The 72,089-nt window shown below is 40.1% G+C and overlaps 2 protein-coding genes across 3 annotated transcripts; one reads left to right on the top strand and one right to left on the bottom strand.

Annotated features, from left to right (window-relative positions):
- Positions 1-23,269: 23,269 nt before the first annotated feature.
- LOC121977388 (MADS-box transcription factor 16-like) lies at positions 23,270-24,837 on the bottom strand. The gene is made up of 7 exons (XM_042529970.1): positions 24,650-24,837; positions 24,490-24,556; positions 24,306-24,367; positions 24,104-24,203; positions 23,836-23,877; positions 23,563-23,607; positions 23,270-23,428 (listed from the first exon to the last, which is right to left on the bottom strand). Exons 1-7 carry the CDS (start codon positions 24,835-24,837, stop codon positions 23,270-23,272), a joined length of 663 nt encoding a protein of 220 aa, XP_042385904.1.
- A 39,107-nt stretch (positions 24,838-63,944) lies between these two features.
- On the top strand, positions 63,945-67,568 carry LOC121974703 (CDPK-related kinase 3-like). Of its 2 annotated transcripts, XM_042525876.1 has the most exons (11): positions 63,945-64,620; positions 64,738-64,868; positions 65,106-65,147; positions 65,266-65,371; positions 65,468-65,546; positions 65,764-66,060; positions 66,244-66,353; positions 66,528-66,635; positions 66,775-66,837; positions 66,948-67,115; positions 67,201-67,568. In XM_042525876.1, exons 1-11 carry the CDS (start codon positions 64,105-64,107, stop codon positions 67,336-67,338), a joined length of 1,758 nt encoding a protein of 585 aa, XP_042381810.1. In that variant the 5' UTR covers positions 63,945-64,104; the 3' UTR covers positions 67,339-67,568. The 2 variants fall into 2 exon arrangements, with proteins under 2 accessions (XP_042381810.1, XP_042381811.1); XM_042525877.1 differs by lacking the exon at positions 67,201-67,568 and having other exon boundaries at positions 66,775-66,867; positions 66,948-67,089.
- Positions 67,569-72,089: the final 4,521 nt, after the last annotated feature.

Genomic DNA, 72,089 nt, shown 5'->3' with positions numbered 1-72,089 from the left:
GCTCCATCGTGCTCTCCAGTGTTTTGAACCATGCTTGTGCATCCCCTCGCTGCCACTGGATCAGATAGGCTTCCTTCCTTGGCTCAGCTGCTGGGACTGCTGGTGCTGGGGCTGGTGCTGCAGGTTGAGCTGGTGGAACCTCTAAGACTACTGGAGTCGTCAGATTTGGCTCCGGGGTGACTGTGGGGGTATTCTGCTGATTAGCCTTTAAGGTGGCTATTTCCTGTTGCTGTTCGGCTAGCTGCTGCTGTAACTGAGCCACTAATGCTGTAAGATTCGGAGGAGGCACTGAACTGCCTGCCTCTTGCTGGGGCTCAGTAGCTAGTGCCCTTCTAGCTGGGCGTCCTCGTGCCATTTCTAAAGACATAGAGAACATGTGTATGACTAATACTATCACAGTTATATAATTTCTGATATCATGTTCAAACTATCACGTACTAACAAGCAATAAGCATATAAACATGAACTGTAACTATAAGCAAGAACAATAAAGAGAGTAGAGGTATTCTTACTTGGAAGCTGCAGGTACAATGCTGATGTGTGTGTAGGAAGTATGGAACTTGGCTCTGATACCACTCTGTAACGACCCGCCTTCTAATGCTAGGCTATAAGGCGAATCGCTACGGTTTGCGTAGCAAACTACTGTGCGGAAATACTGAACTGATTAAAATTTTATTTATCTGTTAACCTTTCTTGGTTCTATACATACTAGGGGTTGTAATCTAAGCTATTCCTGTTGTTATTACCTCCCCCGATGACCAAGGATCTTAACTGGAGGTTTCTAGTTGCTATTAGGCGTCCCGATCGATCCACGGATCGATTGGAAGAGTTGGATCGATCTAGTGATCGATCCAGCTTGCTACTGTAAGGTGAGGTTGGGTTGGATCGATCCAGTGATCGATCCAGCGTGCTTCTGTGCACGGGCATTTAATTGGATCGATCGGTGGATCGATCCACACTGGCCAATCGATTCAGTGATCGATCCCGAGGCCTTCTGTTCGCGACAGAATTTGCTGGATCGATCAGGTGATCGATCCAGAACCCTACTGTTCGCGTGTACGCTTCTCAATCGATCCATTGATCGATCAAGGAGCCTCGGATCGATCCATGGATCGATCCAAGTTTCTGATTTCGAATCAGAACTCTGATTTCAGCACCTGGGTGTGCCAAAATCACACATATAAGTTCTATACTACATGGAAACACTCTAAAGACATAAAACTAGTAATCTAAACTTAACATAATGCATAGTTTGCTAATTCATGGCATTACACAACTAAAACTGCATGAAATTAAAAATACTAAAAGTTCCATAGATAAAGCTTGCTAAAGTAAGTGCTAAGTCCCCTAAAGATCTTTGATTCCAGTTCCTGCCACACACACCATCTTTGCATTGCCCTCCAGCTTCCTCTGTTAGTCCATCTTTCCTTTACCTTTATCTGCAGTATAAGGAAAAGTAGAATCTGTAAGCTTAAAGCTTAGTAAGAAACCATCTACCTCACAAAATCAGGCATACGATGCAATTATGATTTGAAATCATGCTATTTGAAAACATACTGAACATGCTAGCATAGCATGGCATACAATCATATAAACATGGCATACTGAACTAACCATGGCATAGCATGCAAACTAATTATATAGCTAACATAGAGAACTGAACTGAAGCATAATGCTGAGCTAAACTAAACTAAACTGAAGCTGAAATCAACTCAACTAGCATAACTGATTTTGAGTTTTGAAAACTAGTACATAATAAGTGAAAAATAATAAACATGCTGCTGTAGGGCCCTGGCAACTGTACTTGTTATGCGCGCATCTCTAACTAGACCCGGGGTTGCAAGTCCCGAATTTAGTAGAGCTACTAGGTTATCTGAACCTAGGGCCGACTATGGGAGTCCAGCCCAGTGGATATCTAATCCAGTACAGTACCGCTGAAAGTAAAATACTGAAATAATTAATACTGTTTGGCTGATGCTAGGTTATCTGAACCTAGAGGCGACTATGGGAGCCCACCCATTGGATGTCTAATCCATATAAGTTGAAATAAATTCTAAACTGAGTATGCTAATGATCGTGTGCTATGGCATCTAACTGAGCTAAATAAATGCCTACTGTATCATAAGGCTGTGCTAGGCATTTTGTCAAGCATTTGACGTATCCTGACTCTCCTCTATGTTAGGGAGACCACCTCTAGGCACCCGAGGACGTCTAGAACCTCTATCTGAAGAGGGAAAACGCGTCTGGCCCATCTAGAGATGCTCACAAATCCTAAGTCTGTGAGAAGAATTAGATACACCCTATATATCGACAAAATCCACCAAACTAATTTAATGCATAAAAGATAACACACGAAAGCTATTATACCACAGGTGAGGGGTTTCTTACCTCTTGATCGTAATTTCTTACGATTCTATTCGCTAGAATTCCGGTGGAGATGATCTTCTCGACGATCCGATCACGTCTTCGCGTTCCTCTCGCGGAGAAGAACTCTCTTCGTGTTGGAGTCGTCGCCGGAAGATGCACCCACGGTCCTAGGGAGGGAACCCTAGGTGTTCCCTTGCTTGGGTTTGCTGCGCCGAGAGAGGGAAGGGAAGGAGGGGCGGCGTGACTCGGGTGAGGGAGAGGAAAGTTCACGGTGAAAAATAACTCTTCACCCATTAGTTTCCCTATTTATATTAAGTGGGAAATTCCTCCCGACTCTAATATAAATTTAATTGTTTCCCTTCCCTTTCAGCACGGCCCTGCTGGGTTCACTGGTTACTAGCATTATCCCTCAACCCATAGGTCTCGGGTTCGATTCCCGCCTAGGCCATTTTCGTTTCCTAATTATTTTTGCTACTTCCGCTACTCGGAAAATTCCAGAAAAATATCTAAAAATTCCAGAAAAATCATAGAATGTTTCTAAAATAGTTTTGAGAATTTTCGGGCGTTACAGTCCAACAGCCACAACTCACACAAGCACACTTGGGATGCTAGGGCACTTAGAAGATTACTAATAAGGGTTAACCACATCTATTTTGTCAACTTTGCCCAAGCACCCCGAGCTCTATTAAATAGAGCTCGGGAGGAAAACATTAAGCTGTTTTCCCACCACTAGTCAACTGATAAAAATACTAGTCGATTGGTTCTAAGCGGAATTCGACCGTTATAGGTGAACGACTCGATACCAGTCGACTGATGAAAGTATCAATCGACTGCTCCACATGGGTTGAACGAACAGAGGTATTATGTTCGCTACCAGTCGATTGATGAAAACATCAGTCAACTGCTACAGTAATGGCAGTCGACTGTCCTCCTCAAAACGAGCTTACAGAGACATTCTGTGCTTGTGAACAGTATTACCAATCGACTAGCAAAAGTATTAGTCGATTGATACACTATTTTAGCCAAAATTAGTATTTCTGACCCAACTTCAAAAAAGCACTAAAAATTCCACAGACCTCCAAAAATTTTCAAATTTTGTGGAGAGGCCTATTTTACCAATATCTACTTGGATATATATATATTGATCATGGATCCTAAGATTAATATAAAATTCAAAATTAGCTAAATGGTTCATTTGAACGTTGACCTAAAGTCTTAGTTTTGACTTCCTCTTGATGTATCTGCCCATACTAAACTATAATGCATCCCTAACATTAGTTTATATGATATATATACATCAAAAATCAATTTTCATACATTATGAACCCAATTTATATTTTCATGCATGAAACTCAACCTAATTGTGCCAATTTCTTGGATTTGAGACTCAAGTCCGTCTCCAAATCACTTGGCACATTTGATAACTCATCTACCATGGGTCCCAAAGGATCTTCCTAACCTTAGGATTCTTAACCTTAGTTACCTCCCTAGGTGACTCATTTACCATGGCTACACCCACATGGTGTACCTTAGTAGACTTCTTTTTCTTAACCTTAGGCAACTCATCATTTCCTTAATCATATGCAACCCTTGCATATTTCTTATCATGGACCTTGGATGATTCTCCCTTGTCCTTTGTCACTCCTCCTTGACATTATCATGTGCCACCTAGCACTTGGCCTCCTCTTGGCATGGGAGGGACCCAATTTGACACTTTTAGGTCTTCGACCACCCAAACACATTTCAAGTCCTCTATGTCCAATAATGAACCTATCTAGGACTTTCTCTATTTCTTCAAGTCTTACCTCCAAGGCTTGATTTTCCAATTCTAGGGTTCTAACCCTAGAGTCAACATGTCCACCTTGAACATCCCTAGACCTACCCATCTTCCTAGGCATATATCTTCTTTTCTTGGGATTAATGCTTAGGTTTTCACCCACTTTCCTTCCCTTAGGCAAAGTGGTTTGGGTCTTATTAGGTCTATCCTTACTAGATTTAGCATCAATAAGTCTCCTAGAGTTATCATCTACATTAACCCTATTTCTATTATTATATCTAAATCCATGATTATGCTTGGGTAAATAATCTACATTATTTCTAACAAGCATGTAAGAATTAGAGCTTGGATTAAACTTCAGGTTAGGTATTACCTTCCCTTTTACCTTTGAAGCTCCCCTTGACATGAGCTCCTCTTCTTCTCCCATTTCTTCAAGTGCGCCAATTTCTTGAGCTCTCTTTTTCTTGGGCACTTCATGTGGTAGTGACTGTTGGGATCTTAGATGGCTAGAGGGGGGGTGAATAGCCTCTTTGAAAACTTAAACAAAATCTTTCTTAAAGAAAAACTTGTTAGCACAGCAGAAGTTGAAAACTAAAACGAAAACGAAAGAAGAAAAGCACACACAGCAGACACAAGGATATACGAGGTTCGGGGATAACTTGCCCCTACTCCTCGGCGTGTCCGTAAGGAGGACGACTCCTTGATCTTTCGGTAGATCACACCCCAGACAAAATCCGGCTAAAAGATGTCTCCTTCTCGGTGGAGCAACCTCTCAACAGAGTCTCAGTTGATTATAGAATTAAGCACAAGACTTACAGTGGCTGAGAAGAATAATCAGATGAGCTTACAGCCACGCGGAGAAAGACAGAGCAGAGAGCGCACAACGACCTTCTTAGCAAGGAGCTCACAGCTTCACCAACTTGCTTTCTCAAAGGATTGATCGCAAAGAAACAGAGAATCGGTTCCTTTTCTGAACCTCTCTTCTTCCTTCTTATGTCTCTCTGCTTCACTGGCTCGAATCACCGCTGCCTGCAGAATCGCTGCTGCCAACTAGGCGTAGCCAATCACCTCTCCTCCTCATCTGGTTCTCTGAACCCATGCCAATGGAAATCACTGGCATCTCTGGATACGAACCAATGAGTAGAGGTCAAACTGAGCGCAGCCCATGTTGGTTGCTACTCGGAAAACCTAGAGGTTCCACTGTACAAAAATTTTGTACAAAGGTCTGAACCTTTTCCTAGCTACCATGTGTTCTTTTAAATTAAATTTTGGATCGCCTGCGGAACTTAACACGTTTGATCCAAAACTTAATCTATTTGTTCTTTTAGGTTTTGACTTGGATCTCCTGCGGAACTTAACACGTTCGACCCAAGTCTCCTTAAGTTATTAATTCCATTAAATATTAATTTCCATAATTGGTTCCCAGTACTGACGTGGCGAGGCACATGGCCTTCTTGGATATGGGAGCAACCACCACCGACTAGACAAAACCTTTTATAGAAAGCTAATATTTAATTCCTAAAATAACTTTAGGTTAACCAAAGAGAACAATCAAATCACAAGGAAAAGAAAAACAACAAAAGAACACAACATCGAAAAACATATTCGAAATTCTAGAACATAAGCCTCTTGTATTTGGTATTATTTCCATAAATAACTAGCATGATGCGGAAAGAAAAAATTACTAGTTATACCTTGTAGAAAAACCTCTTGATCTTCTATCGTATTCCTCTTCTAACCTCGGACGTTGTGTGGGCAACGATCTTTCGAGATGAGAAACCACCAACCACCTTCTTCTCCTCCTAGCTAGGTTCGGCCACAAAGAAAGAAGCTTCACCAAGGACGAAGAATAAAACACCAACCAAGCTCCAAGGGATACAAGCTTTCTCTCCTTCTTCTTCTTCTTCTCCAAGTAGTATCCGGCCACCACAAGAACTCCAAGCAAGAGATAGGTTTCGGCCACCACAAAAGAGGAAGAAAGGAAGAGGATGGCCGGCCACAATAATTTTCTTCAAGGATGAAGAATTTCGGCCACCAACAATGCTCCAAGGGATGCAAGAGACGAGACTTGCTTTCTCTCCTTCTTCTCCTTCCTTGATCCAGCCACAAACAAAAGCTCCACCAAGAAGATAGGTTTCGGCCAACAAGAGGAGAAGAGAGAAAGGGAAGGGCCGGCCACCACACCAAGGAAAAGAGGGAGAAAAATAATAGAGGTTGTCCTCATGAAGGCACCCTCACCTCTTCTTTTATATTCCTTGGCCTAGGCAAATTAGGAAATTTAATTACAAAATTTCCTTAATTCTTTTGCCATGTAAAGAAAAATTATTTTAATTAAAACAATTTTCTTCTTTTAAAAACAATGGCCGACCACTTTAAAAAAAAAACAAAACAAGGAGAGTTTTAATTAATTAAAACTTCCTAATTTGTCTCCAGAAATTTTATAAAAAATTTCTCCAATAATTTTTATCCCTTTTATGATTGGTTTATAAAAATAAATTTCTATAATTTTAATTTTTCAACATGTGAATAATTTATAAAGAAGAGAAATAAAATATCCTTTCTAATCTACAAATAAGGAAAGAGATTTAATCTCTTTCTTTAATCTTTTGTAGAGACTTATAAAAGAGATATTTTAATTTTTAATCTCTTCAATAAATTATATCTTTCACATAAGAAAATTTTAAAATTAAAATTCTTTTTAAATTAAATAGGGCCGGCCACCTAAGCTTGGGTTCAAGCTAGGGCCGGCCACCCATGAACCAATGGTTTGGCCGGCCCTAGCTTGATCCACAATCTAGCTTGGCCGGCCCCTATAACATGGGTATGAAGGTGGGTATAGGTGGGTATAGTACTCTATAAATAAGAGGCTACGATAGGGACCGAGAGGAGGAATTGGTTTTGGTCTCCCGATAAAATTTAAGCATCCCGTGTTCACCCCGAACACACAACTTAATTTTATCAATAATAATTCATTCCACTAGAGAACTATTATTGAACTACCGCACCAATCCCAAATTACATTTTTGGGCTCCTTCTTATTATGAGCGTGTTAGTCTCCCTGTGTTTAAGATATCGAATGTCCACTAATTAAGTGAGTTACTGACAACTCATTTAATTAATATCTAAGTCCAAGAGTAGTACCACTCAACCTTATTATCATGTCGGACTAAGTCCACCTGCAGGGTTTAACATGACAATCCTTATGAGCTCCTCTTGAGGACATTATCAACCTAGTATCTCTAGGACACAGTTTCCTTCTATAATCAACAACACACGCTATAAGTGATATCATTTCCCAACTTATCGGGCTTATTGATTTATCGAACTAAATCTCACCCATTGATAAATTAAAGAAATAAATATCAAATATATGTGCTTGTTATTATATTAGGATTAAGAGCACACACTTCCATAATAACCGAGGTCTTTGTTTCTTTATAAAGCCAGTATAAAAGAAACGACCTCAAATGGTCCTACTCAATACACTCTGAGTGTACTAGTGTAATTATATAGTTAAGATTAACTAATACCTAATTACACTACGACCTTTCAATGGTTTGTTCCTTTCCATCATGGTCGTGAGCTACTGTTTATAATTTATAAGGTACTGATAACATGATCTTCTGTGTGTGACACCACACACCATGTCATCTACAATATAAATTAATTGAACAACTACATTTATCATAAATGTAGACATTTGACCAATGTGATTCTTATTTCTAGATAAATGTTTATACCAAAAGCTAGGCTTTTAGTATACACTCTAACAGCCCAATCGCAATCAGATTTGCCAGTGAACGTTGATGCCTCAAATGCATCTGTTGCAGCAAATCACAGTGTAAAGAGCACTTGTCTTCTTCTCTTAATGAAGCTTAATTTGAATTCAACCATGAGAGTGTGACCTGCAACCTGCAAGCTAAAAAGACTCACAGCAGATGGTTAAAAACAGATGGGTGAAAACAAATACGGCAATCAGTAAAAGTGCATGCAAAACAAACAATACCGTGGATCGGTCTGCAGACCGATCCACGCTTTCGGGATCATCGCTGATCGGTCTAGCAGACCGATCAGGAACTAATCTGATCGGTCCCCAGACCGATCAGATGTCGCTGCGCACAGCTTCTGATCGGTCTGCGGACCGATCAGGCACTAATCTGATCGGTCCCGAGACCGATCAGATGTCGCTCTCCCCAGCGCTGTAAGCCCTCCTGATCTCCAGACCGATCAGTAAAAACACAGTAGGCTACTGATCGATTTCTGATCGGTCTGCAGACCGATCAGTAATCGATCAGTAGCCACTGATCGATTCCTGATCGGTCGGCAGACCGATCAGGTGTCCAAGGTTTCACTGGATCGGTCTGCCGACCGATCCAGCTTCTTGACTCAGTCCGGGTCGAGCCCTCTCTGACCTAGTCCGGAGAAACGAGCTCCCTAGCCCTCTCCGACTTCATCTGGTCCTAGAGAACGAGCTACCGAGCCCTCTCTGACTTCGCATGCCAAGTTTCCTTCTTGGACTTTTCAACACCAGATGTCCGATCACCCTTGATCCATCTAGATTTTCCCTTGCCTGGCTTCACTCACCAGGACTTGCACTTAGCTTCACTCACTAGGGTTTTCACCTGGCTTCACTCACCAGGATTTCCAATCTGCCTGGCTTCACTCACCAGGACTTTCCAACTGCCTAACATCCCAGTTAGGACTTTCTCAATCAGGTCAACCAGGTCAACCTAGATTAGTAATTAATCTGAGTTAAATATTTGATACAAACTTAAATCAGTGTCAACAGTAAAACAACATCCAGGTCAGACTGTATCAACAATCTCCCCCTTTTTGTTGTTTGACAACACGATTTAAGTTTAGATCAGAAATGCTCTTATTTTCATAATTTTAGGGAAATCAGGATCCTCCCCCTAAGACGGATATACCTTAGTTATCTTCTCCCCCTTTTTCATATCGACTCGATGAAGTCAATTCATCACTTAACTTAACTTAGTCGAATAGGTGCGAATTAGGTAAAAGGATTAAAAAAAAACTCAAAGTCATCATCTCCCCTAAAATCAACCTTTCATTCATTTCTAAACTTAGTTATCTTCTCCCCCTTTGTCAAACACCGAAAAGGAGCGAACAAGGTAAGATAACTTAAAGAGCTCCCCCTTAATCCATACTGTCTTCTGCTTAATCCCCCTAGAATTCCTTCTAAGTGTATTTTAGGACAGTAAATGAATAAAGAAATAAAAGACATATGAAGAGTATAGTAACAACCAAGAAAAGAACAGCAAATATATAAGGAAGAATGAGTAGCATAACAGTAAGTAGCATACAACCAGGTCAGGCATAAGTATCTAGCAACCATCATCCAAAACATACAATCAATATGATCATCAAAAACTATCAGTCATCTTCCTCAAGACGAGGAACATCTCCAGTGTCGGCTGGAGGAATATCTTCCGGACGCGGGATGCTGCTGCTCGAAAGTGTATGGTCCGGGTGGTGCTGCGGAGGTGGGTATCTGGCCATCCACCCTCGAAGCAGTTGCTGAGTCACCAACTGCTGGCTGTGCAGATCGTCGTAGCGATGGTCAATCCGTATGCGTAGTCTATCGAACTCAGCAGCCATCATCTCCTCGTGGCGATCAAACCGGCCTCTCCATCATCAGCAGCAGGAGGAGCAGCAACAGGAGCAACCTGTCGTCGAGGTAACTCACCTAGTGCCCTCCCATCCTTCCACCTAACTGCCCCATCCTGTCCTAAGATTCCAGACTTGGAAAATGCACGTTTCCCAAGTCGACAATCCTGCCTAACCATCTTGACCATCCTCCCCTAGAGACGTCAACACCCAGGGTCTCAAGCCAATCAGTAATTACATGCCCATAAGGCATATAGATGGTGTAACCGCTTGGCTCGCTATGGGATATGATAGAAGTATAGACACTCGACATGACATCAAAGTCAAGACGCCTACGCAACCCGTAAAGCATCAGACAATGATACGGTCGAATCTCTGCCAATGGTTTAGAAGTAATAGGTAGTAGACAGTTTGTGACAATTTTGAAAAGAATGTAATCAGGAGCAGAAAGGCCAAGGGCTGCAAATGTAGGAAAGTCGACATCTAACTCATCTAATCCATCCGGTCTCGGATGTCCAAAGAAGTACTCATAAATCGAGTCAGATGAGACATCAAGAGGATGAGGCACGGGTTCAGGCAAAGCAGGATAGAATGAGAACACCGTCCCCGAACACAAACGACAGCCTAAATAATCAAAGAAGGCAATTAAGCTGAAATCAACGGTTTGCTTAGCCACTCTTGATCTATAACTACCATCAATAGTCTGATGAAGGTTGTTATAGAATTCAGAAACTAGGTCAAGGTTGATATCCTTCTCTAAATATACCAAGGAATCAAGTTTATAGTAGGCTATGGTCTCCGTAATCGCTGGACAAAACTCATTCATGTATTTTTTATCGACTGATCTACATGGGAGCAACTTGAAGGCCCTTTCTTTAAAGGATTGTTCAAACTGTTGGTTGGAAAATCTTCCCGAACTGGATGGTTGAGGTCGGGAAGGAGCAGCAGGAGCTTTGGATTTGGATTTCTTGGTTGGTTCCTTAGAGGTTCCCTCACCACCAGTGGGTTTCTTCCTAACAATTAGGACAATGGGAACAAGGAAAGAGCACCGGTCATGGGCAAATCACCGAGCACAAACCACAGTGACAGTAAGAACATGATAACATGACCTGCCAAAGACAATAAATAGTAGAGATCGAGAGATTAACTCGGTGCCATTGTGACCTTTGGCTTTTAGAAGACGATGGGTCGAGAAGACGGGAGGAAGAGAGGGGCGTCGGCTAGGTTATGAGTCGATCGGCTAGGGTTTTGAGAAGGAAGAAGATCGGGAAGAGAGGAGGTCGGGAGGATTTAATGAGGGGATAGTGCACAGTGTGATCTGATCGGACGGCTGTTCGATCAGGATCGATCTTAATGCACAAAGGGGTCCGATCGGTCGGTGGACCGATCAGGGATCATCTGATCGGTGCCGGACCGATCGGGGGCCTTCCTCGCATGAGAGCTGATCGGTCCTTGGACCGATCAGTTAGTGGATAGGCCGACAGACCGATCCAGACTTTCCTGATCGGTCTGTGGACCGATCAGTGTCTGATAACCCGATTTCAGTAATTTTAGTAACTGAAATACTGAGCCATGAAGTCTGAAGAATCCGGAACTCAAGAATTCATAACTTCCCTAAGACATACCCTAGAACTTAGGAATCACCAAACACTAATATATTCGAAATATGATTTCTTATGGCCTGAACTTGTTCATAATCCAAAAGTTTCAGACTCTTATCAAACAAAACCTCACACTAACTCCAACCATATGGAGTTCTGTCTTCTTGGTCCTTAGAAGTTCAAAACATATTTTTGCTAAACTCATCTCTATGATCAGGTTCAAATTTGTCAAAATATAAACAACTTGTCCTAATTTTTCAATCAAGGCATGAAAGCTGAAATTTTTGATCCTTGTTATGTTTAGTTTCAAGTTTGTCAAAATATATTCAAGTTGCTATTATTTCCTTTAACAACCTATCGTTTTATCAATCAAAGTCATGAAATGAACCAACCAACAATACCAATCAACACATCAACCATCAACCATAATTAGATAATTTCTAGGCAAAAGTCCAACCAAGATTCCTTGGTTGGAATATATGAGTAAGATCTAGGAGCCAAATACACATGAATTATGTAATGGCCTTCCCCATACTCAATTAATGTCTCTTCAACCTAATTATTCAAGGGATGCATGATACATTTTGAATAATTTGGTTGATCCTAGCATCTCACCCCATATTTAGCAAACAAAAACAATTTGTTAAACCTTATAGTTTGTGTGAGATGTCCCCAAGTTGCCCAAATTAATTTCCCAATTTTTCTTGTCATTTTAATGGTCCTTATTGATCATGATGTGGTCAACATGACTTATTGAGCCAAACACATTCCCAATTCCCTCCTTAAATGACTAAATTCATTTTCCGGAAGGGGTTTTGTGAAAATGTCGGCTAAGTTTGACTTTGACTCAACATATGTGAGTGCAATGTCTCCCCTAGCTACGTGATCTCTAATGAAGTGATGACGCACTTCAATGTGTTTGGTCCTTGAATGATGGACTGGATTTTTCGTTAGGTTTATTGTGCTAATGTTATCACACAACACTTGCACTCCCTTATACGAAAGTCCATAATCTTCTAGAGTGTGAATCATCCACAACAATTGTGATACACTCTCTCCCATGGCAATGTATTCAGCCTCGGTCGTGGAGAGAGCAACACAATGTTGCTTCCGACTTGACCAACTAACTAATGATGAACCTAAAAATTGGTAGCCCCCACTAGTACTTTTCCGATCCAATTTGCACCCAGCATAATCGAAATCGGTATAGCCTATCAAGTCAAAAGACTCTGTACGAGGGTACCATAGACCTACTCGAATTGTGCCCTTAAGGTATCTCAATATTCTCTTAACTGCAATTAAATGAGATTCCTTGGCACAGACTTGATATCTAGCGCACATGTCCACAGCAAAAAGTATGTCTGGTCGACTAGCTGTGAGATATAGAAGACTACCAATCATGCTTCTATATTACGTTAGATCAATTGGTTTTCCACTCTCATCATTGTCAAGGCGAGTGTTTGTCGCCATTGGAGTGGACACTTCCTTAGAGTCACTCATATTGAATTTTCTAAGCATCTCTTGAGTGTATTTTGTCTGATGGGCATAAATTCCATCTCGAGTTTGTTTGATTTCAAGTCCGAGGAAGAATGTCAACTCTCCTACTAGACTCATCTCAAACTCACTTTCCATGTGAGAAATGAATTCATTCAAATAGCCCTTGTTATTTGAGCCACAAATTATGTCGTCGACATATACTTGGGCTACAAAAATGTTTTCACCATCTCTACGTAGAAATAGTGTTGGGTCTATTTGACCTCTTACAAATCCCTTCTCTAGTAAATAAGTTGACAGCCTTTCGTACCAAGCTCGAGGTGCTTGTTTAAGCCCATAAAGAGCTTTCTTGAGCTTGTATACGTGGTTTGGAACTTCGGTATTCACAAACCCCGGTGGTTGCTCAACATAGACCTCTTCTTTGATGAATCCGTTTAAGAATGCTGATTTAACATCCATTTGATAGAGCTTGAAACCTCTATATGCAGCAAAAGCTAGCATCAAACGAATGGACTCTAATCGGGCCACGGGAGCATAAGTCTCATCATAATCGAGACCTTCGACTTGACTATAGCCCTTGGCTACAAGTCTTGCCTTGTTTCTTACAACTTCTCCCTTTTGATTTAACTTATTTTTGAAGACCCATTTAGTTCCAATAATGGTGGTCTTCTTAGGTCTAGGAACTAAGTCCCACACTTGGCTCCTTTCAAATTGACCTAACTCATCTTGCATAGCTAAGATCCAATCAGGATCGTGCAATGCCTCATCAACTATTTTTGGTTCAATCTCTGAAATCAATGCGACTTCATTAGACTCATTTCTAAAGAATGACCTAGACCTAACCCCTTGTTGGATGTCTCCCACAATTTGGTCTTGGGGATGACTAGTGGCTAACCTAGACTGCCTTGGTGATGGTGGTGCCTCATGAGTGGTCTCACTCAGCACAGGCAAGGACTCAATATCAGGCAAAGGATCAGATTGAGTTCTTTGTTGCCTTTGCTCATCAACATCAGAGTCAACTTCAACTCGTTCTTCATTTTGATCATTCAAACTTAGATTTCTAAGTTCAAATTGAATTTCTCCTACATCCCTTGGTTGATCATTTAAGTTAGGGATTTCTTCAAAAGCTACATCAGAGGACTCTTCAATCAATTTAGTCCTATTGTTGTAGACTCGATAGGCTTTGCTGGTAAGAGAGTACCCGACCAGTATCTCTTGATCAGCCTTAGCCGTGAACTTCCCAAGATGATCCTTGGTATTCAAGATAAACACCTTACAACCAAACACCCTAAGATGTTTAATTGTAGGTGGTTTCCCAAACCAAAGTTCATGGGGAGTCTTTCCTAAAAACCTATGTATTAAAACTCGATTTTGCACATAGCAAGCTGTATTCACAGCCTCAGCCCATAAGTAGCTCGGTAGTGAGTACTCATTGAGCATGCTTCGTGCAACCTCTTGTAGGACTCGGTTCTTTCTCTCCACAACCCCATTTTGCTGTGGGGTCCTTGGAGTAGAGAACTCATGCCTATATCCCTTTGCTTGACAAAACTCTAAAAACCTATGATTTTGAAATTCCCCACCATGATCACTTCTAATGGTTTTAATTGTTGTCGATTTTTCATTTTCAGTTCTTCTACAAAAAGAAATAAAAATATCTATAGTTTGGTCCTTATGTTTCAAGAAGAAAGTCCATGTGTATCTAGTAAAATCATCAACGATTACCAAGCAATATCTACTTCCATTCAATGATATTACACTACTGCAATCAAATAGGTCCATGTGCAATAAATCTAAAGCAGTAGATGTACTTACAGTGCTTTTACCTTTATGAACAACTTTTGTTTGCTTACCCTTTTGACATGCATCACATAGTTTGGTCTTGTGGTACTTGATGCTGGGTAAGTCTCGCACTAATCCTTGGTTGGCCAACTTCCGGATGTTCTTCATGTTTACATGTGTCAACCTTCTATGCCATAGCCAAGACTCTTCTTCTTTCGACATGAAACACTTAATCAAAGCATTAGTAGCACTTTTAAACGATACTTGATAAATATTATCAACCCTTGTGCCTACTAGTACCGTATCAAGTGTGTCAATGTGTTTAACCAAACATTAACTTGAATGAAATTCAATTGTGTAACCCGTATCACACAATTGACTGACACTTAGGAGATTAAAAATCATCCCCTTGACTAGAAGGACATTCTTGATATGGAGACATTCGGATATATGAATGTCTCCAACTCCTACAACCTTAAGGCTACCATTATTACCAAAAGACACATTACCTCTACTTTTGTTTTGAATGGTTGTAAACAGTGATTTGTCCCCGGTCATGTGCTTGGAGCATCCACTATCAACAAACCAAGTTGATAAATGCTCCCCCTCGACCAATGCCTACAAGACACGGAAGATAGAGGTTTTAGGTACCCAAATCTTGGGACCTAATGCTTCTACAACGAAAGACCTAAGAACCCATGCCTTGGTCATACCTTTCCTAGTTCCATGAGCCCTAGAAACATGTGATCTACTATTTTGAGTTCTAGACATTAGAGAAATGAAACTCGACTCCTTGGGTTGATACCCTAGCCCGACCTTGTTGTAGACTGCCCTTTGGGCATTTAGAATCATGTCTAGAGTCTTAGAGCTAGTTGAGAACTTCTCAAGCATTTTCTTGAGTTTCTCAACCTCACCCTTTAAAGCCTTGTTCTCATCCTCAAGGACTTCTAGATGTAGGTCATCGACCTCATCTTCCCTAAGGGTCCTTAAGGTTTTTACTTCTTCTTTTAACAATTTATTTTCTGTTTTTGACTTTTTAAGCAGTGTAGATAAGTGAGTGATAGTCTTATAACACTTTTCTATATGAGAAGAGGTTACCTCTTCATCATCCGACGATGATGAAGCCGCGGTTGAAGCGTCGCTCGAATCTCCCTCACTTCCGGAGTCCGAAACCTCCCTTGCCATGAGTGCTAATTGTCGTGTGCTCTTTTCCATCTTCTCTTCTTCCTCCGATGAGCTTGATGAGGACTCATCCCAAGTGGCCTTGAGAGCCTTCTTCTTCTTGACTCTTTCCTCCTTCTTTTTGGCTCGTTCCTCCTTCCTCTTTAATTTCGGACACTCGCTCCAAATGTGTCCTTTCTTGCTACACTCATAACATATAACATTAGATTTATCAAAATTTTGATCATTAGTTTTACCTTTTCCTTTGTATCTTCGGCTTCTTCTCATAATCCTTCTTACGAAGTTCGCCATCTCACTTGATGATGATCCACTTTCATCATCGGATTCGGAGGAAGAGGTGGATGAGGAAATCTCCTTTTCCTTCTTCTTTTCCTTCTTCCTTCTTCCATCCTTGCTCTTTGGTCCTGCAAATAAAGCAATACCCTTCTCTTTTTGACCTTTGTTAGCAAGCTCATGAAGTTCCATCTCACAGAAAAATTCATCTAGTTTAACAATGGAAAGATCCTTGGATACCTTGTAGGCATCTACCATAGATGACCACAAGGCATTCCTAGGAAAAGATTTAAGAGCGTACCTTACTAGATCGCGATTCTCCACTCGTTCGTCCACAGAGTGTAGACCGTTGATGATCTCCTTGAATCTCCCATGAAGTTCACTTACCGTTTCATTGTCCTTCATGGTTAGATTTTGGAGCTGATTCAAGAATAGGTCCCTCTTGGCAATCCGAGAATCTCGAGTTCCCTCTTGGAGCTCGATGAGTTTGTTCCATAGGTCTCTTGCACTCGAGAACGGACTTACCTTGACGAGTTGGTCCTTGGCGATTCCACATTGCAAGGTGACCATAGCCTTGGCATCGGCTTGTGCTTTGCGGAGTTGTTCGGTAGACCACCTTGACGAATCGAGTTCCTTACCTTCTTCATCCTTTGGTGGTGTGAAGCCTTCCTTGACTGAGAACCACATGGCAATGTCGGTCTTGAGGTAATACTTCATGCGGCCCTTCCAATATTGAAAATCTGCTCCTTCGAAGTAGGGTGGTCGATTTGTGCTAAAGCCTTCCTTCATAGTCATCCTTGTTTGCTCTTTTGGGTGTTAATCCGAATCAAAGAGCCCCTTGCTCTGATACCACTTGTTGGGATCTTAGATGGCTAGAGGGGGGGTGAATAGCCTCTTTGAAAACTTAAACAAAATCTTTCTTAAAGAAAAACTTGTTAGCACAGCGGAAGTTGAAAACTAAAACGAAAACGAAAGAAGAAAAGCACACACAGCAGACACAAGGATATACGAGGTTCGGGGATAACTTGCCCCTACTCCTCGGCGTGTCCGTAAGGAGGACGACTCCTTGATCTTTCGGTAGATCACATCCCAGACAAAATCCGGCTAAAAGATGTCTCCTTCTCGGTGGAGCAACCTCTCAACAGAGTCTCAGTTGATTATAGAATTAAGCACAAGACTTACAGTGGCTGAGAAGAATAATCAGATGAGCTTACAGCCACGCGGAGAAAGACAGAGCAGAGAGCGCACAACGACCTTCTTAGCAAGGAGCTCACAGCTTCACCAACTTGCTTTCTCAAAGGATTGATCGCAAAGAAACAGAGAATCGGTTAACTTTTCTGAACCTCTCTTCTTCCTTCTTATGTCTCTCTGCTTCACTGGCTCGAATCACCGCTGCCTGCAGAATCGCTGCTGCCAACTAGGCGTAGCCAATCACCTCTCCTCCTCATCTGGTTCTCTGAACCCATGCCAATGGAAATCACTAGTATCTCTGGATACGAACCAATGAGTAGAGGTCAAACTGAGCGCAGCCCAATCGCAATCAGAACGATGCCTCAAATGCATCTGTTGCAGCAAATCACAGTGTAAAGAGCACTTGTCTTCTTCTCTTAATGAAGCTTAATTTGAATTCAACCATGAGAGTGTGACCTGCAACCTGCAAGCTAAAAAGACTCACAGCAGATGGTTAAAAATAGATGGGTGAAAACAAATACGACAATCAGAAAAAGTGCATGCAAAACAAACAATACCGTGGATCGGTCTGCAGACCGATCCACGCTTTCTGGAACTAATCTGATCGGTTCCCAGACCGATCAGATGTCGCTCATTCCAAATGCGCACAGCTTCTGATCGGTCTGCGGACCGATCAGGCACTAATCTGATCGGTCCCGAGACCGATCAGATGTCGCTGCTTACAGCCTCCTGATCGGTCTCCAGACCGATCAGTAAAATCACAGTAGACTACTGATTAATTTCTGATCGGTCTGCAGACCGATCAGTAAAATCATAGTAGACTACTGATCGATTTCTGATCGGTCGGCAGACCGATCAGGTGTCCAAGGTTTCACTGGATCGGTCTTCCGACCGATCCAGCTTCTTGACTCAGTCCGGGTCGAGCCCTCTCTGACCTAGTCCGGAGAAACGAGCTCCCTAGCCCTCTCCGACTTCATCTGGTCCTAAAGAACGAGCTACCGAGCCATCTCTGACTTCGCATGCCAAGTTTCCTTCTTGGACTTTTCAACACCAGATGTCCGATCACCCTTGATCCATCTGGATTTTCCCTTGCCTGGCTTCACTCACCAGGACTTGCACCTAGCTTCACTCACTAGGGTTTTCACCTGGCTTCACTCACCAGGACTTTCCAACTGCCTAACATCCCAGTTAGGACTTTCTCAATCAGGTCAACCAGGTCAACCTAGATTAGTAATTAATTTGAGTTAAATATTTGATACAAACTTAAATCAGTGTCAACAGCAAAACAACATCCAGGTCAGACTGTATCAACAGTGACCATACTCACCACACGTGAATCAACAAATGTGCTTTTTCTCCTTCCTACAACTCACATTAGTTAAATCAACCTTGTTGATTTTAGAAATTATTTCTACCTTCTTGAGAGAAGGACACCTACTTTTATAGTGTCTCATCTTACGACACTCAAAACATTTGATGTGGTCCTTTGTGCTCTTCTTGGAGGATGAGGTGGAGAATTGAGTTTCCAAGATCTCCTCTTCCTTGAATGGCTCCTCTTCCTCTTCACTCGAAGATGTGGATGGTTCCACTTCCTCTTCTCTTGAAGATGTGGATGACACTTCCTCATCTTCCTTCTCCTCCTCGGATGTTGAACATGTGTCAACATCCTATTGGTCCTTCTCCTCTTGGACCAATGAGCCATTCTCCTTGGGTTCCTCCACTCCTTGGAGTTTTATAGGATCTTCATGGAATGCAATGATCTTTTTCCAAAAATCACTTACATTCTCGTAATTACCTACACTCAACAACACATTAGGAGGTAATAAATTCAATAGAATTTTGGTTACCTCCTTATCCGCCTCCGATTACTCCCTTTGCTCCTCGGTCCAATACTGAGGTTGAAGACACTTTCCCTTCTTGTCAGTTGGAGTCTTGAATGACTCCTCCAATGTTATCCAATAGTTCCAATCCATTTAGAATATGTCTCTAATTGCGACTTCCAATATCCGAAGTCCTCCTTCTCGTATGAAGGTAGGATTCAGATATCCCATCCTAGAGGTTCTTTGGACTCCATCTTCCTCTAGCACTTGCTCCCTTGGCAATTAGTCCAACAAGAGCTCACCTAGCTCTAATACCACTTATTGGGACCTTGACGTCCACTAGAGGGGGGGGGTGAATAACGTCTCACCCAAATAGTTTGCTTCCTATAATGTTAGTACGCAGCGGAATACAAAACAAACTAACAAATAGAAAGACAAACCTAATCCCCAGAAACGCAAAAGAACTGAAAAGAGAAGGGCGAGGGAGCCTTACAAAAGATATGACCGAAGGAGGAGGCGAGGGATCACCGGAGCGCAGAGAAATGAGTTCGCCGGAACACTGAACGAGATTGAGCGGAAGCCCTCGGATGCACACACACGATAACGCGAAGCGGCTGGGGAAGAGGAGATGTCCTTATAAACGTTGGGCTCGATCGACCAGAGCCGTCTGATCCAGGTCACAAGATCCGAGGAGCGGATCTGACCGTTGAATTCAAAAAGCCAAAGGTCACATCAGCCCTGACAGCTCGAGCGAGCGGTGACGGCTGCGCGACCACGTGATGCCCGCTCACGGGTCGCATTTAATGAGCACCATTATGCGGGCATGGTCGCGTGCTCAGCCTTAATGGCGTTGATTTGCACAAATCCTGAGGAGTCTCGAGGGATACCAGCATTGACCACTGTCGGAGCGGCGTGACATCCACCGGCAAACAAAATTTGCCAAGTGCCCACCGGTGACGTGCCAATCGGCATCACCCGTCTGCGTAGTCCCTGATCGGATAGACACTAACATCGGTAGCCGAGTGGCAGGCACGCCACCAAGCCAACAGTCCAGTCAGTCGAACTTGTCTCCTCCTTCGACTAGACTTAAAGGGAAGGCACGTGATCCGGTGGTAAGGATCGGGGGCCCACAGAGGAAGGGGTCACTGACACGGGAGAGTCAAAGGTCCAGCTGAGCAGGGAGGAAGTCTCCTGGCCGACCGGCCTGAGTCAAAGGTACAACTGAACAGGGAGGAAGTCTCCTGGCCGACCGGCCTGAGTAGATCCCGAGCCAACACGAAAACAGCTCGACCTCGGGTTGAGTTTCCGACGCTCACAAGCTCCTTTATAGAGAAACCGCTATGCCGAGTAGCTAAGCTGCTCGGCCGAACTGCAGAACAACTAGTTGGTGCCCCATCCAAGTATGTGACCGAGCGACCGTCTCGCCCGGTCTGAGGTGCGTGTATACTCGAGCACCCTGGAGGCCGAGCGATCAGTCCGTCCGGCCCAATTAGAGACAAAGGGCTTAGAAGAGGACAAAAGGGGCAGCTAGTGATATCATTCTCGAGACGTTTGCCGCCGACAAGCATGGTCGGCGGCCGGGCCATACCAAGGATCGTACGGAGGAAGTTCCCGCTGCCATGGCAAGGATATGCTTGGACAATTGCGGTATGGCGTCAGGCATGCTTTTCTGACACAACCATTCTGAGGTATGCTTTGAAGAATGTGCATGTCTTGGGAAGCGTGCACGCGCCTCTCCGGGGTCCTATATAAAGACCCCCGGACTTCGACGGAGGTATGATTTTTCTCTTCATCTACTGTAGCCACAGTCTCTATTCTGCCTCTGTTTCCTCTCGCCATCGCCTGACTTGAGTGTCGGAGGGTCGTCGTCGGGAACCCCTTCCCAGCCCGACTTTGTTGCAGGTTCATCGGAGGCTTACGTCGCTACGAAGATCACCTAGGAGCAACAGGGAGCGCCACACCCCCAGTTTCCATCGACTCAACGCACGGACATGATCAATTAACAAAGTTAAATATAAACAATGTGTTTTCATAAATTAAGTTATAATGAGAAATAAATGAACAATTTAAAAAAAAAAAAAACTTGTACTCTAAAAAATTTTTACCTTTGGAGATGATGAGGTATACTTTAACATTCTCATAGATCTACTAATGAGACATGACGGGATAAGAAGGAGCTAATGCGGTGAAGATGGTGAACTCTGAAGTTTGACCTAAAAGCTTCTAAGAATATAGTAGTCGATGAAGGATACAATTTGGACTTCAAAACTGTCGGTGAATGATATGATTTGGACTTCAAAATTGTCAGAGAGTAAAGTGGTCAATGAAGATGCCGGTGGAGGTGAAGAAGTTAAATATCAGGAGGATCGATATGCAGGACTTCACCAGTGAAACACTGAATGTTGGGAACGAGTAAGTACGTGATTCAGGAGATTTTAGATTTTTGAAGTTGAAGCGGGACTTCATCTCAAATTTTTTACGAGAAGTAGTTCAGGATGCATTTTTTCTTGCTTCGGATGAGCAGCCGAGGTGGACGACGATGTGGACGAGCAAGCGATGTGGACGAGGGGTAAAATCGATAGAATATACGTGATTTGATAATTTATAAACTATCCTAAGCGATTTGGTAATTATAAAACCTTACCTACGTGATCCAGTAAAAAACTGAATTATATATCCTTCATCTTATATTCATTAAATATAGAACATTGATCTACATATCTATATCTTCTATACTAATAATTTTTAAAATTTTCATCTGATTATCATCATTAAACAAAAATATATTAGAATTAACATCATATTATATATATAATTAAAAAATAGATTAAATATCTATATAGTCTACTCATAATATCAACATAAATAGTTAGTGAATTGTAGAAGAAAAAAAATGGTATTTGGGTCTGATATTAGATATCAACAGTCCCCGCATGTTATACGTACATTTAATATGCATTTCACTCTTCCAATCCTTAAAATTCTCATAGCACTCGGGGTATTGGAATAATAGCATACGTCCAATATTTTTAGCTATTATTAGTGAAGGTAATATAATATTTTTTCTAAGGAAAGCGTGCATCAAGAGTATCAAACTTCTTAATGTTTGAGCAAATATAACGCTATCCTACATTTTTACTATTACCATTCATTCATTTTCTTCTTCTCTCTTCTTCTCGCTTTCATCTAGAGCCTTCAAAGTTTTCCTCATCTTTTCTTTTTCAAAATCGTCAATTTTTAATTCCGTTTTTAGTTTTTTCTCCACAAAATTCCTAAAAATAGACTTAATATTTCGATTGATATTGTTTAAAAGAGAAAAAAAATATTTTCTACTTGATAAAAAAAATGAGAATTTACATATACTAATGTGGGAATAATTTGAAAGATACAAAACGAAAAATAAGGATATTTACTAGTAACAACATAATAGAGACATCAATTAATATAAATTAATCTAAAATCTGATTCAAATCTATAGGTACATACCAAATTTATCTAATCATCATACACGAGTTACAATATAATATTATTTAGCCGTTTTCATTTATAATTTAAATTTTAGAAAAAACAAAATATATATTATATAATATACGTGCTCAACACATGCAAATCATGGTTTGGAGGTTTAGCTAGCAATGATTATCAATCAAATCAACCTAAAAGATTATCTTATTTACCTTAATCAAATGGATTTGTTTCTGTTTATTAATTTGCATATAGAAATTTCACTTCCGGGGCTCTCATGTTTTAGTGGTGCATTAATTGCAAGATGATCTAAATTCAATTGCCTTAAGAATTTAACTTCTTCATTCCAATTAGTATGATTTTTCACTCAAAATTTATTTCATTTTGAAACTCTCATATCTATTGATGCATAATTATATATATATATATATATATATATATATATATATATATATATATATATATATATATATATATATATAGTGTATGTAAAATCTGATGAGAACACTAACAGTCACATAAATAACCAAAAGCTCAATCATAACTTGGCTTATAAGTAAAACAACACTAACAACACTAGTTTCTTCTAGCAAATTAAAAAACACATCAGTTTCTAGTCTTCAAGCGAAACTGATGGAGTTAATTGTATATATATATATATATGGAGTTAAATGGATCGGATCGATGACTTATCAAGCGAGACGTAAATCATGATGAGATGCATATGATCTGATGGCCTGAAGGTTTGGCTGGTTGGGTCGAACCCTGCACGAGTACATGGGATCAGTCTGCCCTCCATCATCAATATCTTCCACGTACCCGCAAACACCTCCATGCTCCTCTTTCATCTCCTATAGTTAATTAATTTGAGAATTAATACAACAGAGAACAGTTAATGTTCACTGCAAGCTATAAAGGAAATAATGAACAGTTCGATATATTGCTTGATGAGGACACAAAGGTGTAATGTTGTAGTTGATTATACCAGTTGATGCAGTAAGTTCCTGTGAGTTTCTTGGGAGTTCTTAACCTGCAGAATCCGATCCACTTGAATACTTGATCATGAGCGTAGTTATATATATATATATTCTTATTTCCATTTGAAAAACATCTTGCAAATACGTCAGTTTTATCTCGATACAATTCAGAAAATCCTTGTTTTAGCTAGTTGATTTTTTGTTTCCATGTACAATGTATCGATATATAGTTTTGAAATCATTTAATTTGAAATTAGTCAGACGAAAAGAAATTGATTTACCTTCTTCTTGTAGGTGTCTGTTTGAGTGCTGATCACATGATACTGCAAGCAAATGCAAACCGATATTAATTGACTTTATGCAACTTGATTATTTATATTTGAATTTCACTGATCTTTTTAAGAAATAAATCGACTAGCTAGTAAATCAATCATACGGCACAATCTCCCAATTTCTTGGGGAAAAGATAAACAATGAATAAGTATAAAAGAATTATTTCCCGTAAATAAACAATTCAAGAATAAATTTGGAAGGAGACATTGTTCATACTTTTCTATGACGAACGACCTTCAATGCCTCATCCAGATTTTGCTCAAGACCGCGCAGTTCCTTGATGTCCATCCCATCAAGATCTTCTCCCATCCTTTGCCTGTTTGTACGTAGTACGTACATCATTAAATCAGCGAATAATCATCTTGTTTTCATAATAAATAAATAGAAAGTGAATAAAATGATCTTGATTATTTACTACCTTATTTCTCCGCGAAGTTTGTGGTTAATCTCTTTGAGATGGTTCAAATTATTCTGCATTCTCTTCTCGTTCCAAGAAAGTAAGAAAGAAAATATCAGTATCAAAAACTTAATTAATTATTGATGAAACTAACACAAAGAAAACCATTCTTGGACTAACTAGCTCAAGTGGTCATCTTGATCACCTCATACTGTGCACTCCACAAGTTGATCCCGGTCACTCGCTGATAACGATCAAACATAGTTTTGGTGCTGTAATTGACAACACAAAACAAATATATATTTGGTATCAAGTAATCCATTAAAAATAAAAGAGACAAAAGGGAGGGAGTTAATCATATATACTCAGTAGAAGGGCTGCAGTAATCAGAGAACTTGCCGGTGTTGGAGAACATGATTATGGAAACCTCAGCATCACACAGCACCGTGAGCTCCCTCGCCTTCTTCATGATCCCTGACCTCCTCTTGGAATAAGTCACCTGTCTGTTGGTTGGGTTCTCTATCTTCTTTATCTCAATCTTCCCCCTCCCCATGATATCTCCTCCTCCTCCTCCTCTTCTCAAAGGAAAGCTGAGAATTAATCAAACAAAAGGCTTAGCGAGCTACACCAGAGGGAGGTCTTAGCGAGTACTCACTAATCCATAAAAAAGAGATGAGCAAGAGCAAGAGCAAGAGTACTCCAGTTGAGGGATGGAGTGCAGAGGACAGAGATAAAACAGATGAGGCCAATGTTTCCCCTTCAGTGAAAAGCTCATAGGCAACTGGTAGCATGTGATGTCTTGCCACTAACTTCTCATGTCTCACATTCTCCCAAAACCTTTATTTTTCCACAATAGTAGTATTCAGATTAAAATAATATGACTTACTACAAGAAGCAACATTCTCTCTCTGTGTGTAAGAAGATCTATTTCCTAATCACTTACAGGCTTGCTTCTACTGGTCATAAACTTGCAAGCAAAACAAAGACTCCAGCTGCATGCTTCGGTGCATGTTTAACAGAAAGGGATGAATGAGCTAACTGTCACCTACGTAGCTCGTCAAACAAACGTTTGTAGTTTAGACTTCAAAAGGAGTTGAAGTGATCGAGTAAAGAAGCTAGCTAGATTTGCAGTTCTTTTTCCTCCATGAGAGAGAGTCCAAGTCACGGAGGCCATGATATGTCACATCCTCGATAGATCAGTTGTATGAAAATAACAAAATGAAGATCATGCGAAATGCTCGGCTGATCTCTTTGTAAAATCTATCGGGTAAGTTAGTAGTAGGAGCTAACATTATAAAATGTAGATATGTTATATTAATAGTATCTTTAGTGTCAATCTCATTGATATGGAGAGGTACATAGATGTTAGATATATAATGGGATAAATTTTAAGTCATCAGTTACTGAAAATCGATGTTTAATCATTACGTCAAAAATATTATATGTTCATCATCTATGCTACGTCCTAGGACCTATCATTATAAAAACTCTTACGTAAGATAATTAAGTTTCTTATCAAACAATGCAATAATAGTGAAGTAATCTATATTTATTTTCTAATTAAAATTAAATTTCTCAACTATAAGGATGTTAAAACATACCTTTTATTATTATTTCTCTCTTTAAAAAATGTGACCGATCATTTGCCTGTGATATATAATTCCTTCCGAATTTAAAATTTGAATTAATTTATAAATTATTTTAGCCGTAGATTTGAGTAAATAGACACTTTTAGATTCTTAAAATGCTCGAATTTTACACTCTAAAAATTGATTAATATATAATTAAATATGTAAACAAGCACAAATTAATTAACTACTCGAACTTTATAAAATAGCGCGCAAAATAGTATTTCAAAGCAGAATATCAAATGTTTTACTTTAGTCGTCCTAATATCGAATATATACAAATATTTATTTTTTAAATATATTTAGAAAATAATAATAATAATTTTAAACTCTGAAATTTTTATTTTTTTACTTATTCTCTAAATTAAATGACGTGTAAAATATATGATTTTAGACTCCGCTGATTTATAAATCAATTTACATTCTTAATAAAATTAGTCATAGCGTTGTTCATAGCGCACAACGTTGCATTGTAATATAATGCATGAATATATAAAAATTATATAAAATAAAAATTTACCATCTAGTAATTAAATAATATTATTCTTAATATGATTTATTCTATAAAAATCTTAATCTAAAAATAAAATAAAAAATTAAGTTATTAATCATACCTCAAGTTATGTAACAAGAATGTTTTATATCACGCGAAGAACCGATGTGATAACCGATGAAATACAGAGATGGATAAATGCAACTATAATATTTTTTGAAGAATCAATGAGATACAAATAGATTGATGTGGTTGTATCGATATGGAGAAGAGCGAAAATAGATGAATTGATGCATTGTGATATAAAAAGGATAAGAAAGACAAAAGTGTAGTAAAAGTTGGAGAGAGAAAGGGGAGGAAAAAATGATGAAGAACTGATGAGAATTGAGGCGATAAGAAGAAGTGATACAGATAGTATAAATTATGTTGTGTATATAATTTGAGAAGGATAAGAAGTTGAAATTACTAATAAGGCTTGAAATTATTTTTTATCTGAAAATAAAAAAGGGCATTAACATAATTTAATTTTAGACTTCGCTAAATCAAGTGAGAGTTAGCTATTAAAAGATCCAGATTTTTAATTAAATAGTAAGATATATAATCTTATATTTTGGAAAAAAAAGGCTATTTAAACATCCTAAGTCTTAGAAGGAAAAAATTAAATTTATGGCACAATGAAGATGACTAGCTTATTCCGAGCAATCAATTTAGGTTAGGCCCGTTGCATTTGCCTGCTCCGTCAAACTATTTAAGTGGATTGGATTGAAATTTTATCAACCCATTTAAAGGTGAGTCAAGGCGGACCAACCCATTTGGGCCCGTGACCCGCATAGGTCGGCCCTCTATAAGATGGAGCTTGGGATGGCTGGCCAAGGTGGCGAAATTAGATTTGGTTAAAGCCTAATTAGTAGTCACTAAGTGCTCAAGGTTTCCTTTGTGTCTAAGTGTTCTTGATTGGTGTGTGGTGAGGTTTCTCCATCCATAAGGAATTGCTTGAGTAGCCAGAGTTTGTAGGGGGATAATCCATCGAAAGATTGAGGAATCATCCACCTTACGGACAGTTGTGGAGTAGGAGCCCTAATCTCATAACCAAGTTAAAGGAAACACGTTAGCGGTTTACTTTCTTGTCTTACCTTTAGCTTTCATATTTGTATTCATATTCGTATTTGCTTGTTTTCCATTGTGCACTAACGAATACGTAGGGAGTTATTATATTAGGGGCACCGTCTATCCAACCCCCCTTCTAGCCGGTCATACAGGATCTCTAACAAGTATGAGAAATATATTATAAATAAAGTCATATATAAAATTGAATTACTAATAAAAAAAATACTTACGAGTCCCTAATAACTCTAAGCACCTTATGGCCACGAAGTATTACTGCTTGTTGCTCTTCCATAATAATGTTACAACACATCATAATAAGGCTTACTAATATGATAATATAAACATAAAATAATATGGAAGCATAATTTACATGATGAACAATAATGCTAATATTTAATCATCATTAACATTTAACTAATCAACATTAACAATTTCTAAGTCCTCATTATTATAATCTGCTAGTTCAATAAGATCCTCACTGTTGGACATCTCTCCATCATCTATTACCTCCTAAGTGACATTAACATCTACAAGTAATTGAGATATAGATTAGAGTTGTAAATCAATTGAATGTCTCTCCACTTTATCATTTTAAAATGTATCATGGTTTTGAGCAGTGATGGTGTTTGACATTTCTAAGGTTGAGTGAGGCTTCATTCTACAAATAGAAAATCATTCACTAGATCTTCTTATCTTCATAGGGTATTCAAGATAGCAAACTTAACCTGCTTGTACCAAAAAATGAAAGGTTCAAACTTGGTGAACCTTTTATTTGTATTAACCTCAACTAAATTGTAGTTTGGATGTATTTTAGTTTCTGTTCTTGGGTCAGATCTGTTGAGTATATACTAAAAGTCTAACTTTTTATAAATATTTATTTTGAAATAAAAAATTACATTGGTCAAATGTCTACATTTATATGCTAAGTGTAGTTGTTCAATTAATTTATATTGTAAATAACATGGTGTGTGGTGTCACACACAGAAGATCATGTTATCAATTCCTTATAAATTATAAACAGTAGCTCACGACTAAGATGGATAGGAACAAACCATTGGAATAGTCATAGTATAATTTGGCATTAGTTTTTCTTAACTATAAAATTACACTAGTACACTCTGAGTGTATTGAGCAGGACCATTTAAGGTAAGTTCTTTTTATACTGACTGCATAAAAGAACAAGACCTTTGTTATTATGGAAGTGTGTACTCTTAATCATGATATAATAACAAGCACATATACTCAATATTCATTTATTTAATTTATCAAAGGGTGCGATTTAGTTCGATAAATCAATAGGCCCGATAAGTTGGAAAATTGTATTATTTATATGGTGTGTTATTGATTATAGAATGAAACTGTGTCCTAGTAATCTAGGTTGATGATGTCCCCTTGAGGAGCTCATAAGGATTGTCATGTAAACCCTGCAGGTGGACTTAGTCCGACATGACAATGAAGATGAGTGGTACTACTCTTGGAGCTAGATATTAATTAAGTGAGTTGTTAGTAACTCATTTAATTAGTGGGCATTCTATATCTTAAACACAGGGAGACTAACACACTCATGATAAGAAGGACCCTATATAGTAATATGGGATTGGTGCGGTAGTTCAATAATAACTCTTTAGTGGTATGAGTTATTATTGATGAACTCGAGTTGTGTGTTCGGGATGAACACAGGAAGCTCAAGTTCATCGGGAGACCAAAACCAATTCCTCCTCTCAGTCTCTGTCATAGCCTCTTATTTATAAAGTCTTATATACCCACCTATATCCACCTTCTAACCCATCCTTAAGTGGTCGGCCAAGCCAAGATTGGAGCCCAAGCAAGGGCCGGCCAAGGTAAGCCTTGGATGGACCAAGTGGTGGTCGGCCCTAGCTTGGAGCCCAAGCTTAGGTGGTCGGCCACATAAAAAATAAAAGGAGTTTATTTTAAAATCTTTCCTTATGTGGAAGTCATGGTTTTAAAAGAGTGTTTTAAAATTTAAATCTTTCCTTTTATAGCTTTCTACAAAAGATTAAGAGAAAGGTTTGATATCTTTCCTTATTTGTAGTTAAAAGGAAGATTTTAATTTTTGATAAAACTTTCCTTTTTTGTAACCATCCTCATGATTTTAAAAGAGAGTTTTAAAATTAAATCTTTCCTTTTATATCTTTCTACAAAAGATTAAGAGAAAGATTTGATATCTTTCCTTATTTGTAGTTAAAAAGAAGATTTTAATTTTAGAGAAAACTTTCCTTTTTGTAAATCATCCACATGTTTTAATAGAGAGATTTTAATTTATAAAAGTTTCCTTTTATAAGCAACCATGAAGGGAATTTTTAAAAGAGAAATTTTTATTTTAAAAATTTCCGGAAACAAGTTAGGAAGTTTTAATTTTGTGTTTAAAACTTTCCTTCCTTGGAGGATTTGATATGGCCGGCCACATTAATAAGAGAAAAGGAAAGATTTTTCAATTAAATTTTCCTTTCATTAGCAAGGAAAATAAGGAAGTTTTTATTAAAACTTTCCTTATTTGCCCAGACCAAGGAATATAAAAGAGAGGGTAGAAGTGTCTCACCTTATAACAATCTATCCTCTAGTATTCCTCTCTTCCTGGTGGTGGTCGGCTCTCTCTTCTTCCTCTTCCCCTATTCTTCTTCTTAAGTGGCCGGTGGCATCATCTTCTTGGAGAGATCTTGGTGGCTGGACTTTGCTTGGAGAAGAAGAAGAGATAGGAGGCATTGTTTCCTAGTATCCCTTGGAGCTTGGTTGGTGGCCAAAGTTCTTCATTTCTAGGAGATTGTTGGTGGCCGAAACTTACTTGGAGAAGAAGGAAGCTTGGGTGGATTCTCGTCTCGGTAGATCGTCGTCCACACGACGTCCGAGATAAGAAGAGGAATACGGCAGAAGATCGTGAGGTCTATAAGCTATAAAAGGTATAACTAGTTATTAGTTTCTACATCATAACTAGTTCATCCTTTTATTTAGATCTTGAAATATCAAACACAAGAGGCTAATGAATCTAGGTTATCGAATTTATGTTTTCGATTTTGTGTTTCTTTTGTTTTTCAAACTTGTGATTCAATTGTTCTTTTTGGTTAAACCTAGGGTTACTATAAGGAAATTAAATATTAAATTTCATTGAAAGGCTTTGTCTAGGAAGTGGTGGATGCTCCCATACCCAAGAAGGCCTAATGCTTCACCATGTTTAACCTGGAAGCCGATATCTGAAATTAATATTTAATTGAATTTGTAACATGGGTGGATTTGGATCAATAATGTTAAGTATCGTTTGCGATCCAAGTCTAAACCACTAAGAACAGATAAGTTGAATTTGGAATCAATAATGTTAAGTTCTGTTTGCGATTCCAAATTTAATTTCTAAAGAATACAATAGGTTGTTAGGAAAGGTTCAGGACTTGTGAAAAAAATTTGTACAGGGGAACCGGTACGATATTTCGAGTAGCAACCAACAAGATCATACCATGAACATTTGAACAATACACACCTTTTTATAGGTAATGCAAGATATTCAACCTCTATAATTTATTCAAGTCTAGCATAGTAATCAAACTCAATATTATTGTTGTTTATAGATCCTTTAACGCAAACAACAAAATTATAGATTAATCTCCGCGAATCTTATTGTACCACGTGGAATTTGAGACTATTAACATAGTAACCAAAGTATACCATTATTTTACGGAGGGGTTCTGATGCAAGATTCATTATTCTATCATCTTGCACATTTGATATTATACGGTCTTTTACCTATAAAAATAGTTATGATATAAATTGGAATAATACTTAATACACATGAACCATAATGCAAATTTGACCTCTAACTTACATATATTTTAAAATATAATGCAAATTCAGCCTCTAACTTTTTAGCTACTTCACTTGCACCCATTGATAGATTTTATAGATATAGTTGTTGTTCGTACAAGCTAAGAAAGAAGGTAACTATAAGACAATTGGGATATCAAGCTATTGGAATTAAACAGGATAAATGTTTAATTAGAAAAGTCAACTTACTTTATATAGGATTTGACCTTATCATATTTTAAGAGTATGTATGCTCTTACAGCGTGATATTCTTGTTGAGTTAACCATTTAAAAATAGATGCAACCTTGGCTTACCTAGAATTTTCAAAATAGAAAGCAATGATGGGTCTATCTACTAAGCATCATCAAAATTTCTAGGACACTTACGATGTCTAGTTTTCACATAATCAACAAAATAATAGGAGCAAAAAGAACATGTTTATTCAACCATATAAGCATTACATATTAACCCCTTAATTCTTACTTTATTACAAACATTATTTTTTAATTTTCTCAAAAACTATTCGAATGGGTACATCTATCTGTACTACATAGGACCAGCTATTTGTGCCTCGTATAGTAAATATACTGGTAAATGTTCCATTGAATAAAAAAAATGGGATGAAAATATATGCTCCAACTTACATAGTATGAGAGGAATGTTTATTTCTAGTTGAAGCATATCGATTTTTATAATACACTTTGTTGTCAAATTTCTGAAAAATAGACTCAATTCCGTAAGTATTTATCAAATCTTATTCGAAAGTAAATTATGAAAAGCTATTAGAATAAATCTTTGCATGAACATGTGACAGTTATGACTCTTTATTCCAAATATCTTTAACTTGTTCATATCCACTCATCAAGCCATATTCGATGCATACCCATATGGAAATTTAATTTCTTTCAACCAACTACATAAAGCTTGCTTACCATCTTTGTCTAATAAATAATAAACCTTCTAATGAAACTCTGGTCTATTGACTAGTTCTTTTAATTCCTCATGTGATTTTACAGTATCTTTAGTTCTTCCAGGCACATTCATCAAGTGTTGAATATGTTGGAGCAATCTAGTTTCCCTAGGTTTTGATGTTTGGGTAAAGGTTTAAGTTAGGTTTATTATTGTATTTGATATGCATTGTGAGTGTGCATGATACAGGTACAACAAAGAAAGTCCAAGGGTGATCTTGGCGAAGGAGGAAAGTCCAAGGGTGAGTCTTGGCGGTGTAAGTCCAATTATGTAGTCTTGACAATGTAAGTCCAAGTATGGCTTGGCAAAGGATAAAGTCCCAGAGCATAGCTCTTGGCAGTGAAGACTCGACAATGATGACAAGGCTAATGAAAGCTCCAGAAGACAAGGCGTGAAGGATGACGAGGCATCTGAGGGACGCAAGGCTGATGAAGGAGGCTAGAAGGCTAGGTCTAGGTTGTGCGGGCAAGGACAAGAGCATGAGAGACTGTATTGGGACCGCCGGGCTAGTTAGAAGGGAGGTTGAATATCTCTGCACAAAATAAAACAGAAAATACCATTCTCGAACTTAAATGAACACTTGCATAAATAAAATTAGAATAAACAAAAAATAGAGACTCAAGGAATTTACTTGGTTACAACCGGGGAGATTGTTAATCCAAGGAAGTGAAGCGCACTAAATACTCCTTTAGGCAGAAAAGCCTCTTACAGCAGTAAAAGCATAGAAAGATGAATCTAAACTAACAAAGGGAAGAGCACAAATGTTGTAAATGAAATTACTAGTTGTTTGTTAGCTTCTTGGACCCAAACTGTATTTATAACCTTGGTTGGAGCGCCTAGAAGGGTTCTAGGTGCCTGGAAGGGGATAAAACTTTATCCCTTTCGCAACAGATCGTAGTCAAACGCAATCTGGATAATATCACATTCTGGGCGCCTGGACCCTTAAAGTCAACATTGTTGACTTTTTTTTGTCCGAGCCCTCTGCTCCGGTGCTTCTCGCCTCAGTCTGGATCTTCCGCTCTGGCTCCGCTCGCTTGAGTGATTTCGGCCAACCGAAATAAGGTTCACCCGAACCCAATTTCGGCCTTCTCCTCGAGCAGGCTTCCGCTCCGGCTTCTTGTCCTTCGAATGTCGCGTACGTTCTTCTCGTCCACCGGTGTACTCTTCCGCGGCACCTCATCCCTCAGACGCACCGAGCCCGTCGACTCTCTCCCGTGCCGTCCTTCTCGCTAGCCGCGTTTTCCACTTGACTTCCTGTGCTCCTAAGCTCCTGCACACTTAGACACAGGGATCAAAAGCTAACTGGACCTAACTTAACTTGTTTGATCACATCAAAACAACCTTGGGGTTCCAACAGATTGCACTCAAGGTAAAATTCTAGTGTGTACTATAGTGTTACTGTAGTAGTATTGTAGCATTACTATAGCAGCACTATAGAATTACTGTAGCAGTCGACTGATGTTTTCATCAGTAGACTGGTAGCTGACCGTTGGCTTGCAACGGTTGAATTTCACTTAGGACCAGTCGACTGGTGGTTGTACTAGTCGACTGGTGTCGGGAAACACAGCTAGGTGTTTCCTCTCGAGCTTTATTTAAGAGAGCTCGGGGTGTTTGCCCATGGTTGATGAAAATAGAGGTGGTTAACCCCTATTAGAGTCTCCAAAGTGCTCTTGTGTGCCTAGCGTGTTTGTGCGAGTTTGTGGCGAGGTTTCTCCACCCATAAGGAGCTACGTGAGCTAGCCAGAGGTTTTCTATGGAGTCATCCACCGACGGATCAGGATCGTCTACCTTACAGACAGTCATGGAGTAGGAGATTTATCTCCGAACCACGTTAAATCAACGTGTTAGGTTTGCTTTCTCTTGTTAGTATTTATTTTTTATATTCTGTTGTACATACTAACCATTGTAGGAAGCAAACGTTAGGTGAGTCGCTATTCACCCCCCCCCCCCCTTTAGAGGGCATCAAGGTCTCAACAGAATATATTATCGAAGATTTTTTTTCTCAACATGCATCGCATCTAAATTATGTTGAATGAGTAGATACTTCCAATATGACAACTCTAAACAAATATTCCTTTTCTTCCAACCACATTTATATGTCCTAACAATGTATTTATTTATCTCATTAGAATTAGGTTGAGATACTGAAAAAAATCCATAACTGTCTATTTGTTTAATGATTTCTTTATCTAAAGCATAGACTGTTGGGGGAAGTTTTCTGACAACAACATTCTTTAGAAATTTTTTTATTTCTACTGAAAGGGTGATCAACTGGTAAAAAATTACGATGATTATCAAACCAAGATACCTTTCCACTTCAAGGTAATGAAAATGCATCAAAATCTATCATGCAATGTTGGCATACTAATTTACCAGCCATACTCCATCCTGATAACATTGAGTATGTTGGAAAATCACTAATTCTATATTAATTTTACTTTAGTATACTCCATTGAGTATGCTCCATCCATCAAAATCTATTATGCTCCATCCTGATCGCCCATTATAATATAGCATGCAATCTAAAATTAATTTTACTTCCAACATCATAAGTCATTGATTCTGATCCTGTCCGAATGCTGAACCAACGGACGCTGGGCACGTGGCTCTCCCCGGCTGCTGGTGTGGATCTTCGACTGGCTGCACGAAGCTCCGGCGAACCTACACAGAAGTCGGGCCGGGAAGGGGTTCCCGGCGGTGACCCTCCGACGCTCAAGTCAGGCAAGCAGATGAAAAAGGTGGCTCCAAAGGTGTCAAAACGCGTACCTCCGACGAAGTATGAGGCTCTTTATATAGGGCGGTGAAAGAGCTCTTGCACACCCTCCGAGGCGCATACGTGTCCGCAACCCATACCCCGGTATGTGGTTGTCAGAAAGCTTACCTGACCCATACTGCTACAGTCAAAGCATGTCCTTGATGGAACAACGGAACCCCACGTCGCGTGATTTGGAGTATGACCATATCACGAAGCATGCCAGCTGTCAGAAGATGTTCCTTGTCTTTTTCCCCAAACTCCTGCCATGCGTCCGACCGGCCCACGTCCGCCTTTCGTCCGACCGGTCATGTATGATGGTACACTTGGGAAATTATCAGTAATGTGTTTTGTGGCGACTGTTAGCAGTATGCTTCATGTCTTCGGCCGAGCGTGCTGTCCGCTCGGCCCTACAATCTTGCCCAATGAGCGCCGGAACCCCGACTTCCATAGGGGTGCCCTTTGCCCTCGGCTAAACACCGGGCGGTCGCCCGGTCAGTCAGCCCCCTTTCTCCGGTCGGCCTAGCTGGTCCGACCTTCTTCGATGGACCACCTAGCTCTTTGACTTCCACGTGGCGTAGACCCCTTACAACGAGGGTCCCCTGTTCTTATCGCCGGATCACTTGTCTGCCCTTCAAGTCTAGTCGAAGGAGGCGATTAGTCCGACTGACTGGACTGCGAGTCTGGCCGGGCGGATAACATTCTCCGATCGGCCTACTGCAGAGATGGCCTTGAGTGAATCACCAGTGGCTTTCATCCGATCTCCTCGTGATCTGCGCCAATCTTCGACATTAAGGCTGAGCATGCGTTCATTAAATGCTTCGAATGGTCGAATGTCACGTGGCGCAACGCCATCATCGTACGGCGACGGTGGCATGGTGCTTTGATATGATCGAAGCGATTCGAAATGGACGGCCCGATGCATGCTTTAATTCCCGTGACCTAGATCCGACGGTGGAGACCACCCGGCCTCCACCCTATAAATCCTTCGTTTCCTTCTCTCTCGCATTTGCCTGTGCGATTTCGACCCCTGCCCCCAGCGCTTTGGAGCTCCGGCGATTCCGCTTCTGCTTTCCGACGACCTCCGGCGCCTTCTTTCCGCTCCTTCTCACCGTAAGGTCATCTTTCCTTGTTTCCGGTGCTTTCCTCACATTCCTTTTCCATATTTTCATCCTCGGGATATCTTTTCGTTCGCTGTCTTCCTCCTTTTGCCTTTTTGCCTTTTCGATTCCTTCCGATCGGACCATGGCTAGTTCTTCTCATCCGGAAGACCAGTCCCTTGGGCCATGGTACACCACCATGCAGTCACGCTTCAACCGGCGTGACTTTGATATCCTGACTGATAATTTTGATATTCCCAACGATTTTGAACTTCTTTTAGTTGGTCCTTCCACTCGGCCGCACAGGCCGCCACGCGGAGCCTTCTGTGTCTTCCGCGACCAATTTACCGCCGGTCTGCGGTTCCCTGTACATCCTTTCATCGTAGATGTTTGTAATTTTTTTGGTGTGCCGCTCGGCAGTCTAGTACCCAACACCTTTCGTCTTCTCTGCGGTGTTGTTGTTTTGTTCAAGATTCACAACATCCCCCTCCGACTGGAGGTCTTCTTTTATTTCTACTACCCCAAGCAAGCCGAGTCGGGCACCTTCATGTTCCAAGCTCGACCCGGCTTAGTCTTCTTCAACAAGTTACCTACTTCCAATAAACATTGGAAGGATTATTTTTTCTACATCCGTATGCCCGATCGGGCCAACTTCCCGACCCAGTGGCAGGTCAGCCTACCTCCCACTCCCGAGCTGAAGAAATTCAAGACCCGACCGGACTATCTCCACGATGCAAATATATTAGCCGGTCTGTGACTTGACATCAACAAGCTTCTTCACGAAGGAGTGATGTACATCTTCGGCCTGAGTCCTATACGGACTCCTCTTCCGACCGGATTCGGTAAGAATTTTGCTTGGGCATTTGCTTTAATTGCTAACTGATTTCTTTTCTTTCTCCTGCAGCTGACATCGTCATGGATTCGGTGATGGCCGGCGTTCTGAAGAGAAAGGCGGCGGCGCTAGAGGCCGCGGCGGCCAAGGAAATGGAAGCGCTGGGTATTCAGCCGGTCGGCTCCCATGAAGGAGAGAGCGGGACTCAAGCTGAGTCGGCCGCTCAAGCTTCTCAACAGAACGTGGCCAGCGGAGCCACCCCCCGGAGAACCAACTGCCCCCGAGGAAGGTTCCGCTCGGGAGGAGGAGCAGCCTCTACAAAAGAGGCGCCGGGTGGAGACTCCGCTGCGCTCTGCTACCTCCGCGGTCCAACCCTCCGACCGGGCCACCGCAATCGCTCGAGGCAAGGCGCCTGAGGCCGAAACCATTTCGTCCGACCGGACGCCTTCTGACTGGGACGAGCCAGCTGCTCCAGTTGAGGCTACTCCGATCAACACCCTTCCGCCCGCTCGTCATTCCGTCCAACGTTCAACCATCCATTCCCAGTTTTCTGCGCCTGCTTCTGATCCCCTTCCAACCGCCGGTCGGACAATCCCCGGCCACGGCTGCACTATCCGAGTCTCTCTTCATCTCCCAACCGAAGAGTTGCTGCTCGAGGCCGACCGCCCGACCGTGCCCGAGCACACCATCACCTTGAAGGGGCCTCTAGCCGAGATGTGGGCCGACGCTCGAGAGCGCGTCGCGCTGATCCCCCTCCGCAACCTGGCCAATAGCCACATGCAGGAGGCCACGGGGGTAAGATCGTTCTCTGAAGCTCTGCCTGCCTTCTTCCGATCGGCTGCTAACAATTTTCTTTTGCCAGAGATGGGTGGAGGAGATCGCCGTCTCCAATCGCCTAGCCATGGTGGACGAGGAGTTGAGACAACTGAAGGCGGCTAGCGGTCCGTCCGGCTCTCAAGGCCCCTCGTATGCTGAGCTGCAAAAGGAGCTGAAGAAAGCTCAAACTCTGCTGGCGGCCGAGCAGAAGAAGACAGCCGATCAGGCCCATGCCTTGGCCGAGTCCGAGCGACAAGTCAAGTCGCTCGACACAAAAATAACCTTGGCCACCACTCGGAAAAATACGGCCATTTCCGACTTGGAGAAGAAGAACGTAGAGGCTCGAGGCCTGGAGCTGAAGATAAAGGAGTTGATAGAGCAGTTCGACCGGGAGAAGGCGGGCCGTGTGGCCGACGCAAGCAGGCATCAGGACGAGCTGAAGACTCTGCAGGAGTCCCTTGCCGCGTCTCAATTGGCCTTCAAAGAATACCAAGGGGCCGAGCCGAGCCGAGTTGCCGCTCTGAGACAGAATTACATCCGCTCGCCCGAATTCTCGGAGAAAGTCTGCGAGCGGATGTACACGGCCTTCGACCTGGCTATGACCGCCACCACCAAGTATCTGAAGTCAAAGGGGCATCTTCCCGAGTCCGCTGTTATCCCGGCCGCAGATCAGACGGCTCTCCTCAACAACATCCCCTCGATGCTTTATGAATATCTAGAGTAGGAATCCCCATGTAACTGGGCCGCTCGGCCAAACAATGAATCTTTTTTGTATCCTTGCCGCTCGGCACAACTTATTTTTGCTGTAGTTTCCTTTGTTTGCCCCGCGTTTGGCGTAAATAGATCATCTTTCTGTTCTTGCAACTTTGGATTTGGACAAGAAATTTTTCTCGTCATCTTTAAAGTGTTCTTTAAAACTCCTCCGATCGGCTTCATACTATAACATGAGCTTAAGCCGCTTATTTTCAAAAAACGCCTTTCAGCATGCGACTGCATAGCCGCTCAGCGTGCGGAAGTTATTCGCTCACGCGCTTCCATTTTTAATTCGTATTAACCGTCTTTTGCTTAGCACCTTACCTCAAAGGGGTTTTTCATCTATTTTTGCTAAGCGAGCCACTCGGCCGTATGTTGGCCTTAAAGAACAGGCTCTGTCGTCGATCGGCTCTTACCGCCGGAATGTATCACGTGGACGGTCTTCCGCTCGGAGGGTTTATAGACGCCGGCTCGTCTCTCGATATTTAACGTCGGAGCTCGACGGTCTTCCGCTCGGAGGGTTTATAGACGCCGGCTCGTCTCTCGATATTTAACGTCGGAGCTCGACGGTCTTCCGCTCGGAGGGTTTATAGACGCCGGCTCGTCTCTCGATATTTAACGTCGGAGCTCGACGGCCTTCCGCTCGGAGGGTTTATAGACGCCGGCTCGTCTCGCGATTTTTAATGTCGGAGCTCGACGGTCTTCCGCTCGGAGGGTTTATAGACGCCAGCTCGTCTCTCGATATTTAACGTCGGAGCTCGACGGTCTTCCACTCGTATAGACGCCGGCTCTCTCTCGATTTTTAACGCCGGAGCTCGGCGGTCTTCCGCTTCGGAGGGTATAGAGCCGCCTCGTCTCTCGATATTTAACGTCGGAGCTTGACGGTCTTCCGCTCGGAGGGTTTATAGACGCCGCTCGTCTCTCAATTTTTAACGTCGGAGCTCGGCGGTCTTCCTTCGGAGGGTTTATAGACGCCGGCTTGTCTCTCGATATTTAACGTCGGAGCTCGACGGTCTTCCGCTCGGAGGGTTTATAGACGCCGACTCGTCTCTCGATTTTTAATGTCGGAGCTCAACGGTCTTCCGCTCGGAGGCTTTATAGACGCCGGCTCGTCTCTCGATATTTAACGTCGGAGCTCAACGGTCTTCCGCTCGGAGGGTTTATAGACGCCGGCTCGTCTCTCGATATTTAACATCGGAGCTCGACGGTCTTCCGCTCGGAGGGTTTATAGACACCGGCTCGTCTCTCGATTTTTAACGTCGGATCTCGACGGTCTTCCGCTCGGAGGGTTTATAGACGCCGGCTCGTCTCTCGATATTTAACATCGGAGCTCGACGGTCTTCCGCTCGGAGGGTTTATAGACACCGGCTCGTCTCTCGATTTTTAACGTCGGATCTCGACGGTCTTCCGCTCGGAGGGTTTATAGACGCCGGCTCGTCTCTCGATTTTTAACGTCGGAGCTCGACGGCCTTAACGGCTAATCTTTAACACAGTCGCTCGGCGGGCATACTAGCCATCCTTTTAATTCATTTCTGCTTCCTGCATTACAAGGACATGGGCGACTAGAATATACACAAAAATGAATTACATCAGTGCACCTTTCACCCAGCTCGATAAGGTTGGAGATGATTTGCGCTCCAAGGTCGGTCCAGCTGTCGTCCGTCTTCATCCTCCAAATAGTAAGCGCCCGAGCGGAGCTTTTCGATGATTTTGAAGGGACCCGCCCACGGAGCTTCAAGCTTGCCGACGTCGTCGACCGGCTTGACTTTCTTCCAGACAAGGTCGCCGACCTGGAACGATCTGGGGATCACGCGCCTGTTGTAGTTTTGCTTCATCCGCTGCCGGTACGCCATCAGCCGGACGGACGCCTTGGCCCGCTCCTCTTCAACCAAATCTAGCTCCATGTTCCTCCGCTCGGCGTTGCCTTCATCATAATTCTAGATCCGGGCGGACTCGACGCCGACTTCAACAGGAATCACCGCTTCGCCGCCGTACACCAGATGGAAAGGCGTGACGCCCGTTCCTTCCTTTGGCGTCGTTCGGATGGCCCATAAGACGCCCGACACTTCATCCACCCAGCTTCCTCCCGAATGGTCAAGCCGAGCGCGCAGAATGCGAAGAATTTCCCGATTGGCTACTTCGGCTTGACCATTGCTTTGGGGATAGGCTACAGATGTGAAGTGTTGCTCGATGCCATAGCTTTTGCACCAATTTTCAAGCAATTTTCCTGTGAACTGCCGTCCGTTGTCGGAAATCAGTCGGCGAGGGATGCCGAACCGACAGATGATGTGCTGCCATATGAACTTTTTGACCATTTGTTCGGTTATCCTGGCTAGCGGTTCGGCCTCCACCCACTTTGAAAAATAATCGACCGCCACTAGTAGAAATTTCTGCTGTCTGTTCGCCATAGGAAATGGACCAATGATATCCATTCCCCACTGGTCGAACGGACATGAGACTGTTGATGCCTTCATTTCCTCTGCCGGTCGGTGATAGAAGTTGTGGTATTTCTGGCACGAAAGACACGTCGACACGGTCCGAGCGGCGTCTGCTTGTAAGGTCGGCCAGAAGTACCCGGCCAACAGGATCTTCTTAGCCAGCGATCGTCCGCCCGGATGTCCTCCGCAGGATCCTTGATGTACTTCTTGGAGGATGTAAGCCGAGTCCTCCGAGCTCACGCACTTCAACAGCGGTCGTGAGAAAGATTTCTTGTAAAGCTGATCACCGATGAGTGTGAACCGGCCGGCTCTCCTCCTTAGCAGCTGAGCTTCATTCTGATCGGACGGTGTGGCGCCCGAGCGCAGAAACTCCGTGATGGGTGTCCTCCAGTCGCTCGGAAACGTAAGACCTTCCATACGGTCGACGTGCGCCACCAACAATGCTTGTTCAATTGGCTGCTGATGGGCGATCGGCGTTATTGAGCTCGCAAGTTTGGCCAACTCATCGGCCGCTTGGTTCTCCGATCGGGGTATCTTCCGAACAATGACTTCTCTAAAATTGGCTTTAAGCTTCTCAAAGGCTTCAGCGTAGAGTTTGAGCCGAGCGCTGTTGATTTCGAAGGTACCAGAGAGTTGCTGAGCAGCTAGCTGAGAATCCGAATGAAGCGTTACCCGACCGGCACCCACGTGCCGCGCTGCCTGCAAGTCGGCTATGAGGGCCTCATACTCTGCTTCGTTGTTTGTAGCTTTATAATTCAGCCGGACGGATAAGTGCATCTTTTCTTCTTGTGGGGAGAGCAACAGTATTCCAATCCCGCTTTTGAGCCGAGTGGATGATCCGTCCACAAATATTTTCCACATAGCTTCTGGCTCTGCATTCTGCACCTCAGTCACAAAATCTGCCAAGGACTGCGCTTTGATTGCCGAGCAGGGCTGGTACTGGATGTCAAATTCGCTTAACTCTGTCGTCCATTTGATGAGCCGCCCGGACGCTTCTGGATTCAATAATACACGGTCGAGCGGGCTATTGGTTTTGACAATGATGGTATGCGCTAGGAAGTATGGACGAAGGCGCCGAGCGGCGAGAACCAGAGCGAAAGCCAGCTTCTCGAGTCCAGTGTAGCGAGATTCAGCATCTTTTAAAATATGACTAAGGAAATACACAGGCTCTTCTCCGCTCGCCCTCACAAGTGCCGAGCCAATTGCTTGCTCTGTTGTAGACAAGTACATATAAAGGGGCTCACCCACAGTCGGCTTGGCTAATACCGGGAGAGAGCTCAGATATGCCTTCAAATCTTCGAACGTCCGATCGCATTCTTCGTCCCAATGAAACTTATTGGCCTTGCGCAAGATTTTGAAAAAAGGAAGGCTCCGGTCGGCGGTTTTGGAGATGAATCTAGACAGAGCAGTTATCCGCCCGGTCAAACGCTGCACTTCCCTTGTATTTCTTGGAGGCGACATGTCTTGTAGAGCTTTCACCTTTCTGGGATTTGCTTCGATGCCCCGCTCAGTTACTATGTACCCCAAGAAACGCCCTCCTTTTGCTCCGAACAGGCACTTCTGGGGATTTAGCTTGACTCCATATTTACGTAGCGTCCGAAAGGTTTCCTCCATGTCTTTGAAGAGATCGGCCGATCGGACGGACTTGATGAGAATGTCGTCCACATAAACTTCCAGATTCCGCCCGATCTGCTCTTTGAACACTTTGTTCATCAAGCGTTGATAAGTGGCTCCCGCGTTCTTTAATCCGAACGGCATCACATTATAGCAGTAGGTGCCGTCGGCCGTCACGAAGCTGACTTTTTCTTGATCTTCACGGGCGAGTGGCACTTGATGATAGCCTTGGTAAGCGTCGAGCATACATATTAATTTGCAGCCGGCCGTAGAGTCCACTAGCTGATCTATCCGGGGCAGAGGATAAAAGTCTTTCGGGCAAGCTTTGTTGAGATCCCGAAAATCTATACATACTCTCCACTTGTTGCCAGGCTTGGAGACTAATACTACGTTGGCCAGCCAGCTCGGGAACTGTACCTCGCGGATATGGCCGGCCTCCAAGAGTTTTTCCACCTCCGCTCGGATGATGAAATTCTGCTCGGCGCTGAAGTCCCTTTTTCTTTGCTTTACTGGCCGTGCGTCCGGTCGGACGTGTAGCTCATGATGCGCTATACTTGGTGAAATTCCGGGCAGCTCATGTGTCGACCAGACGAAGACATCATGGTTTCTCCGGAGGCATTTGATCACCTCCTCCTTCTGATTCGCCTCCAGGTCGGATGTGATAAATGTCGTGGCCTCCGATCGGGTTGGGTGTATCTGCACTTCCTCTTTTTCTTCATAAACTAGAGAGGGAGGTTTTTCAGTTATAGCATTCACCACGATCCGTGGTGACTTCCGAGCGGAATTTGCTTCGGCTCGGACCATTTCGACGTAGCATCGCCGAGCCGCCAGTTGATCTCCCCGTACTTCTCCCACTTTGTCTTCGACGGGGAACTTGATCTTCTGGTGGAAGGTAGAGACGGCTGCTCGGAACTCACTGAGCGCCGGTCGTCCCAGAATGACGTTGTATGAGGAGGGAGAGTCGACCACCACGAAGTTTGCTGTACGCATCCTTCTGAGCGGCTCTTCACCCAATGAAATAGCCATCCGGAGTTGTCCGACTGGAAGGACTTCATTGCCCGTAAACCCGTAGAGGGGGGTTGTCATGGGTAGCAGCTCAACACGGTCAATTTGAAGTTGATCGAACGCCTTTTTGAATATTATGTTGACCGAGCTTCCTGTGTCAACAAAAACGCGGTGAATAGTGTAGTTGGCTATTACCGCTTTGATGAGCAGAGCGTCGTCGTGGGGCACTTCAACTCCTTCCAAGTCCCCAGGCCCAAAACTGATTTCAGGTCCACTCGCCCGCTCTTGGCTACAGCCGACTGCATGGATCTGGAGCTGCCGGACGCTCGCCTTTCTTGCTCGGTTGGAGTCTCCTCCGGTCGGCCCGCCAGCGATAATGTTGATCTCGCCTCGGGAAGTATTACTTCTATTTTCTTCCTCCCGAGCGGATGGTCGAGACCGTTCTCTTGACGTTCGGCGATTCTCCTGCCTTGGAGAGTGATGCCGATCGAGAGTCTGTTGCTGTCGCCTATCAGCTCGCGTCCGATCGGCCTCATGAGTTCTTTGTCGCCTGTCGACTGAGGGAGACCGTCGGCCGCCATTCCGGGGAACGGGATGAGCCACGAAGGGAAGACTTCGACAATCCCTTGTGTTGTGTGTATCCGTCCGGTGGAAGGAGCAGAACATCGGGGTCCATTTCTTCTTTGGCTTGGGCCGGGCGGCAGCTACTTCTTGCACGTGAGCCCTGGCATGGGGGGAGCGGATTGCTTCGGCCCTCGATTCTCTGGGTGAATGATGAGCGACATGCTGTTTCCGCTCGGCAGGAGGGGCCCGCTCGGTTGGAGTTTCTTTTTTCCTGGCCGCTTGCGCTTCCTCCACGTTGATGTATTCGTTGGCCCGGTGTAGCATGTGGTCATAGTCTCAGGGCGGCTTCCGAATGAGCGACCGGAAGAAATCCCCATCCACGAGGCCTTGTGTGAAGGCATTCATCATGGTCTCCGAGGTGGCCGTTGGAATATCCATGGCCACTTTGTTGAACCGCTGGATGTAAGCTCGGAGTGATTCACGGGCTTCTTGTTTGATGGTGAACAGATTAACGCTGGTTTTTTGATAGCGCCGACTACTTGCAAAATGATGGAGGAAGGCCGTCCGGAAGTCCTTGAAGTTGGTGATGGATCCGTCCGGCAGCCTCTGAAACCATCGTTGAGCCGATCCAGATAGGGTGGTGAGGAAAACCCGACACTTCACCCCATCTGTGTATTGATGCAGGGTTGCTGTGTTATCAAACTTGCCCAAATGATCGTCCGGATGGTGGTTCCATTGTATTCGCCGATCGTCGGAGGCGCGTAGTGCTTGGGCAGAGGGTCTCGTAGAATAGCCTCTGAAAATTGGCGATTAATCCGCTCGGGCGATGAGTCCGCTCGAGGGGCTCTTCCTTTTTTGTCATCTCGTCTCGGCATTTCATCCGAAGAAGATCCCGGATCTCTATGAGTGGGTGCAGCTTCGGGGGTGCGGAATAGGGCCCGGTGGAATGCAACGGTGGCTTGAGGTGCTTCCGCTCGGCCACCAGAGACTGAGGTTGCTTGCTGCTCTGGCCGCTCGGCTGTTGCCTTCTGTTTTTGCTCCACAAGCTTGGCGGCCCGTAACTCGATCAGAGAGTCGAGTTCCTCCGTGGAGAGCGTTACCGTGTGTTGTCGTCCAGTCTCGTCCATTGTTTCCGTTCGGATGCAGGAGCGTTCCCACAGACGGTGCCAATTTGATCCTGTCCGAATGCTGAACCAACGGACGCTGGGCACGTGGCGCTCCCCGGCTGCTGGTGTGGATCTTCGACTGGCTGCACGAAGCTCCGGTGAACCTGCACAGAAGTCGGGCCGGGAAGGGGTTCTCGGCGGCGACCCTCCGACGCTCAAGTCAGGCAAGCAGATGAAAAAGGTGGCTCCAAAGGTGTCAAAACGCGTACCTCCGGCGAAGTATGAGGCTCTTTATATAGGGCGGTGAAAGAGCTCTTGCACGCCCTCCGAGGCGCATACGTGTCCGCAACCCATACCCCGGTATGTGGTTGTCAGAAAGCTTACCTGACCCATACTGCTACAGTCAAAGCATGTCCTTGATGGGACAACGGAACCCCACGTCGCGTGATTTGGAGTATGACCATATCACGAAGCATGCCAGCTGTCAGAAGATGTTCCTTGTCTTTTTCCCCGAACTCCTATCGTGCGTCCGACCGGCCCACGTCCGCCTTTCGTCCAACCGGTCATGTATGATGGTACACTTAGGAAATTATCAGTAATGTGTTTTGTGGCGACTGTTAGCAGTATGCTTCATGTCTTCGGCCGAGCGTGCTGTCCGCTCGGCCCTACGATCTTGCCCAATGAGCGTCGGAACCCCGACTTCTATAGGGGTGCCCTTTGCCCTCGGCTAAACACCGGGCGGCCGCTCGGTCGGTCAGCCCCCTTTCTCCGGTCGGCCTAGCTGGTCCGACCTTCTTCAATGGACCGCCAGGCTCTTTGACTTCCACGTGGCGTAGACCCCTTACAACGAGGGTCCCCTGTTCTTATCGCCGGATCAGATTCTATATTCCATAATTCATTCAATTAGGCAATCAGAGGTTGCAAGAAAATATTTATTCTCTTTGGGATTGATTAGATCAGAAATAAACATAGTAAGGAACATAAATTCATCTTTCATACACATCCACAATGTTAAATTGTACAATGTTAATATAACTAGCTAAGATGAATATTGCTGTCCTGACTAACCAAATAACTGAAATTCATCTGTAGAAACTCCTAATCTCATATTACGTGGTCTCATTGCAAAGGAAGGAAATACAATATCAAGATGTTTCCATACAGGAGAATCACAAGGATGACACATTATACCTCTTCGTGCTCATGCTCATGCTCATGCTCATGATGTCACATCATGCGGTAAGTTATAGCGACAGATGAATACAAGCATGAAGTCTAGCAGTTAATAGAAAGTAATACATCATTTTCTAAGCAATATTTTTCTTCTTCTTCCCTGATATACGAGTACGATACTTATAACGAGGGTGAGTGCATATTCTGCATTCAATCAGTTCATTGTATTCATTCCAAAATATCATGTAGTTGTTTATACAACAATTAATCTTCTCTAAAAGCAAACATAATCCTTTAACCAATTTTTTTATATTGCAGAAGCTATCAATCATTATGTTGTCAACAGAGATCAACTCAGACATCAATTGATATATATCATCATAACATCTTTTTGAAAAATAATGTTATGCTTTCATATTCAATAATCTTGTATAGCTGATAGTTGAGAATGACTAGAAGGAATGTCTTCCAACACTTCTCTTTCATTAACCTTTAACATTTCATATAATTGTTGATATTCAGGTGTTAATAATTCATCTATATTGGAATAATTAACTGCATTCATAACATCATGAATTATTGATTGTATTGTAATATTATTAGTTGATGATTTCCCAACAACAGTTATACCAGATGACGAAACACCAGAAGACCCAATTGGTTTATACAAATAAGGCTCTCCATGATAGTACTAATTGTAGTAATTTGACACAAAATCATTTCTACATATAGTTGAACCAGATGACGAAACACCAGAAGACTCAATTGGTTTATACAAATAAGGTTCTCTATGACGGTACTAAATGTAGTAATTTGACTCAAAACTATTTCTACGTATATGTACTTTCACAGTATCCTTATCACGGAAGGCTCTATTTATATATTTGCAATGATTATACGGACACTGTAACTCGGCACCATTCATATATTATGAATGACTCTTAGTAAAGTTCACAAACTATTCAACTTCAGTAATAAAATCATCTCTAATAAATTTATTTTTTAATCGATTGTACATCCAAACTTTGTTCATATACATTGTTACCTAATGAGAGTATAATTTTATTATATTGTTGCAAAGTATATGGGTGGCTTAAACTATTAAATTGAGAATTAAAAATATAATTTTTTTCCCACATATTGAACTTGTAGTATGTATCAACCTAAATCACAAAAAACTTAGATTTTAGATCAGATAAATAACAAACTATACTACTATCTTTCATATTCAAACTAAAGATAATGAGATCTAAAATTAACATAGATGTAAATATATCAACATTAAAATAACAAAATGACTATAAGTTATAAATTAAAAAACTAACTTAACCTACCTCTAAATTCAACCATGTAAAATAACATATAGGTACTTTTTAATAAATTATATCTGAAGATAAGTAGTCTAGCTGGAGAAGAGTAGCACATTATACTACAAAATAAAAAAATAGCTAAAATTAATCACAAACAATCACAACAAAGGAGCAGTTGAGCTTGCGACAGACCAAACTTATAGCCGTGAGCTGGCGGTAGGACAAGCTCGTAATCGATAGTTGATAGTCGGTCAAGTTCACGGCAGGACCAAGTTGGCAGTGGCAAGCTCATGGCCACCAAAGTTGTTGGCCAGCCAAGCTGTCGGTCGCGTTCTAGCGGATGGAAAACCACTGGTCGCGTGCTAGCGGCTGGCAAAGTCACCAGTCGTGTGTTGATGGTCGATAAAGCCGCCAGGCACGTGCTAGCAGATTCGGGAAGAGGGAGAGACGATGAAGAAGGCCTAACAGAGATGATTCTCAAAGGAGAAGTTGTGCACGTGTAACAAAAATCAAGGTTGTGCCCTAATTTTTCAACCGAAATTACCGACCAAAATCTACTTCGGTCGGTATTAGATTTTCGTCGGTATTTATCGACAGAAATTAATTTTCATTGATAAATCCGGTTAAAAATTTCTGACAAAATTATATTTCCATAGAAAAATACTGATAGAAATAAAATTCTGTCGGTAATAAGTTAATTATGCAACTCTAGTCGTGGTATCGATTAATTATGCAACTCTAGTCGGGCTTAAATACCTTAAACCCCCCTTTATTCTCTCTCAAGTAGCATTTAACCCCCCTTATTTAAAAAACTGACATTTAACATCCTTTTTTAAAAGTCAAATGTTAAAAAAAATATTAATAGACAATTGTGCCCTTCTCTTTTGTGATATGATAATTTTAAGAGAAAAAACATATTAAATTGATGATTATGTCTTTGGTAAAAAAAAATAACACATTAAATTGACCGGATGTGAGAAAATTTATAAAAGAGTTTTGACGAGGTAAAAAAGAAAATTAACATATTAAATTGACCCGATGTGAGAAAATTTGTAAAAGAACAAAAACTGAAACAAATGCATCTAAATAGAACAAGTTCATATTAGGAACTTTAGTACTATTTTATCCATATTATGTTAATTGTGTTGGATCGAGACGCGCTAGAGGGGGGGGTGAATAGCGCTCGTGGCTATTTGTTCGATTATCGGAATCGTAAAACGTTCGTAGAGTAATTAAAGCAGCGGAATAAAGGAAACAAACACAAGAACACAGTGGTTTACTTCGTTCGGAGCCTGGGTCGACTCCTACTCGAAGGCCCGCGATCCTTGATCGCTTTCCGTGGGCAACAACTATAATTTCGTATGAATATTACAGATTAATTACGAAATGTAACTGCAATTAAAATTATACCGACAACAGTAGTAGAAAAGAAATCTGAGCTTCGGGTCGTCGGAATGTTGCAACAGCACTTCGGAAGCAGCACTTGAGCAGAACACAGCAGAATGGAAGCTTGGAAGTTGTGTTTTGAAGCTGCTGGTCGAGACCCCTTATAAAGGGGGTCCAAGGCGCCTTAACTGTTCACCAAGGCGCCTTGAAAGAGCCGAGTCACCCGCGTGGATCAGCACGGACCTGGTCGAACTCTATCTGGTTCAAGGCGCCTTCAGCCTATCCAAGGCGCCTTCAACCTCCGGTCCAAGGCGCCTTGAACTCCATTCAAGGCGCCTCCAGTCTGCTGCGCTGGCCTTTTCCTGGCTCGCACCCGAGGCGCCTCCAAGCTCCATGGAGGCGCCTCGGACACTGTTCATCCGAGTTGTAACTTGCTCCTTTGTTCCTGCAAAATGTGTTAGTCCCAAACACATACCCTGCAAAACAAAGTTAGCACAGAAACATAATGAATGATAATAATAAAAGTTTTGACAGCATTCGAACTGTCCGGGTCTGACTTCGAGTTTCCAACCGGAAACCCTAGGTCGACCCGACGCCTACTGTTCCCTCTACGGGGAACGTGTCCTCACCTACTCCACTCAGGAAATTTACCTGTTGCCAGTACGATCCTCCAGATCGACTGGACTTTTGCTCGGCACTCGATGCTTCCGGACTTTCTGCTGAACATCCGCTTCACCGGCCAGTTCAGACTTTCACCTGGTTCGCGACACCAGGACTTTCCACCTAGGGTTACCACCCCCTAGGACTTTTGCCTGAAGTCATCGACCTACCAAGACTTTCCGCATAGGGTTACCACCCCCTATGACCTAGGGTTACCACCCCCTAGGGTTTTACCTTGCCTAACCGCAGTTAGGACTTTCCTGAAAAAGCTGTCAGATAACAAAGCACCTTAACTTTGAATCCTTTGCCATTATCAAAACTTAGGTTCGATCGTCGGATGCTTCCCGCACCAACAATCTCCCCCTTTTTGATTATGGCAACACGTAATTCAAAGTTAAGAAAAACAACATATGTAATAACTGTATAAAGTTAACCAAGCTTAAGTAAATAAACTTCAAATGCAATAACAGTTAAGCTGGAAACTTTTAACTTTGTAATATTAGACTCCCCCTTAATAAAAGCCCTCCTTTTATTAAATACTTGAATTTAACTTTACTTTACCTACTCTCTGCTTTGAATTTTCCTTTAACTTTAATTTACCTACTCTCCCCCTTTGCCATATATAAAAAATAAACCAGTTTGAAAGTAGATTTGTATTTTTCTGAAGGAAAATTTTCAAAGAGGGAAAAAGATCAATTTCTTCTTAGCAAAAATGACTTAGCTTTTTGAGTTTTGGAATTTGCCAAATTTGAAAATACTTAGCTATATACTCAGCTTCGAAATGATTTGTATTGAAAAAATATTTTGCCAAATAGCTAAGTTTAGAGTACAATCTAACTAAGTCTAGTTAAAATAGTCTTAAAATTAACTAACTTTGAAAATATGAGTACTTGAATTTTCAATAAAAGGATTTGCTTAGAAGTTATAAAATATGAGGTCATTTTAAAAAAATAACTTTAAAATGTTATAAAAAGGTGACTAGATTTGAAAATATTTGAATACTCAGTTACATGGACAAGTGTTTTGAAAAACTGTAATTAAGTTTTGAATACTCATTTTGAAGAAAATTTGATATTAAAGAAAAACTATTAAGTTTTAGGACAGAGGGAGTAGCAGTAGTTTGGTTTCTAGTCCAAGCATGAGTCAAATTAAATTATTGAGTTTAATTTGATTAAGTATCAGATTCTTAAAATAATCAGGTAAGGTAATTTGATTAGAACCTTAAAGTACCATCATGCTTAAAAAAAATTGAAACACACTTTTCCCAATTGTCTAACCTTTAGCTACTTGCTGATTGCCTAGAGGGCAGTAGCTTTCACATGGTTAGTCAAATTAAGTCCATTTGGTCCAGTTAGAGTTGGCTAGAGCTGGAAGACTTGACTTGATTATTATTTATGATGTGTTTAACGCCCAGACTCATATTGATGCACAAATATAAGCATTCCTGAGTCCAGGCTGTGCCCTATGCATCTCACGCCATTCTAAATTTGTCAAACACAAGCAAGGTATACCTAGGTGATTGTGAGATGCTCTGGCTTTAATCTAGGGGTACATGATATCTAGGGGAAAACCTAGGCGTAATCCGAATTTTTGAAAATTCTAAGAAATTGGAATTTTGAAATAGGTATTTTCCTAGAAATTTTAACAACAAATGATAACCAATTTAAAAAAACATTGTCTATTCTACCCAACACATTCCTATTTGTCTTCTAAGTGAGCTGAACTCAAGTTCAGGTAAGGGTTTTGTGAAGATGTCAGCTAGATTTGATTTTGACTCAACATAGTTGAGTATAATATCACCCTTAGCTACATGATCCCTTACAAAATGGTGCTTCACTTCTATATGTTTGGTCCTTGAGTGATGAATTGAGTTTTTTGTTAAATTTATGGAACTTATATTATCAATTGAGATTTTTGTGTTATGATAGTTCAGTTGATAGTCTTTAAGAGTGTGCATCATCCAAAGCAATTGAGATGTGCATTCACCTAAGGCTATATATTCAGCTTCAGTGGTAGATAAAGCAACACAATGTTGCTTTCTACTTGACCAACTTACTAGGCATTGTCCTAGAAATTGACAACTACCACTTGTGCTTTTTCTATCTAACTTGCATCCGGCGTAATCCGAGTCAGAATAGCCAAGAAGGTCAAAGGTGCAAGTTCTAGGGTACCAGAGTCCTATATTTAGAGTACCTTTAATGTATCTAAGTATTCTTTTAACATAGGTTAAATGTGACTCTTTTGCACAAGATTGGTATCTTGCGCACATACCAACCGCAAATAATATGTCGGCTTGCAGTTAGGTAAAGCAAGCTTCCTATGGCACTCCTATAGTACTTTGGATCTACTGGTTTTCCTTCAGGGTCAGAGTCTATGTTAATGTTGGTTGCCATTGGAGTATTTATTATTTTTGAATTTTCCATGCAGAATTTTTTAATTAATTCCTTTGCATATTTAGTTTGATAAATGTATATTCCATCTTTAGTTTGTTTTATTTGTAAACCTAAGAAAAAATTAAGTTCACCAACCATACTCATTTCAAATTCATTTTCCATTAATCTAATAAATTCTTTTAAAAATTTAGAGTTATTTGATCCAAAAATTATATCATCAACATAGATTTGAGCTATGAAGATGTCTTTTTCAGTTTTTATAAATAGAGTTGGATCTATTTGACCTTGGTTGAAACCTTTGGATATTAAGTGATTTGATAATCATTCATACCATGCCCTAGGGGCTTGTTTAAGTCCGTACAAGGCCTTTTTTAACTTAAATACATGATTAGGATATCCTAAGTCCTCAAATCCTGGGGGTTGGCTTACATATACTTCCTCCTTAATAAATCCATTTAAGAATGCTGACTTGACATCCATTTGGTATAGTTTAAATCCTTTGTTTGCTGCATAGGCTAACAACATTCTAATGGATTCGAGTCTAGCTACTGGGGCATAGGTTTCATCATAGTCCAAACCTTCAACTTGGCTAAATCCTTTAGCTACAAGTCTAGCCTTATTTCTAATTATTTCGCCTTGATCATCTAGCTTGTTTCTAAATACCCATTTTGCATCGATTATTGATTTATTTGAGGGTTTAGATACAAGTTCCCAGACTTGATTTCTCTCAAATTGGGCTAACTCTTCCTGCATAGCTATGATCCAGTCCGGGTCAGGTAGTGCTTCTTCTATTGTTTTTGGTTCGATTTTAGAAATTAGGGCAATCTGACTGTGGATTCTATAGGAGGATCTAGTTCTGACTCCTAGATTTGGATCACCCAAAATTTGATCAGATGGGTGAGAGGTGCTGGCCCTAGTTGGTCTTGTAAGTGGGTCAGGGGCTGGTTCCTCTGGTTTATTAAGATTTGGTTGAATTTCATCATCTTCTATATCTCGTGGATCAATATCAACATTCTCATTTATATTTGGTAGACTATTTTCTTCATCAAATATTATATTAGTTGTTTCTTCAACTTTTAGGGTGTTTTGATTGTAGACTCTATAGGCTCGACTGTTTGAGGAGTATCCTAAAAATATTCCTTTGTTAGATTTGGGTGTGAATTTTCTTAAATAATCTTTAGTATTTAAAATGTGAACTTTACATCCAAATACTTTTAAATAATTTAAGTTAGGAATTTTATGATAATATAGTTCATAAGGGGTTTTCTTGTGAAATTTGTTGATCAAAATTCGGTTTTGAATATGATTTGCAGTATTTATTGCTTCTGCCCAGAATTGGTGATTTAAATTATATTCATTTAACATGGTTCTAGCGGCTTCTTGTAGAGTTCTATTTTTACGTTCCACCAGACCATTTTGTTGGGGGGTTCTAGGACATGAAAATTCATGTTGATATCCATTTATTTTACAAAATTAAGTAAATTTATGATTTTCAAATTCCCCTCCGTGATCACTTCTTATTCTTTTAATTTTAGTATCTTTTTCATTTTCTATTAATTTACAAAAGTTACTAAATATTTCATAGGTTTCATCTTTAGTTTTTAGAAATTTTACCCATGAAAATCTAGAGTAGTCATCAATTATTACTAAGCAATACTGGTTCTTGCTTAGTGACTTAGCTCCATGTGAATCAAATAAGTCAAGGTGAAGGAGCTCAAGTAAGGAGCTGGTTCTTTCAAGATTTGTTGATTTGTGTGTTGACTTAGTTTGTTTTCCTTGTTGACAAGCATTACAGATAGAATTTTCAATGAATTTTAGGTTTGGTAAACCTTTAACTAGACCATTATGACTCATTTTTGAAATGAGTCTAGTGTGAGTGTGACACAATCTTCTGTGCCACAAATCAGTTTCCTCTTCTTGTGTTAGAAAACACTTTGTTGAGGATGTCGGTAGATTAATTGAATACATATTATTTATCCTAAGTCCCTTAAGTAAGATTTCAGGATTTTCAATGTTTTTAACTAAACACCTGGTTTTGTCAAACGTTACTAAGTATCCGCTATCACACAATTGACTTATACTTAGTAAATTAAACTTGAAATTTTCAACTAAAAGGACTTTTCGAATAATAAAATCGGAGTTGAGTTCGATATTACCTCTTCCGATTACCTTAAGTTGACCTTCGTTACCGAATGCAACTGATCCTAAGTTCTTGTACGTGAGTTTAGTAAACTTCAATTTATCTCCAGTCATGTGTCTGGAGCAGCCACTATCCAACATCCATTGATCCAATTCCTACATAGGAAGTGGTTGAATTGTTTTAATGGATTTCACGATAGTTAAATTGAAGTAAACTTGTTAGAGATAAATTTTGAAAGAGTTTTGAAGATAATTTTGAAATTGAGTTTTAAAGATAATTTTGAAATTGAAAAATAATTTTGAAATTGAGTTTTAAAAATAATTTTGAAATTGAGTTTTTGAAATTGAGTTTTAAAAGTAATTTTGAAATTGAGTTTTAAAAATAATTTTGAAATTGAGTTTTTAAAAGTAATTTTGAAATTGAGTTTTAAAATAATTTTGAAATTGAGTTTTAAAATAATTTTTGAAATTGAGTTTTAAAAAATAATTTTGAAATTGAGTTTTAAAAAATAATTTTGAAATTGAGTTTTAAAAAATAATTTTGAAGTTGAGTTTTTAAAAATAATTTTGAAATTGAGTTTTAAAATAATTTTGAAGTTGAGTTTTAAAATAATTTTGAAATTGAGTTTTAAAATAATTTTGAAATTGAGTTTTAAAAAATATTTTTGAAATTGAGTTTTTAAAAAATAATTTTGAAATTGAGTTTTTAAAAATAATTTTGAAATTGAGTTTTAAAATAATTTTGAAATTGAGTTTTAAAATAATTTTGAAGTTGAGTTTTAAAATAATTTTGAAATTGAGTTTTAAAATAATTGAAATTGAGTTTTTAAAAATAATTTTGAAATTGAGTTTTTAAAAATAATTTTGAAATTGAGTTTTTAAAAATAATTTTGAAATTGAGTTTTATTACTTAGTCATCTCACCCGATCTAAATTTTCAATCAGGGAATCCTATGATTGATGTGAGATGATTTATTGTTGAATTCAGGAGTTTTGGTTTAACTTTGTGTTAGATTCAGATTTGGCTTTGGGTTCAACAAGTAAGCATTCTTTGGATAAACTTCTGGGTTATGGTGAGTCACAAGGAGCTCATTAAAGTAACCATGCCTTTGAGGTTTTCCAAATAGTCCTACCCATTGAACTTAATACCAATCCTTGGTCTAACTAGTCAGGATCCATTTAAGGGTAGCTTCGGTCAGTTCCACTTGGCCAAATGCACCAGGTCGAAGCCATATCTTCCTAGACATGCGATGCCCAAGCTTCCCTAACGTACTATCATCCAAAAACTTCACCAGTACTGTAGTTCAAGTTAACCTTAGTCCATTTTAATCTAACCTTAATTACCCTGCCGGGTAATCTACTCTTGTTTTACCCATTTCGGGTAGATTAGGTTCAGTTACCCTACCGGGTAGTTTAGTTGGGGGTGCCAGCGAGTCTGGATCCTCCATCTTTATTTTGAGTTTTTAATTTATGATTTTATTTTGACTTTCAATTTCGAATTTTGAATTTAACTTTAATTTTTAATTTCAATTTCGAATTTTGAATTTTTCAATTTCGAATTTTGAATTTTAATTTTAATTTCAATTTCGAATTTTGAATTTAACTTTAATTTTAATTTCGAATTTTGAATTTTTCAATTTCGAATTTTGAATTTTAATTTTAATTTCAATTTCGAATTTTGAATTTAACTTTAATTTTTAATTTCAATTTCAAATTTTGAATTTTATTTTAATTTTAATTTCGAATTTTGAATTTTAATTTTAATTTCAATTTCAAATTTTGAATTTTAATTTTAATTTTTAATTTCAATTTCGAATTTTGAATTTTAACTTTAATTTTTAATTTCAATTTCGAATTTTGAATTTTAAATTTTTAGGATTGTTTTTCTTTTTGCTCCCCCTGGATCATGGCCTCGATATGGTCTATCGAGGTAGTATATTTGATCCTTCGGAACCCAGTATTGGTCAAGTCCAACTTGATTGACCAAGTTAGACTTGGAGACCCATGCTTGGACTGATTTAATACTTTGTTTGTTTATTAGTGATAAATAAGATCTATATTTACTTTTGTATCCCAACCCAGTTCTGTTGTAGACGGCTCTTTGTGTTCCAAGAATCAAGTCCAAATTCTTGGAGCCCAAAGTAAACCGTTCTAAGGTATTTTCTAAATCCTTAACCTTATTTGTTAAACTTGAATTTTCTTCCTCAAGTTTTTGAACTTGAGTTGGAAATTCAGTCTGACTCTGGTCAGGTAAGGGTTTGGTGTTAGCCACTTCTTTAAGGACACTTACTTCCTTTAGAAGTGACTTAACTTTCAGATTTGACTTAGCTAATTTGCGCAATAAATAGCTAACTAAAATGTTCAACCGGGAGATACTTACAGCGGGGTCTGGTCCTGATACGGATCCGTGGCTTTGCTCGGACTCTGCCTCAGACTCGCTCTCGCATCCGTATTCGACGACTTGGTCCCGGGCCATTCATGCGAGTAGACTCGTTTGTTCGAGCTCGTCGTCATCGTCCTCTGATGAAGATTCGTCCCATGTTGCCTTAAGGACCTTTTTCCTTCTTTGCTTTTTGACCTCCTTCAGGTTAGGGCAGTTGGATTTGATGTGCCCTCTTTGGTTACACCCGTAGCATGTAACTTCAAACTTCATCTTTGTATTTTGTGGGCCTTCCTTTGATTTTACTGCCTTCTTTAGATCCCTTTTGTCGAATCCTTTCGTCTTGTAGAGCTTCTTTACGAGGTTTACCAGCTCGGTTGTAATGTCACCTTCTTCATCGTCAGAGTCTGGTTCAGCTTCCGATGCTGGTTCGGTTCTCCGTCGTGGTCTCGGTTCCCGGGTTCGGCTTGTACCTGCAACCAACGCAATACCTTTCTCGGTTGGCTGTGCATTAGTCTGCTCATGAAGTTCAAATTCACTAAAAAGTTCATCTAGTTTTAAAGAAGATAAATCCTTGGAAACTTTGTAGGCATCTACCATTGATGCCCACAATGTATTCCTTGGAAACGAGTTTAGCGCATACCTTATTACGTCTCGATTTTCTATCTTCTGGCCAATTCCGTGAAGAGAGTTAAGGATGTCTTGTATTCTCGCATGAAGAGAACTCGCCGTTTCGCCTTCCTGCATTTTTAGATTATATAATTTATTAAGTAAAAGATCTCTTTTACTTACCTTGGTGTCGTTAGTGCCTTCGTGGAGTTCGATTAGCTTTTCCCAGAGCTCCTTTGCAGAGGAGAACGGGCCAACTCTGTTGAGTTCTTCCTTGGTAAGACCACACTGGAGGGTGCAGGTAGCTTTGGCGTCGGCTTCCACCTTTTTTATTAGAGAAGCGTCCCACTTCTCGCAGGGTGTAGTTTTGCCGTCGTCATCGATTGGCAGTTTCAGTCCCGTCTTTATGATCATCCACGTTTCGAATTGTATCTTTAGATACGTTTCCATTCTTCCCTTCCAGTAGCCAAAATCCTCTCCGGAGAATAGCGGGGGACGTACAGTGCTGAAACCCTCTTGTTGGGCCATTTATAATATGTAACAAAAGAAAACAACAGAATATGTTCCAAGACTAAGTCTTGGATTAGTAGTGCTGGAATAAAGAATAATAAAAACGAGCTCGAGTGGTGTTGCACCTACTTCGAGCAAAAGTCGATTCGAGGGAAACAGAAATTAGAATATAGCTATAAGGCTAAATTCTAATTCGACTCCGAAAACGAAAAAAAACTGCGAAAAATTTGTTTTGAAAGGTGGTTGCACCAATTCAAAACGACCCCGCTCTGATACCAATTGTTGGATCGAGACGCGCTAGAGGGGGGGTGAATAGCGCTCGTGGCTATTTGCTCGATTATCGGAATCGTAAAACGTTCGTAGAGTAATTAAAGCAGCTGAATAAAGGAAACAAACACAAGAACACAGTGGTTTACTTCGTTCGGAGCCTGGGTCGACTCCTACTCGAAGGCCCGCGATCCTTGATCGCTTTCCGTGGGCAACAACTATAATTTCGTATGAATATTACAGATTAATTACGAAATGTAACTGTAATTAAAATTATACCGACAACAGTAGTAGAAAAGACTCGGGTTGTCGGAATGTTGCAACAAGACTTCGAAGCAAGACTTGAGCAGAACACAGGAGAATGGAAGCTTGGAAGTTGTGTTTTGAAGGCTGTCTGAGACCCTTATAAAGGGGTCCAAGGCGCCTTAACTGCTCACCAGGCGCCTTGAAAGAGCCGAGTCACCAGCGTGGATCGGACGGACCTGGTCGAACTCTATCTCGGTTCAAGGCGCCTTGACCTATCCAAGCGCCTTGACCTCGGTCAAGGCGCCTTGAACTCCATTCAAGGCGCCTCGAGTCTGCTGTTTTGCACCCGAGTCGCCTCCAAGCTCCATGGGCGCCTCGGACATCGCTCATCCGAGTTGTAACTTGCTCCTTTGTTCTCGCAAAATGTGTTAGTCCCAAACACATACCCCGCAAAACAAAGTTAGCACGAAACATAATGAATGATAATAATAAAAGTTTTGACAGCATTCGAACTGCCCGGGTCTCAGGTTTCCAACCGAAACCCTAGGTCGACCCAACTCTGTTCCCTCTACGGGAACGCGTCCTCACCTACTCCACTCGGAGATTTACAGTTGCCAGTACGATCCTCCAGATCGACTGGACTTTTGCTCGGCACTCAATGCTTCCGGACTTTCTGCTGAACATCCGCTTCACCGGCCAGTTCAGACTTTCACTGGTTCGCGACACCAGGACTTTCCACCTAGGGTTACCACCCCCTAGGACTTTTGCCTGAAGCCATCGACCTACCAAGACTTTCCGCATAGGGTTACCACCCCCTATGACCTAGGGTTACCACCCCCTAAGGTTTTACCTTGCCTAACCGCAGTTAGGACTTTCCTGAAACACTCAGCAACAGCTGTCAGATAACAAAGCACCTTAACTTTGAATCCTTTGCCATTATCAAAACTTAGGTTCGATCGTCGGATGCTTCCCGTACCAACAAATTATACCTCACAAAAGAAGACAAACCGTTACAAGTATTTACCTTGATACGAAAAGACAAACCAAAAGTTAATGTATTGAATCTAACATCTAGAAGGTACAACCTTCACAAAAGTATAATCCATAAGCACACATACTACTGTTCAAAATTATGAAACTTGCATGTAAAATAACTCAAAAAAACAATAGATCACATATTTTCTCCACTTTCTGGACCAGCATCCCTGACAAAATGCATTCCACTTGATGACTGTTGAGTGGACAAGAAGTATTCACCACGTGCAGACATATGTGCTTGAAGCTATAAAAATTAAAGTGTATAAACTGTGAACAGATATAATATGATGCTCATAGATCTAAAAAACTAGATAACCAAATTGCTAAGTAAATGTGAATAAGAAACATACTCGAGGATTTTCATTAGTCCTTGTTACTTAATTACTAGTCAAAGCTAACTTCTTTTCAAATTTATTAAAAATATATATTATAAAAAGATAAGGGTATAATTGTCTTTTTATAAATTTTTTAATGTTTGGCTTTGATTAAGAGGATTAAATGTTATTTTTTAAATATAGGGGGACAAAACGCTACATAATTAAAAATACAGGGAGGTTAAAAGTATTTAAGCCTTAATTTTATGACAGAATCCTATTTTTATCCAAAAATACAGATGGAGTACGATTCCATCGGTACATGCCGACGGAAAAATTTTCGCCGGTATATTCGGTTGGGTTTTTTTTTTTTTAACGACAATATTCTATTTGACCAACGATAGAGAAACCTTCAATTTCTTATCTATTTGCTTCTAAAGTTTTCAGTTTTGCTTGTGCGTTGCTTGCGATTCGCAGATGGCGAGAGAAAAAGGCACGCAAAGTGCGATTCCACCGACCACGAAGAAGCATGCAAACCGTTTCTTTTAATTGCATGCTGTAGAGGACCTAGCACCGCTTTTGAGTTCCCAAGAAGATGAAGTTACGAGTGTTCAACTACTGCAAGGTAGAAAGTCAATCTCTAATGTCATTTTTTAGACTACTTCTCTTGATTGAAAAGTACTTCCGCGATAAGCCTTGAGAAAATTCTTTGCCCAAGGATCAAACAATATCTTGAAGTTACGTAGGAGTATTTAGAGTCAGTCAATTTTGATGGTCATGCTAGCTCATTCAACATGTCCAAATTGGATGTCATATATCAGTGTACGAGGGCTACAAGCCAAGCCAATTGACAATTTCATAGCAGTTTTTTTCTTGTCTTCTTGAGTATTCAAATTAAGAACCACAGATTTGTGTGGCCAAATTATAAGAATATAAAGGTTCATGAATTCTTCAAAGGAATTCAAGAATTTTCTTTATTCAACAATTGATTCGAATGATCACATCGAATATGTAATTTAAATGGTAATATTTTTTTTTTAATGGAGTATTTAGGATTTTTAGTGATAAAATATAAAATAAAATAATTAAAATTATAATTTGGGAATTTCATTTTTTTTTTTTAACTAGACCGAGAAATACTTAGTCGAGCGTAACAAAGTCAAAGGATATGACAAATATCGAAGGAAGAAATTCTAAAGATTATTTTTAAAAGTCCTGTAAAGTGGGATTAAGTGTAGAGGAGATTTTTTTTTAAGGATATCTCTTTGTATATATTAATAGAGATTGATAGTCTCCATCTATAAAATAAATGATGACCATTAATCTCCATTAATATATATAAAGGGATCATCCTCTCATCCATAATATACGGACTAGAAGATCTGACCTCATTGTAATAATTATGAGAGTCATATCGTTACAATTTTATAATTATGACAATGTGAATATATATTTATTATTGAATAAAATAAATCTAATTTTTAGAAATTATAAAATTGTAGTTATAAGACGGATTCAAAAATTAGATAATAAAGTCAAAGGATATGACAAATATCGAAGGAAGAAATTCTAAAGATTTTTTTTAAGGGTCATGTAAAGCGATTAGGTGTAGAGGAGATCTTTTTTACGGATAAAAGGATATCTCTTTGTATATATTAATAGGAATTGATAGTCTCCATCTATAAAATAGATGAGGATCACTAATCTCTACTAATACATGTAGAGGGATTATCTTCTGATCCGCAATATGCGGATCAGAAGATCTGACCTCATTGTAGTAGTTATGAGAGTCATATCGTTACAATTTTATAACTATTACAACATAAATATATACCTATTATTGAATAAAATAAATCTAATTTTTTAGAAATTATAAAATCATAGTTACTATAAGACAGATTCAAAAATTAGTTATGAACTGAGTTTTGGGTGTAGAAAAGGTGAGCTTTAATGAGTTAAGTAAAAAAATTACATAAGTGATTACATTTCTTTAATTGTACTATTAATAAATAGAGTTAGGCTAAAGCCTAGGATAGCCCAGATTCATCCTTAGCTATAACAAGTAAGTCTGTGTTGTAACAGTTATCAAATTATAACTGTTATAATATAAATATTAAATGAACAAGTTAAGTTTATATTATAGTAATTATGAAATCATAATTACTACAATATAATATAAATATTGTTAGATATGTCAAGTCTATCAGACTGATTCAAGGTTTAAACTTAATAGATGTCTATTAAAAAACCAAAATCGACCTAACATTGTACTTAAGGATAATTGCAGAGGACTAATAGAATGGGACGTCTTTTAATTAAAAAAAATGAAAGATATGCATTATCTGATAAAAAAATACTTTTTAAATATATAGCAAAACTTGCCACACTCTAATCATGGACACCCGTGGACAAGACTCTTTAAATATGGCTCATTGTAACTCAAAGTGCAAATGAACTTAAATGTTGATATATTCAAAATTTAATTTTTAAACTAAATTCTATGTTAATTTATGGAGTATTCTACGTCATTTTTCATCGTATTCAATATCATACATTTATCGTTCATTAAAAAAATATATTAAATATTAAAATATAGAGACGATCTCTCTGGGTATAACCGGATAGTAAAATAAACACCTTGAGACTCGGTTTGGTGAGGATAATTAAGATTATATTATAATATTAATTATTTTATTTAGTATCATTTTAAAATGATAATATAATGAACTCTAAATTATAAAGATAATATATTTTTATGATAGGGATGAGAAGGCTAACCCTATATAATCTAATAATATTTTAAAATTAATATTTAATTAAAATTTAAATGTCAAATATATTCCTAGTTTATTTCTTGCACCTAGGGGTACAATCGAATCGAGTCGAACTCTTGAATGTTTGAACTTGGCTCGTTTATAATTGAGTCGAGCTCGAGCTTTATTTAATGAATATATTCATGACTCATGAGCTTATTCGACCTTTTATCGAGTCTAAACGAGCGTAATAAATATAAATTATAAATTTAAATATTTATTAAAAACTAAATTATATATTTAGAGAAAATTATAATATTCTTATTAAAATTTATAATTTTATTCTAATAAATAAATATAATATATTTGTCTGTATTTTTCATAAGTAGAGTGTAAAATTTATAAATTCAATATCAAAATTATTATTTTTTTATTTAAAAGTTGATTAATGAACTTAACGAACGTGTTCACGAGCTAACGAGGTGAGTATTGTGAATCTTTAGCTTGGTTTGCTTATCTTAATAAGCCTCATTAAACGAGCTCAAACGATTTTTTATCGAATCAAGTTTCAAATAGCTCACAATCGCCGTCGACCTACATTTGGTTAGGGATAATATAATTAAGCTTGTAATGTAATTTAATATAATTAATATTAAGTTATTATATTTGGTGAAAGAATTGTATACTATGCATATAATATTTGATTATAAGAGTGAATATATTTTTTTATTTGGTGTTTATTATTTTTTTATAAGGAAGATACTTCATGTTATTATAAAATGATAAAAATATCCTGTGATTTTTACCGACAACGATTAGTGATCGTGACGATGGTCGACGTCGACAGTGATCGACGGTCGGTGGCGATTGGTAGCACTAGTGGTGATAACGATGTCGGAGACCGATTGATATAGGAAATAGACTAGAAGTATATTTGACATTTAAATTTTAATTAAATATTAAATTTGGAATGTAATTTAATTGAGAGATTACAAAATTTTATTATTAATCTAGATTATATTATATTATAATTTTAAAAATATACTAAATAAAATAATAAATATTATAATATAATCTTAATTACATTAAGGCTGATTAACCTTCTAGCCAGAATCAAATGCCATCTTAATTACATTACAAATATTATATTATAAATATGATTACATTATAAGTTTACGTTATCATGCATAAACTCAACCTAATGTTATACTTAATATGCTTGCGATAATTATACTGCAACTTCCTTTCAAAATAGTACTCTTTTTGGTAGGAGGATAAGTCCGGTCCTAATAAAACTTATGACGAAAATTCATATTAAAATACGGAGTTCGAATAAATTTAATTTATTTAATTTCAATTAATTCAAATACAATTGGTATTACGTTGTGGTCCTTTGGTTTTACATATTAGCGCCTCGAGTGTAATTAATTAAAGTTTGATACTTTCTGCTATCCACTATTTATTAACGAACGCCCTCTGGTTGCTCGCCTCGCACCCCTCGTCTCTCGTCCTCCAGTCCTATGCCGTGCCTCTGACCGGCTTAGCGCCGATTAGACCCTCCATTGATCGATCGGATTCGAGAAGCAGAATAGGAAGAGAAAAAGGAAGCCGCTGCGTCGGCGCGCGGCGGCGGCGGCTGAGTAGGAGACGGAGAAATGGGACAATGCCACGGGACGTGCTTCTCCGTCAAGGACGGTTACCGAAGGCACCGGCGCCGGAGGAAAATGACGATTCCTGACAACTCGGAAGCATCTGGCGCTACGCCTCCCCATGTGGTCCAGATGTCATCCACCTGGCCCAGCCCTTACCCCACGGGAGACGTCAGCCCTCTCCCAAACGGCGGCGCATCCCCAACTCCGGCGAGGTCCACCTCGAAGAGGTTCTTCCAACGGCCCTTCCCGCCGCCGTCCCCAGCCAAACACATCAAGGCGGCACTTGCCCAACGGCAGGGAGCCGCGAAGAAAAAGGATGCGGTCGGGACCGGAGGCAGCGTTGGGGATCCGGAGCGACAGCTTGATAAGAGCTTCGGATATGGGAAGAACTTTGGGTCGACGTATCATCTCGGGCAGGAGGTGGGACGCGGCCATTTCGGGAATACGTGCTTCGCCACGGCAAAAAAGGGGGAGATGAAAGGGCAAACTGTTGCTGTCAAGATCATTCCCAAAGCTAAGGTACTGTGACATTATCCAACTATACTTGTCTACTTTATAAACAAGTATTGCTATTTGATTGCTTCGTGAGAGTCAATGCATTGGCGCATTCACATGGTTTATTGAGTTTGTTTACAGATGACAACGCCAATATCGATCGAAGATGTTCGTAGGGAGGTTAAAATTCTGAAAGCTTTGTCTGGCCACAAAAATCTTGTTAAATTTTATGAAGCATGTGAGGATGCCCTCAACGTCTACATCATAATGGAGTATGCCTTATTTCTGTATTTATTTTGAATATTACCATATGTTTGGTTTACATAAAATAATTACATGTCCTTTTTAACAATTGTAATGTTTAACTACATTCAGTCTTAGGTAATTAAATTGAAAGTGTTGGTTATTTGTTGTTTCTTACCATATCTTTCACAATAGGCAATGTGCCCAAGTCTTTTAGTGTATTTGGTACGTGTTATTTACTATGCTTCTCTAATTTTCTTTCTTAGAGTATGTGAAGGCGGAGAATTATTAGATAGAATCTTGTCCAGGTAAGTGAATTCTTTAATTAACTTGTTTGCACTCGTCAGAAGTTTCATTTCTGGCCTTCATTCAGAGTAGTGCTTATTTATTTATTTATTTATTTATTTTATTCCTTCTGTTTCATAGAGGAAAGTACGCTGAGGAAGATGCAAAAGCAATTGTTGCGCAAATGCTGGACGTGGTAGCCTTTTGTCACTTTCAAGGTGTTGTGCATCGTGATCTAAAGCCAGAGGTCCACTATTTTTGCTTGATGCTTCTTATATCTTATTCTTGCTTTTAATTAAACCCCATATTTGTTGCTGATGTCTTCTTCTCTATGTTGTAACAGAATTTTCTCTTCACAACTAAAGATGAAAGTTCTCCAATGAAATTAATTGACTTTGGTCTTTCTGATTTTATCAGAGCAGGTGATAAGATGTCCTATTTGGTGTATTAATTTGTGTTTTTATTCCTTATGAACTGAGATAATTGCAAATATGTAGCTATACAACACTGGTGGAACTATGTATCTGGATTTCCCACATGACTTCCAAACATCTTATCTACCAGATCAATTGTGCCATGTGATCTACCTTTATGTCTGATTTTTATGCTATTATTAAAGAGTGGAATCTTTGGTCACAGATGAAAGGCTAAATGACACTGTTGGAAGTTCATACTATGTTGCTCCTGAAGTCCTACATAGATCATACAACACTGAAGCAGATATGTGGAGCATCGGTGTCATAACTTACATTCTACTATGTGGAAGTAGACCTTTCTGGGCACGAACTGAATCCGGAATCTTTCGATCAATATTGAGGGCTGATCCTAATTTTGATGATCAACCGTGGCCTGACATATCTGCAGAAGCTAAAGATTTTGTGAAGAGGCTTTTGAACAAGGATTATAGGAAAAGGATGACAGCTGTTCAGGCTTTGAGTAAGTTGTTAAACTGTTGTTCACTCAAATTTCATGTTATCAATTATAAAAATACATGAGATTCATTAAATTACTAAATGATATTTAAATCTTCTATTCTCGAAATTATTTAAACGACTCTTTTACTGGTTATTTTTGTCATGGTTTTCATCTGATAACAAATATATGTTTCTTTTGTGTTAGCTCACCCTTGGTTGCGAAATGAACAAAGGCAAATTCCTCTGGATATGCTTGTATATAGGTTATTCAAATTATACTTCCGCACTTCTCTTCTAAAACAGGCTGCACTAAAGGTACTGTACATGTCATGGGGATTGACTTAATATAAGTGATATTCAATCAATTTGACGTAGCTTAATTTTGTTAAGTGACCACGATATTTCTTCAGGATTATCAGGCATTCTGAACAAAACTTAAGATTATATCAGGAATTACTCTAATTTATTAGAATCTTTTTGTTTCAACAGGCACTATCCAAAGCTATAACTAAGGATGAACTCTTCTATCTGCAATTGCAATTTAAGTTACTACAGCCAAATAAAGATGGATTGATTTATCTCGATAACTTTCAGATGGTATATTGCCTATTTGATTTCATTCAAGCGCTTCAGTGTGCAATAACTTATTGATAATAGACATCGTGATAATTATTTTGTTTCAATTATCCTTTTTTAGTGATTCATGTTTGAGGTGCCCTATTTGAACTCTATGCAGGCACTCTCGCAGAATGCAACCGAAGCAATGAAATTATCGAGAATTCCTGAGATAGTGGATTCAGTGAGCCATATTGTCTTGTGCTATTAAATAGTTAAGGGCTTTGTTGTTTAGGCATAATTATCTTCATTATTGCAGTAAGTTGAGAACTTTGAAATATTTATAATTCACAGTTGGATGCGCTATCACAAAATGGGATGGACTTTGATGAGTTTTGTGCTGCTGCAATCAGCCCTTATCAGCTTGAGGCTTTGGAACAATGGGAACAAATATCAAACACAGCATTTCAGCACTTCGAGCAGGAGGGTAATCGGGTTGTTTCAGTCGAAGAGCTGGCTCAGGTACTAGCTTCTAGTCACTTGTATTATACTGGTATTTTTTTTTCTAGTTAATTATGTCAGATCATGATAAAACAGCTCCCTGCAGGAATTGAACCTCACTCATATTGCTCATTCCTTTCTACAAGACTGGATCAGATCAGAAGATGGCAAGTTCAGTTTTTACGGGTACACCAAATACTTGCACGGCATCACAGTTCGCGGCTCGAACACAATACAACAATAAACTCTTCAAATAATATACTGATGTAATTATGTGTGTACTGTATGAATACCGAATAGGTCCCTGTCCTGCCTTTTCTTCACCAGTTTGGGGTCAAGCAAAGCATCCTTATAGAATTGGATGATAGACATTATAGTCTCTTTTGTAAGATCAAAAAAAGAAACTTTTCCATTACTTTCTCAAAAACATCATGTTAAGCAATTTGAGCAATTTGGTCACAATTTTTCAAGTTTTGTCCACAATTTTTCTAAGTTTTTGTGAGCCCAAGTTGTCTTTAATAACACTATTTTGGTCCAAGCACGCGTGAGTAATTGAGTGCATATTAAGAATCAAATTGAAAAAGGAAGAGGTAGCTGCTAGATATGAGTTTAGTACTTGGATATAAATTGAGAATATCAAAATTAGACTCTGGCACATCATTTTGGATGATATAGGAGATATGATTTAAGATATTTAGATACTTCCCCAGGTAAACAGAAACACTAGATTCGTTGGAGACTGTCCATAAAAGGTTCTCATTGGATATTTAGATTCTCGCTAGATGATGACTCAGTAACACATTTATTTTATTTATTTTTTTAGTTAGTATTAAATATCTAATCCTGGAATGATTAATTTGATCCTATGAAAATTTTTAATTAGTCATCAAAATAAATCAAGGAAATATACATGAAGATCCGTCATGATAGTCAGCCTTCTCATGCACGTGAAAATCCATCTTAATAGTCAGAATGCATTCTCGAATTCACTACAAATTGGAAAAAAAAAAAATCCTCATAATACATGGCAGTTAGGATCTTAAACTTCAAATGTCCTACGCTGGGTTCTAGCAATTAACGGACAACATACTTGTGATTTAACTGGCGTTGCCAAGAATAAAAACGAATTAGAGAGTATCAAAGTTTTCTGCCCTTTTTTGTTTGTTTGTTTCAAGGAATCGAACTTTTCCATGATTAATAAGCAATTGGTAACTGAATAATTCAGTCATATTGACAAAGCACAGTCATCAAGTTACATAATCTGATAAGAATCAAACGTTACCCGTGGAACAATAAAATAAAAAACAAAAATCAGAAGAAAAGAAAACGAAGATTTTTTTTTCTTCTTAAGAACAGAAACAATTGAAGAACGCCAACCGCTAAGGAAGTAAGGAACTCAATCCTACGTGTCACTGTTGCTGCTGCACGAATCTTGACAACCAAGTCTCGTCTCTTTCCGCCGCCGCCGCTGAGGTCGTGGACGCGCAAACCGGTCCGACCGCTGGTGGCTCTCGGGGCCTCGGTTCGACTCGGTGGCGCTGTCGGGTATGACCCGGTCGAGCGCAAAGCCGGCGCCGACGACGGCCCACACGACGGACTCCTCCAGCCTATTCATGAACCACGCGTGCCTCTCCTCCGTCCACCTCCACCCTCCGCCGCCGCCGCAGCATCCGAAGTCCTCTCCCCTCCTCACAGTACTCTCCTCCGCCATCACCGATCGATCGCTGAAAATCTAATTACTGATTTCAAAGTTCAATCGCTCGTCCGTCCTCTGTGTATAAATAGAGAGAGAGAAGCTAGCTAGAAGCGGTACGTAGTAGAAGAAAATTCAAAGCAGTGCCGTGCCGTCAGGAAAAATCTTGGGAAACAATGTTGTTCGATCGAGTGGCTTTAATCCCGATATCTAATTGGGGATTCCAGTTAAGATTCATCCTCGACATGTATATCTTTACACGTACGATTTTCTAAGACTAAAAGCAAGAGCAAGGGCATCGCTTTGGATATGTAATTTGAATTATATATATAATATACAGAATGCTTCTATTGCGGTGTTTAACCTGCGGTTCCGAGCGGCGAAGGTAATACCACACCATCCGCGTTGGTAAAAATAAAATAAAATAAAATAAAATTTCACATCATCCGCGTGGGAAAAAAACCAAAAAAAATAAAATAAATAAAAAATGAAAATAAAAAGTCGCAGCGTACCCTCAAATCTCTCCTCTCTTTTCTTCCTTTCTGCGAACCCTAGCAGAGTAGAGAAAAGAAATAATATAAATTTTTTTGATAATCTTATTACTAAGGTCGTTTATTTATATAAATTGTCTAAAATAATAATAGAAAGATTAAATAAAACATACAATCATAATAATTATAAATATAGTAATATAATAGACTTGAAAATATTATTTTTCCTATTTGATTCATGTCAATCTTGATTGTGTGTCAAATATAATAAATTTCAATTGATTGAAATCAATTAGAGATTATTTCCATTATTATCATTATCCTTCGACAAACTCAACGGGAGTATCTGAACGTTGAGTTTGAGTGCTAACTTGGTGAAATATTATTTAGATAATAACTTAGTAAATATATCAGCAATTTGATCTTCCGTAGAGATATAAGAAATCAAAAGTTTTTGAGTCGCCACACGCTCGCGAATAAAATGAAAATCAATCTCTACATGCTTGGTACAAGCATAAAAAACAGGATTTACCGCAAGATAAGTTGCTCCAACATTATCACACCATATTTTAGGCGTAGCAGTTGGAAAAAGTATAATTCTGAAAGAAGAAATTGTAGTCAAATAATTTCTGGCGTTGCATTAGCGATAGCTTTATATTCAGCTTCAGTACTCGAGTGAGAAACTGTAGTTACTTCTTTGAAAGTCAGGAAACAAGATTTCACCCAAGAAATATAGCATATCCACTAGTAGAACATCTATCTATAAAATACCGTAACCCAATAATAAGGTTAAATGGACGAAATGCCTTAACGGAATTTTTAGAAATTTTTTGAAAATTTTTCGGAGGTCGTATGGTGTAGGTTACGAGGACAAATATTGGGCCACGGGAAAACCTGTTTAAGTTACCCCACTTGAACGAAAAAAAGTTCTATTTTTTTCTTTTCCTTTTTCCTTTTCTTTTTCTTCTCCCGTCGCCGAACCCTTGCTCGACTCTTCCCCTCTTCTCTTCTCCTCTTCGTTTTTCCCCAACCCGACGGCGCCGCTTCACGTTTTATCTTCTTCCAAGCGAACAAAGCCTCGGCAAAGGAGGAATCCGGGCACTTCTTCTCCCCCTTCCTCTTCCTCTCGCCGAACCCTTCTCCCCTTCACGCGATCGCCGACCACTACAAGCCGAAGCTAGGTTGCAACGCTGCCAATCTCCACGGCCACCAGCATCAAGTGTGGCCGCGACGGAGGACGAAGCTAGCCCCTCAATCGATCTTCTTCCTCTTCTTCTTTCCTTTGTTCTCGGCGTCTCCACCACGAACAGCCACATTGCGTCGACGTTGTACAATCCACCGTCGGCCAAGTTCTCGTCTTCCCTTCTCTGAGTCGCCCCTCTGCACGGGGGAGTCGAGCCCTAGATCCGATTTCACGCATCTTGCCGCACCGACCAGTTCCCTCTTCACTGTGTCGATTCTTTCCTTCCTCTCGGGTTGTCAGCGATCTTGAAGGTAGGTGTTCTGCCCTAGTTGTGTTTTGATTCCTGATCTTCTATATAGTGTTGATCTGGGTGTTTGATTGGGAAACAATGGATGATGTTGGTTCCAGTCACCACTATTGTCGATAGAGGATAGCTCCTTTATTGGATCCATGGTCATCACAGACAATTGGAGAGGAAGAAGGTATTGTGCACAGATTATTTCTGGAATTAGGTTGTTAATAGATTGTTTTGTTGAATTCTTGATTCCTCTTCTTGATCCGATCAGTGAAGTAGTCCAGCAAGTGTAGGGTTCGGTGGATCTGGAATTTGTGGGATATTTGTGTGCTAAATCTCTAATTGTGGTGTTTTCTGGTATTCCCGGCGGCTGCGACTTCCGACTGTGAGTCACCAGTGGTGGTTTGAGTTAAGGTAAGGTGTAGGAAATTTATCCTTATTGTAGTTTACAGCTAGAATTAAAATTAGGAAAGATTTGGAATTTATTTTAGAATATGTTATTATGTGGTAGTTTGGTCATTTAAATAAGTGATTGGAGGAGCAGATAATTAGGGTTAAATGATGGATCTAATCTAAGTTTGGATTAGACTCATTTTAGGTAGCTCACCAAGGTTAATGAATGAATTAGGGTTCCTGGTAGATAAGAATTTGGTGTAGCTATTTGATATATATATATATATATATATATATATATATATATATATATATATATATATAATACATGACTCTGATTTGCGACAAGCTACCTTACGTGGGATTACCTTTGGCACGCGCTATCTTGGAGGAGGGTACCTTGACTTATCTTTAGATATTGTCATTTGATATGCATAGTAGATTTTAACGAGTAGTAATGATTATGTTCATATCTGCATCGGTATGTCACTACTTGTTACTTGTTGCATGCTTGATTTTGCTTACTTATTTTGCATTCATTACCCTTTTGATTATTTATGCTCATAGAGGTAATGATATACCATGTCTTATGATATATCGGACTAGACAGTTACCATATCTGAAATGTGTACCTAGATTTTCTTATTTGAGCTATTTATTTTTGGTACATGTTTTATGGAGGTAGATATGGTCAGAATTTTCATGCTTAGTGTCATGCACCATTTCTCATGATTGCATGTTGCGCGATTGTCGGCTCCATTATTGTTGAGCACATCACTAGTTACATGGATCTGCACACACAACCACTCATGGGTTAGTAGTTTTTAGTCAAGCAGGGTGTGTTGCAGCAAGTTGCTATGTCGGTGCTCCATTGGTCCGCTCATGGGTAGTGTGGCTGTAGCATGGTACCAGACAGGGATCCCTTATCTGGATTGTCTTG

This window comes from Zingiber officinale, chromosome 4B (genome assembly GCF_018446385.1).
Source record: "Zingiber officinale cultivar Zhangliang chromosome 4B, Zo_v1.1, whole genome shotgun sequence".
In the NCBI taxonomy this organism is placed as follows: domain Eukaryota; kingdom Viridiplantae; phylum Streptophyta; class Magnoliopsida; order Zingiberales; family Zingiberaceae; genus Zingiber; species Zingiber officinale.
This window is presented reverse-complemented; position numbering and strand designations above follow the sequence as displayed.

Excerpts from the sequence above, each read along its gene's own strand:
- LOC121974703 (XM_042525876.1), top strand. The coding sequence starts at position 64,105 with ATGGGACAATGCCACGGGACGTGCTTCTCCGTCAAGGACGGTTACCGA. Across the intron at positions 65,372-65,467 it reads ATCGTGATCTAAAGCCAGAG|AATTTTCTCTTCACAACTAA; the intron begins GTCCACTATTTT and ends ATGTTGTAACAG. Across the intron at positions 66,838-66,947 it reads TTCCTGAGATAGTGGATTCA|TTGGATGCGCTATCACAAAA; the intron begins GTGAGCCATATT and ends TATAATTCACAG.
- LOC121977388 (XM_042529970.1), bottom strand. The coding sequence starts at position 24,837 with ATGGGGAGGGGGAAGATTGAGATAAAGAAGATAGAGAACCCAACCAAC. Across the intron at positions 24,204-24,305 it reads AAACTTCGCGGAGAAATAAG|GCAAAGGATGGGAGAAGATC; the intron begins GTAGTAAATAAT and ends ACGTACAAACAG. Across the intron at positions 23,429-23,562 it reads GGAACTTACTGCATCAACTG|GAGATGAAAGAGGAGCATGG; the intron begins GTATAATCAACT and ends AATTAACTATAG.